This window comes from Rhineura floridana, chromosome 7 (assembly GCF_030035675.1).
Source record: "Rhineura floridana isolate rRhiFlo1 chromosome 7, rRhiFlo1.hap2, whole genome shotgun sequence".
NCBI lineage: Eukaryota > Metazoa > Chordata > Lepidosauria > Squamata > Rhineuridae > Rhineura > Rhineura floridana.
This window is the reverse complement of record NC_084486.1, coordinates 108,075,646-108,146,460: the sequence shown is the minus strand read 5'-3', so window position 1 is coordinate 108,146,460 and position 70,815 is coordinate 108,075,646. Positions and strand designations below refer to the sequence as shown.

The following is a 70,815-nucleotide window of genomic DNA, read 5'->3' as shown; positions in this document are numbered from 1 at the left end:
AGTTATTGTCCACCAATGACAGTAGTAGGGGACTTGTTTGCCTTCTCTTTCTCTTGAACATTGGCAGCAGTTTAGACCATTACACATTCACTGAAGCAACCAAAAGCGACACAAACCAGGTTGAAAGGCCACACTTGCCAAAAGGCTGAAGAGCAGGGGTGGGGAATCTACAGCCCTCCAGATGATATTAGACTCCAGCTCCTATCAGCCCCAACCATCATAGCCGATGATCAGGGATGATGGGAGTTGTAGGTCAGCAACATCTGGAGGGGCAAAGGATAGCCCTGCTAAATAGGAACCCAACAAGGAAGAAGAGGTCTTCAACTTCCTTCTGGAAGCCCCAAGTCAAAGTTCTTTTTTTTTTAGACCATGACAAAATGTCCCTGTTAAAGCTTTGAAAATAATACGAACTAGGGTTGCCAGGTTCATGGCTTGAGACTGATCCTGTATCTTTAGGAGAAGAGAAAGTCAGCCAAGTGCAGGTGTTCTTGCAACTCTGTAATGGGAAAAACCACAAGGTGGAATTCTCCCTTCCCCCTGCACACCTTTTAAAGATACAGAAGACCTCTTGGTTGCCTGGCCCTGCCTCCAAGAGGTCTTCTGTATCTTTAAAAGTTGTGCAGGGGGAAGGGAGAATTCCACCTTGTGGTTTTTCTCATTACAGTGTTGCAAGAACACCTGCACTTGGCTGACTTTCTCTTCTCCTAAAGATACAGGATCAGTCTCAGGCCATGGACCTGGCAACCCTAATAAGAACCCAACACTAATACAGCAGAGCCATGGGGCAGGGATGTGGGGAACATAGGAAGCTGCCTTATACTAGGTCAAACCAATGGTGCATCTAGCTCAGTACTTTCTACACTGACTGCCAGCGGCTCTCCAGGGTTTCAAGGAGAGAGCCCTCTCCCAGCCCTATAACCTGGAGATGCCAGGGACTGAACCTGGGACCTTCTGCATGCAAAGCAGATGCTCTACCACTGAGGTATGAGAGAAAAGACAGATTTGGATCATAGAACACTGAATTATTTCCCCCACATAGGCAAGGGTTTCTGATTCCCAGTTGTTTACCAGCAACAACAAGTACTATGAAACATCCCACACAAATCAGGTTTACTTAGGTGACCAAGCTGCCTAAAGCATACTTTGTAGCCTGTTTCTGGGACCAAGTAAGCAGAATGGGTGTCTATGCGATAACATTCTGAACTATGTTATGTGGGTCATTATGTTGGGCAACTATGGGAGAGGTGGAAACATGATAAAGTCATAAATGGCAGAAATGTGAATGCAACAGTCAGTGTTATGGTTAACATGAAAGGAATGAATAAGGAAAGTACAAAGGAGGAGGAAATCCACAATCCAGTTCAACTAGACTATCTGGATTTGTGGCCATTTAATAGCACTAGCTTTGACAGGATAAAAATTGGTTTGAATAGTCCTGCACCTTAGTAAGCTTGTCAACTATGCATTAAGCCTAAATGAAATATGTACTTTGTTATTTTGCATAGATCAGAGAGGCCGTACTGGCCCTAGGGACGTCACAGGCAAAACAGAGGGTGGCTGTGTAACACAGAGTTCTCTTTCCCTCTCCCCACACACGCACACTGCACTGATTGTTTTTGGAATACCAAGTTAAATGTAATATTGGTGTTTACCTGGCATCTCTACTTATTTTGGGTTGCAGAAAACTTACTGTATCCCTTATTTAGAAAGCTGATCTGACAACTTTGCTGTCATGTATGGAATTTTGCAAATGTTAACATTTTCAAAATGTTGGCTTAATCTGCCAACTGGAATGAATTTGCTCTAATTAATTTTGAAAATGTTAAGAATTTCTAAAAGTGAGAGGTTGTGCAGTGTTAAACATGTGCTAACTGGACATACATTTTCCTATAGCAATGTCATGAGTTAAGACATTTTACACCTCTCACTTTCAAAATTACCACATTTTCAAAAGTCATTACATGACAGCAAAGTTGGCAGATAATTTATACCCTGTTGTTAAAAATCAAAGTGTTCCTATGTCCTAGTAGTGAGCAAATGTTATGCATGCCTGTCGAATATGCAAGCATTGTGTTCCAAATTATTTTATGTGTATCATAATGTTGAGCAACTAGAAAGGAAGATGTGGTGAAATCACAAACAGGAACAGGAACTATATAAACTCATCCATATATATTCTAATAGCTTTGCATATTATAAGAAGTGCAGAAAACAATATGCAAATTACTGTTATTCTCATTTTTATAAAACACACAAAGCAGCTAACAAAGCTTACAAAATGAAATAAGAAACAATCCTAGATAATAAAACCAATAAAAAGAAAACATTGAAAAACAGCAGCAGATTGTCAAGATAAAATCACACTAAAAGCTCACTGGAAAAAATGATGTTGGACAAACACCTAAAACTGGGATGTGGAATCTGGGGCCCTCTAGATGTTGTTGGACTACAACTCCCATCTTCTCTGACCATTGGCTATACTGGCTGAGGATAATGAGTAATTGGAGCCCAACAACTTCTGGAGGACCACAGGTTCCTCATCCCTACTCGAAAGGGCCCAGCGGCTCTCTCTAGGGAGGGTGGTATTCAACGATCACTGTGCCACCACTGAAAAGGTCCCTGTCTTGGGTTCCCACCCATGTGACATTGGGTAAGGATGGGATCAAGAGCAGAGTCTTGGCTGCCAATCTTAACTGATTCAGATTCAGGCTGGAGGGGAACCTGGGAACAAGCAAACTAGAGGCATATTTCTCATGGGAAGTCCGGAGCAGTGTTTTCCTTGTGGATGCAATGTTCAGACATACTTTCCAAAGCAGTAACACATCCCCCCTATGGGATGCTGCAGAAGGGCTGCATCTCTGGCATCTATTGGAGGGCTGGGAGAGACCTGCTGAAACCCCGGAGAGCCGCTGCCAGTCAGTGTAGACAGTACTAAGCCAGATGGACCAAGTTTCTGATTCAGCATAAGGTAGCTTTCTGTGTTCCTAAGTTTCCAGTGACGTGTCTAGTTTATACATCTCACGTGGATGAAGCAGTCCATAAAATCAATGCACCATATCTTCATGTCACACGGTGGTTGGTGTGCCTTTTGCAAAATTCCCTTCCAGAATTCCTATCTGGTGCCACCTTCTCTTTTGTGCAGCCAGAGCCCAGTTCAATGCTTACCTGAAGTCTTTGATTTAACCCCTTGGTTAAATTCTGAAACAAAAGGAAGCTTAAGAGCCGCTTGTCACAATACATTGCACAATGTCACATTGCACAATGACTTGGAAGTAAAAACCACTTAATGGTCCTTCTCCTCAACCAAAAGGAAGTTTAAGGCCACTTTACACAATTACATCTAAGTCTGCAATCACACACACTGTTACTAGGAACCACTGAACACAGCAGGACTGTGAGCAGTGACATGTTTTAAATCAAATGTGGGGAATATTTGGCCCTCCAGATGTTGCTGAATCACAACACCCATCATCCCTGGCCATTGGCCATGCTGATGGGGCAGAAGGGAGTTGTAGCTCAGCAACATCTCAAGGGCCAAAGATTCCCCGCACCTGCTTTAAATGGACACCCAGGACCTTGTTAAGACACCATGAGACCCAGGGATTGAAGGCTCATTTGAAAAACCCCTTTCCTCCTCAGCTGGGAATGTGTTTTTTTTGTCAGTGTGGATGTTGCCCTATACATTGTATAATAGGTCAATTTCTACTATTTAACCCCCCTCTCAGGGCCTGTGTACTCTTGAAAATGTAAATTGTAAGTGAGACGTTCAGCTACATTCATAAGGGACAGCCACAATTGGCCATAGATCTAGCTTGCATGGACATAAGCCTGGAACCACTGGTTATAGAACCATAGAGTTGAGACTTCCGGGAAGGGTGACTTAGCCTGTGCCTGCTTTTGAGACGGGCTCCTGCCTCAAAAGAAGCTTATTCAGATATATCAGTCAGTTTTTTCTTTTTTTTTGACTGATTAAACTTCTCCCGGGTAGGGAGAAACGAAGAGATTAACCTCAAAGCCTATTTTTGTTGGGACGACCAGATCTCATTAATTTATGGGACGAGGTCCAGCCGACGAAGGTGGGACGGATTTTCAACAGCAAGCTCTATCTGATAAAGCGAACGTTCACCTTATCTTCTAAGAGAGAACGCACTAACAGGCAAGCACCCTTCTTTCTATATTTTTCTTTTATTTGACTTAAATTGTTGCTGTTTAAAAGAGATTTGCCAGATTGATCGGTTTTTGACATCTCACTGGGGAGCCATAACTTCTCTCTGCTACGCACTAATTAATAGCTTATCTCTGTTTTTGTTGCAAAAAGCTGTCCTGGATTTGCATTCTAAAGATATACACAGAAGAGGGATTTCTATTCCAGATTTTTATTTTGAAGAATATTATATTGTCTGAGACTACTCTCTTTTTGGTCTATTTTTTTTTTGACGAATCTGTTTCCTGACGACTGCCATTAATTGTTTCGATCCTGGGAACTGCATTTTGTTTACTTAACTATGGAGAGATAAGGCTGTCTGCTCTGTTTATACTGTGATGTCACCAAGTTTGGAGTATTAACCCAATTGTTGCTGAAATAAGAAGTGGTTTTCCTATATTTTTCTTTTAAAATGGCAATTAAGAAAGTGGCTGAGAATCTGGAAATAACTATGTTTCAGAAAATAATGGATGAGATTGAGATAACGAAACAAAACCTGCGACAGGGTTGTAAGGAGCTGAAAATTGAATTGAGTAAAATGACGCAGGAGATTAAAGATATAGGGGTCCCTGTGAGAGAGGTGACCCTGGAAGGGGTCCCTGTGAGAGAGGAGACCCCGGAGATTGGAACAAACGTGGAACAGGAAAAAGATTTGGAGTCTATGGACTTTAGAAATAAAATCTATTGTTTGGAGACACAGGAGATTAAAGACATAGGGGTCCTTGTGAGAGAGGAGACCCTGGAGACTGGAACAGGGGTCCCTGTGAGAGAGGAGACCCTGGAGACTGGAACAGGGGTCCCTGTGAGAGAGGAGACCCCGGAGATTGGAACAAACGTGGAACAGGAAAAAGATTTGGAGTCTATGGACTTTAGAAATAAAATCTATTGTTTGGAACTCAATGTTATCTCTGAAGAAATTAATGAAGATTCTAGAGATAAAGTTATCAATGGCATGGATAATCTTCTGGACTGGAATGATGTGATGGAGCCCAATATAGAGAAAATCTATGGAATTAACTGCAGCCATGTGACAATGGAAAAACTTTCAAGAGATGACCCAGTGTATTTTGAAAAAAAGAACAGAGATATGATTTTACAGCAGTATTTCAGCAACCTATTCAGAATGGATGGCAAGAAAATATTTGGGATAGAGGTAATTCCCATCAGACTCTTACTATATGACTATGGCTTTGACAGCAAGATTATTATGGAATACTGATAATGGAAGATTGGATACCGAAATTACTGGACTTAACAAGACTACTGAAGATGGAAGATGGAAAATGGAACTAATAGGGATAATAGAATAATGGCTACTGAAATTACTGAACCTAACAGATTCTGATGTGATGGATTAATTGAAATGTTTATTTTTACTATGGTTATGACAATAAGATTATCATAATTAGTAATGAGATGGATTAATCGATATGCTTATCTGGAAAAAAAAAATTGATAGATATATTTCTTAAAGAATTGAAACCTCTCTTTGACTTTTTGTGGAAAGAATAAAGTAATGTTTATGAGATTTGATGATTAAGTAAGATAACTATTGGAGGAAAGTGATTTTATAATATGACTTAAGAGACAGGATTGTTATATATTATAGACTTATAACTGATCTGATCTTTGACAAATGGGAAGTCAATATTTTACTCTTTATTTTTTATTTTTTATTTTTATTTTTATTTTTTTATTTTTTTGTTTAACTATTTTTGATTTTGTTTTTTGTCTTTGAATGTTTTATGATTTCGTCTTGTATGTTTTATGAAAATTTGAATAAAAATTATTGAAAAAAAAAAAAGAACCATAGAGTTGGAAGGGACCTTGATGGTCATCTAGCCCACCCACCTCTGACAGTGTAAGAGGGGACCTAACGTGCGCATCTTGCCCAAGGGTCTCACAATACCAGAAGCGGCACAGATGTACATTCTCAGCGGCAAACCTAGCTCTGCCTCTGGGTAATGTGCAAAACAGCATGTACAGTGCCCCAGGTTTAATCCCCAGTATCTCCAGGTAGGGCTGAGAGAAGCCGGACAAGCCGGGCCTGTACAAAAGGGACGGGCTCCACTTGAACCAGAATGGAACCAGACTGCTGGCACTTAAAATTAAAAAGGTAGCAGAGCAGCTTTTAAACTGACTGAGGGGGGAAACCCGACAGGAGCTGAGAAAGGTCCGGTTCGGAATAAACCTCCCCCCTGGGATAAAAACCAAAGAAATGATGAAATTTTAAAAGGGGTAGGCCTAGAAGTAGGCATTGTGAGAGCAGGGACACAGGATATAAATTCAGAAGAGCAAAATTACCACAGGCCTAACCACAAGTGCCAAAGACACTTGAAGAGAGACACTGCTTACAAGTGCCTGTACGCTAATGCTAGGAGCCTCCGAACCAAGATGGGAGAACTGGAGTGCTTGGTCTTAGAGAAGAGCATTGATATAGTGAGCATAACGGAGACCTGGTGGAATGGAGAAAACCAGTGGGATACGGTTATCCCTGGATATAAACTATATCGGAAGGACAGGGAAGGACGTATTGGTGGCGGAGTCGCTCTATATGTGAAAGAAGGCATTGAATCCAGCAAGCTCGAAACCCCAAAAGAGGCAGACTCCTCTACAGAATCGTTGTGGGTGGTGATACCGTGCCCCAGGAGGGACTTAACACTGGGAACGATCTATCGTCCCCCTGATCAAAATGCTCAGGGAGACCTGGAGATGAGATATGAAATTGAGGAAGCATCCAAACTAGGAAATGTGGTAGTAATGGGTGACTTCAACTACCCGGACATAGACTGGCTGCATATGTGTTCCAGTCATGACAAAGAAGCAAAGTTTCTAGATATTCTAAATGACTATTCCCTAGATCAGTTGGTCATGGAACCGACCAGAGGGACGGCAACCCTGGACTTAATCCTCAGTGGGGACCGGGACCTGGTGCGAGATGTAAGTGTTGTTGAACCGATTGGGAGCAGTGACCACAGTGCTATTAAATTAAACATACATGTAAATGGCCAATTGCCAAGAAAATCCAGCACGGTCACATTTGACTTCAAAAGAGGAAACTTCACAAAAATGAGGGGATTGGTAAAAAGAAAGCTGAAAAACAAAGTCCAGAGGGTCACATCACTCGAAAATGCTTGGAAGTTGTTTAAAAACACTATATTAGAAGCTCAACTGGAGTGCATACCGCAGATCAGAAAAGGTACCGCCAGGGCCAAGAAGATGCCAGCATGGTTAACAAGCAAAGTCAAGGAAGCTCTTAGAGGCAAAAAGTCTTCCTTCAGAAAATGGAAGTCTTGTCCGAATGAAGAAAATAAAAAAGAACACAAACTCTGGCAAAAGAAATGCAAGAAGACAATAAGGGATGCTAAAAAAGAATTTGAGGAGCACATTGCTAAGAACATAAAAACCACCAACAACAAATTCTATAAATACATTCAAAGCAGGAGACCATCTAGGGAGACAATTGGACCCTTGGATGATAAGGGAGTCAAAGGTGTACTAAAGAACGATAAGGAGATTGCAGAGAAGCTAAATGAATTCTTTGCATCTGTCTTCACAGTGGAAGATATAGGGCAGATCCCTGAACCTGAACTAACATTTGCAGGAAGGGATTCTGAGGAACTAAGACAAATAGTGGTAACGAGAGAGGAAGTTCTAAGCTTAATGGACAATATAAAAACTGACAAATCACCGGGCCCGGATGGCATCCACCCGAGAGTTCTCAAAGAACTCAAAGGTGCAATTGCTGATCTGCTAACTAAAATATGTAACTTGTCCCTCGGGTCTTCCTCCGTGCCTGAGGACTGGAAAGTGGCAAATGTAACACCAATCTTCAAAAAGGGATCCAGAGGGGATCCCGGAAATTACAGGCCAGTTAGCTTAACTTCTGTCCCTGGAAAACTGGTAGAAAGTATGATTAAAGCTAGATTAACCAAGCACATAGAAGAACAAGCCTTGCTGAAGCAGAGCCAGCATGGCTTCTGCAAGGGAAAGTCCTGTCTCAGTAACCTATTAGAATTCTTTGAGAGTGTCAACAAGCATATAGATAGAGGTGATCCAGTGGACATAGTGTACTTAGACTTTCAAAAAGCGTTTGACAAGGTACCTCACCAAAGGCTCCTGAGGAAGCTTAGCAGTCATGGAATAAGAGGAGAGGTCCTCTTGTGGATAAGGAATTGGTTAAGAAGCAGAAAGCAGAGAGTAGGAATCAACGGACAGTTCTCCCAATGGAGGGCTGTAGAAAGTGGAGTCCCTCAAGGATCGGTATTGGGACCTGTACTTTTCAACTTGTTCATTAATGACCTAGAATTAGGAGTGAGCAGTGAAGTGGCCAAGTTTGCTGACGACACTAAATTGTTCAGGGTTGTTAAAACAAAAAGGGATTGCGAAGAGCTCCAAAAAGACCTCTCCAAACTGAGTGAATGGGCAGAAAAATGGCAAATGCAATTCAATATAAACAAGTGTAAAATTATGCATATTGGAGCAAAAAATCTTAATTTCACATATATGCTCATGGGGTCTGAACTGGCGGTGACTGACCAGGAGAGAGACCTCGGGGTTGTAGTGGACAGCACGATGAAAATGTCGACCCAGTGTGCGGCAGCTGTGAAAAAGGCAAATTCCATGCTAGCAATAATTAGGAAAGGTATTGAAAATAAAACAGCCGATATCATAATGCCGCTGTATAAATCTATGGTGCGGCCGCATTTGGAATACTGTGTACAGTTCTGGTCGCCTCATCTCAAAAAGGATATTCTAGAGTTGGAAAAGGTTCAGAAGAGGGCAACCAGAATGATCAAGGGGATGGAGCGACTCCCTTACGAGGAAAGGTTGCAGCATTTGGGGCTTTTTAGTTTAGAGAAAAGGCGGGTCAGAGGAGACATGATAGAAGTGTATAAAATTATGCATGGCATTGAGAAAGTGGATAGAGAAAAGTTCTTCTCCCTCTCTCATAATACTAGAACTCGTGGACATTCAAAGAAGCTGAATGTTGGAAGATTCAGGACAGACAAAAGGAAGTACTTCTTTACTCAGCACATAGTTAAACTATGGAATTTGCTCCCACAAGATGCAGTAATGGCCACCAGCTTGGATGGCTTTAAAAGAAGATTAGACAAATTCATGGAGGACAGGGCTATCAATGGCTACTAGCCATGATGGCTGTGCTCTGCCACCCTAGTCAGAGGCAGCATGCTTCTGAAAACCAGTTGCTGGAAGCCTCAGGAGGGGAGAGTGTTCTTGCACTCGGGTCCTGCTTGCGGGCTTCCCCCAGGCACCTGGTTGGCCACTGTGAGAACAGGATGCTGGACTAGATGGGCCACTGGCCTGATCCAGCAGGCTCTTCTTATGTTCTTATCTTCTTATGTTTAAGCCTTGTCTGAAATCCTGGACAGCTGCTGCCGATCGGTGCAGCTATGCGGCCCAATGGCCTGACTAGGAATAGGTCAGCTGCCTGTGTGCTGTTACTTCTTTTTCCCCTTCCCACCCTCCGGTTAACCTTCTGTTTTCCGATGGGCTACAGTCAGAATGTAAGAGTGTAAATTCCTCGGGGCTGAGACTCGGTCTTTTGCTTCTGCAAAGCACACTGTTGGAGCGATCAATAACAACAGCATCGCTCAGCAGCAGGTAAAGCTTTGGGGACATCCTGTGTGTGTGTGTACTTGGGCTCTGCGAGATCTCGGCTCAGAGAGCGGCAGTCCCAAACTAAGGGGAGAAGAGAGATCCTCCCCTCGGTGCTGCCCAGCCCTTCCAAACCGCCCTTGGGGCTGTTGCCTGAGTGACCCGGGCGGGAGGGTGCAGGGAGGGGAGGGGAGGGGGAGGAGTTAATAACTTTCAGTTTAGGGCATTATGGGAAAACAGGGCGAGCGGCTAGGAGTTCACCTGTGCCTGCGGGGGGGAGGGGGGAAGACTCGAACAGGGCAAGGGGCCTCGAGTCACCGGGGGAAGCGGGGCTGTGGCAGCCATGGTAAGTATACCAGAGGGGAAGCGGGGGTGGCACATCCATGGGACGCACCTTCGAGCTCCGCGGAGCCAGGGGGAGGAACTACCTGCTAACTCCAGGTGAAGCAGCCTCAGTAGAGAAGCAGGTAGGGCAAGACTTGCCCTTGGAAGCCGCACAAATCACCTGCTTGGCTTTTTTCCTCTTCTGGCAAGGAAGCTGCGATAGGACGCTCAGTTTATATAGACTTTCTGCGCCGGAGAGAAAGGATCGGTTACTCTGATTTTTTTTCTCTTACTTTCTTAGCTTGAGCCGGCTATTATATAGTTAAGCGACTCCCCCTTCCTCGCTCCGGGGTCTTCCCAGCGTGCGAACGCGCGCCCCCTCCCACGCCGGGCTCTGCCTCCCTTCCTGACATTGCAATAGGGAAGAGGGAAGGAACAGGCTGCCTCGCTAGAGTGGGTGCCGCTTATCTGGGAAGTGCCTTTCTCTACCTGACGCTGGTTCAGGGGCTAGGGAGGGAGAGGAGAGAGAATCGTGCTGCAAGAACCGGGACCACCTCCTCCAGTGTGTGTTTTCAAGCTTACCCCATTCCCTTCCACCGGATTCAGCCCGGACACGCCGGAAATAATCTCTGTTCTAGCAGTAGTCTGCTTAAAGTAAATGTAAATGTACTGTTTAAGTCAATTCCGATTTATGGCGACCCTATGAATTGGGTTTTCGTGAGGCTCAGAGGCAGTGACTGGCCCAAGGTCACCCAGTGAGCTTCATGGCTGTGTGGGGATTCGAACCCTGGTCTCCCAGGTCGTAGTCCAACACCTTAACCACTATACTTTCTCTTAAAACCATGTGGAGTACTACCAGTAAGAAACATCTGATTTAAGCTTCAGCTTGCATGATGCCAGATTTCGGCTGAACAGGAAAAACTTCCTAACTGTTAGAGCGGTATGACAATGGAACCAATCACCTAGGGAGATGGTGGACTTTCCAACACGAGAGGCCTTCAAGAGGTAGCTGGACATTTACCTGTCAGGAATGCTTTAAGCTGAATTCCTGTATTGAGCAGGGGGTTGGACTTGATGGCCTTGTGAGCCCCTTCTGACACTTCTGTTCAATGAACTTCCTTTAGTTCTTCCCAAGAAGTAAAACGATCATGTTTCACTCGGAAGCAGTGCGAGGGCCACCGTCTCTGTGCTTTTAACAGCTGTGTGATAGGCAGATTTTCAACAGCGGCAGTTTCACCTCAGCTGTGAAGATGCAGTGATTGTGAAAGCTCTACCTGACAAGTTTCTTTCTGTTGTGCAGATGTAAAGGGGAGGGAAGACTACACCTTTGTTAGGAAAATGTTATCAGTCATAGAATTCGGTTTCTCTTCTCCATCTAAGATTTTGTTGGATTCTTTATTCTCTGCCCCCCTCTTTCTTGTACTTGCTTTTGGACACTAAAAACTGCCATACAGAGGAATTTCTTGCAATAAACTTTCCCTAGGTGGGAGTGGAATTCAGTGGGTAGGTCTTACTTCACTATCCAGGTTTAGCTAATCATCACTGGTCAGGAAAGAATTTTCTTCCAGTTAAAGCTGCCTGGTGACCTCAAAGGTTTTCTGACAGTTGTATTGTGTGGCTTGTCTCATCTGTTTGAGATGCCTAGAACTGTCCGAATTGCATGTACCTTGATGTGGTGCTCCCTGTTCACTCTGCACTTCTGCTTGTAGTACAGTGTGGTCTGGATTTAACCTACGGAAAGGATCCTTTACATGGGAGTTTGGTGATTCTCTGATTCAGGCTGCAATCCAAACCCCATCTAGGAATAAGCTTCATTGAATTCAATAGAAATTGAATTCAATTCTGAGTAGGCATGTTACTTGCTAACATTAAAATCCACTTGGCCTGATAAGATCGGAGACAGGAAAGGGACACATTCATTAATGTGAACATGTTTTAAGAACAGGCAAATAAAAGAGCACGTCAAATTAGCAGTTGAGGAGGTGGCCAGGCGATTAGGGTGCTTGAATACATTCCTGAGCTCAAAGCGTTCCTCGTGGTTTAGCTCTTGAAGGACATCTCATTGGCCTGTCCGTGCACTTGGTGTGTACAGTTCATTTGTAGACTTATGGTCAGGTGGATTTTGATCTGTGATTTGCATATTTGCTATTCATCTCTCTCTCTCTCTCTCTCTCTCTCTTGTGTTGTATTGACTTTGCTTGATATAGTTCAATCAGTCCCTTCAATAAATGGTAATGTGAGTAGTTATATCTAATGTATTAAATCCGTGGAAGGGTGGGTAGATCCAACATATTTACTTTCCTAAACTGGGAGTCTGGAGACACTTGCCAAGAGGTTTAAGTCATACGCTTGGTTAGGTTATCCTTTTCTTGGGAAGGGCTGTAGCTTAGTGTAGCTATTTTGCATGCAGAAGATCCCAGGTTAAGTCCCCGGCATCTCCAGGTAGGGAATGTCCCCTGTCTGAAATCACGGAGAGTCACTGCCAGTCAGTGTAGACAATGCAGTACTGAGCTATGGAGACCAATGGTCTGACTCAGTATAAGGCAGAAGTTCTTAAACTTTTTTGGTCCTGGACCCCTTTGAGAATATGATGAAAGCTATGGACCCCCATAAATAAAAAAAATATATTTTATTGCATTGGAAATTGACTTTTTTGTGTTCAGTGCACAGACCCCCTGAAGACGTCCATGGACCACGTGTTAAGAACCCCTAATTCCTTTTACAATATGGGAATGGGGGAGAAGGTAATCATTTTCCTCTGATGGTAGCCTCGCTACTAAGAAGATGAGGTGTGTGTGTGTAGCTTTGTGGTAGAGCACATCTTTTGCAAGCAGAAGGCCCCAAGTTCAAACCGCAGTATCTCTGTTTAACAGGATCAGGTAGCAGACAATGAGACAGACATCTGCCTAAGACCCTGGAGATCTGCTGAGAGAGTAGCTCTGCAAGTGCCACACAATGTTCATTCTGCTCAACAATAGTTTTACAAGTGCCACCTAATGTTTGGTCCATGCTTGCAAGAAATTGATCCTTTAGTGTGGCAGCACCTACACTTTGGAACTCCCTGCCTGTTGATATTAGGCAGGCACCTTCACTGTATTGTTTTTGGCGCCTGCTGATAACTTTTTTGTTCCAGCACTTTTCCACGTGATTTTAGTAGGTATATGTTTTTAAATTACTGGTTTTATTTTCTGTTTTGACATTTTCTTATGTAACTTGTTTTTAATGTTTTATTGGTATTTTTAATGGACATTTTAGACTGCCTATTGTAAACTGCTTAGAGGTCTTCTGTTCTACTAAGAGGTATATACATTTTGTTAAAATATAAATAGTGGGCTAGATGAGCAGTAGTCTGACCTGTTTTAAGGAGCTTCCTATGTTCCTCATGCAGCAGTGGGGGAACCTCTGTCCTGTGCGCATTTTCACTAAAAACACATTCACTTGCCCAGCACCTGTCAAATACGATACCAGGTGTGGGGCAGGCAAATATGTGGCTGGGATTGGCTGCACTAGGAAGTTGGTGGGTGCTGAAAGGAAGTCCCTTTAAAGGACACCTAGTGTGCCTTCTGTCAACTGTCTTGTGGTCACCCTTGCTTTTTCAGTGTGCATGTCACTCCTAGAAGGTGGGGGAGAGAACACAGCCCAATTATGGACATTGGGAACATTGCCTTTTACACTGGGCAGGCTGGAAGCTTTTCCCTTTCCAGCTTCCGTGGCCCTCTGTTACTAGGGCCTGTGCCTTACTTGTGAAGTGAGTGAATAAGAGGCTAGCCTTGGTGTTGATGGAGTCTGGTGTAGGGAGGGGATGATGATAGGTTAAATTGAGGCCTGGGGAAGGAGTTATGAAAAACAAAATTGTTGCTGAATGCATCAGCCCATTTCAAATCCTCCCTCAATTTCAGTTGTGTTCTGAATATTCAGCCTTCTTAATCAGCAGCCAAAGATGTAGGGCCCACAGACATAGTGTGATATGAAGAATTGGGGTAAGTTTTATGACATGTGACAGAGGGGGAGAATATGGCATATGGCTTCTGACAAAAACAGCAGTCTTTTTGTTTTGCTGTTGTAAATGTGTACTCTTCCCTGAGAAAACTTATTTCCCTGACCAGCTTCATACCTAAGTTAATATTTGAACCCAAGCCTTCCAGATCCAGTTCAAGTAGAGGGACTTCTTAGCCATGAAAGGTCACATTTCATCTGTTCCTACTTTGGCAAACATGGCACACACTTTCAGTAAAGTGAACTTAAAATTGGGATGTTTCCTAAGGGTTAGCCGATCAATAATTGTTGCATAAAACATCTATGAAACCCTTTTCTAAAAACAAAACAACACTTATTTGAAGCCTTTGATGACTCAGATTGAAAACCTATGAACAATTGTGTTGAAACGTTACTGACATGTGAAAGAGCAACACTAGCCTTGTTGGCCCATTAAAAACTCTCTGAAGTTAGGGACTCTTTTTAGGCCAACCAAAATGTCACACAATAGTGTGCAAGCTTTCAAGTTGCACCAAACTTTTAATCAGGCTAGATGTTAAAAAAATGCAAAGGCTAGGGGTTCGAAAAAGGATCTTGGTGTTAGTCAAGCCAGCCATACGTGGACTCCCTTGCTGCTTATGTTCAGCCATTTGCCAAACAAAAGTAGTAAGGGAGTCCATACATTTGTCTCAGGTTATTTCCACTTGAGAGAGAGAACCTTTGAACTTGGTGGGACTTGTTGATGAGGAAGCTCATGGGGTTGTTGGTCAGTGTTTTCATGTGTCAAGAATGTCAGAAGAGCCCTGCTGGAGCAGACCAAAGGCCCATCTAGTCCAGCATCCTGTTCTCATAGTGGCCAACCAAATGCCTACGAGAAACCCACAAGTAGGACATGAGCGCAACAGCACTTTCCTCACTTGTGCTCTCCCACAACTGGTATTCTGAGCATATTGCCTATGACAGTGGAAGTAGAACATTGTTATCATGGCTAGTAGCGATTGATTGCCTTGTCCTCCATGAATTTGTATAACCCCCCTTTAAAGCCATCTAAGCTGACGGCCATCACTACATCTTGTAAGAGTGAATTCCATGGTTTAATTTTATGTGAAGAAGTAGTTGTCTGTCCTAAATCTTACAATGTTCAGCTTTATTGAATGATCCCAGGTTCTTATGAAAGAGGGAAAGAAACTTTTCTCTCTCTACTTTCTCAACACTGCATAATTGTATACACCTTGATCATGTTGTCCTTACTCATTTTTTCTAATCTGAAAGCTCCAAATGTTGTAACCTTTCCTCATAGGGAAGTTGCTCCACCCCCAGGATCACTTTTTCTGTTCTTCAAAATGAAGCGCACAAGTATCGCCTTGTTCAATCAGGCCAAAACTCCATCTGTTCTAGACCATCATTCTGTCTCAAACCATAGCTAGACAAAGAGAGCATAAAAGTCATGGCTTCTCCTTCTGTTTGCTCACAGCACCTGGTAATCAGAGGTATGTTGTTTCTGAACGAGAAGGGAATTTAGGGAAAGGCTGGAGAAAAAAATCTTCTGATCCGGCTGCCTTATGATCCACAGTTTTATATTAGGCAATCTAATGAGTTATTTGCTCTTTTACATATCACAAGCCTGCCCTTTGATTATTCAAATAAATTTAGATCAACAAGAAGCAAGTTCCTTGGTTCTCGGGAACATGCAATCTCTGTAGGAGAGATAACTGGATAGGGAACGGAGAAGAAAAAGATGGAAGGACAACATAACCCTGTTGAATAAAACAGCAAGAAATGTTGCTGTTTGGTGAGTTGGATATAGCAATAGCTATATATAATGTAGTCCCACTTATCTGATCCTCATTTATCTGAAACAGTTCATTTTCTGAGTTTACTGTGTCCCTTGGGTTCATATGAACCCTTCATAAAACTAACTCAGATATACTAAAGCATGTGTTCATTTGCCTGTTTTTGCTTTCCTAACGTCTGTGCTCCTGTCCTTGCCAATAGCGTGCAGTCGACCTCATCTCTGGGTCCTCTATGAAGTTTTGCTGTCAACCAAACTGGCTCTAAACTTTTCTCATGCAACTTGGCAGTGTTTAATATTCTATTACTGGCCCTTCCCCTTTTGAGAATGTCCAGGTTGCACCAGCTCAGCCAACCAAGGAGGGAATAGAGAAGGGAAGGACTTTGCAGATAGGCAAGAGCTAATTTTTTAGCAAATATGATGTATGTGTATGTATTAGGGATACTTGAGGAATCCAGTCTTTGTGAATCCCAGTACAAACTGACCCAATCCGCATCTCCCAAACTAACATGTGAATTGGAATGCAGCAATTCACGGGGTGCTTGCTCTTCTCTGAAAGTTGTGGCACATTTCAAAAAAACCATACCAAAACCCTTTTAGAAATTTATCTTTTGGGAGGAAATACATATTGCAACGTAGATTTTCATGTTGTTTTTTGAAATGCGCATAGATGTTGAAAAGAGATGGAACAGATTTATGAGCAGGGTCGTAGTCATCCAGAGGCTCATTTTTGAACAAAAAGATTTGAAATCCCCACTCAGCCATGAAGCTCACTTGGTGCCCTTGGGCCAGTCACTATCTCTTAGTTTGTTGTGGAGATGTAAAAGGAGGTATAAAATGGCTGCAAGAGGGGACTTAGTGCTTTTATCTTAGGCATCAAATTTTGCTTCCTTTAACCAACAGCTCTTTAGGACCCCAGGGATTTCTGGTGTCCAAACAACTCACTGATCAATCACAGTGACTGAAAGCTTACTTTTATTGTATAATCTTAGGAGGGTGTGTGGCTAGGAGGAGGCATGGTGTATCATGAAGGGACCCTGCACTTGTAAATTTGCCATTACAGTACTGTCCTATGAGGGAACGCATGTGAAAGTGACGCAGAAATGACTTGAGCTTAATTTGGGCATGCTGCTCACTTGTAAATCCTACACATGAGCTGGGCAGGTGAGGATGAGTGTGTTGAGCTGGCTCTTCTCCCTCCTTGCTGCCGCATTGCCATCCCAGCTGAAATGAGGAGCCTTTTCTTTTTGTAGAGGATCCCTGGGTGATTTAGAAGTGCTCCTAGATTCTGCAGGGTTCTAAATCACACAAGGAGCTGTTGTAACAGAGCCTACACAAGTAGAGGAGGCTTCTCACTTCAGTTCTCTCCCTCACAACCTGAATTTGAGGAGGGTGCTGAGGGTAGTGATTTGGGGGTGGGAACAGAGTTTGGTGCATTTCCCCCTGCTCATGTATAGGATTTACACATGAGGAGCATGTCCAAATAGGGCTATGGCGACAGAGAAATAGACTGATGTTTCCATCCCTATTTTGTTGTAAGTATAAAGATGTGCCACTGTGCTAGTTTGATGGAAGCAGAATTTACCTCTGGCTTAACGACATTTCAAGGCAGGAATAACCTATCACCACCTTCCCCAAGCCACATCAGTTGTTCATGTTAACATGAGCTCCAGACTGGCGGCTAAAGCCAACAGCATTGTCTTAGTGCCAGAGTGTCCTCCTTAATATTTGCATATACGCTTTCCCATAGATGTCCCTACTAGTACCTTCCTATCTTCTCATCAACATAGCAAAAAAACCAAACTCTGCTTTGTGGTTATTGGGGGGACTGGGGGCAGAGAGAGGAAACACCCAGTCTAGCTTGGTTTACTTTTTGTTTTCTCTCCCTTAGCACTCTCTTCCTCCCTTCCCCACTTTTTAATTGATCAGTAATCCAAGTGAGGATTTGGGATATGGCCTTATCGGAACATTTAGCTTGTCAGAATCAAATGCTAAAGGGGTTGTATGCTGTTGTTACGTGCCTTCAAGTCGATTATGACTTATGGTGACCCTATGAACCAGTGACTTCCAAGACCATCTGTCATGAACCACCCTGTTCAGATCTTGTAAGTTCAGGTCTGTGGCTTCCTTTATGGAATCAGTCCATCTCTTGTTTGGCCTTCCTCTTTTTCTACTGCCTTCTGTTTTTCCCACCATTATTGTCTTTTCTAGTGAATCATGTCTTCTCATTATGTGTCCAAAGTATGATACCCTCAGTTTCATCATTTTAGCTTCTCGTGACAGTTCTGGTTTAATTTGTTCCAACACCCAATTATTTGTCTTTTTTGCAGTCCATGGTATGCACAAAGCTCTCCTCCAACACCACATTTCAAATGAGTTGATTTTTCTCTTTTCTGCTTTTTTCAATGTCAAACTTTCACATCCATACATAGAGATTGGGAATACCATGGTCTGAATGATCCTGACTTTAGTGTTCAGTGATACATCTTTGCATTTGAAGATCTTTTCTAGTTCTCTCATAGCTGCCCTCCTCAGTCCTAGCTTTCTTCTGATTTCTTGACTATTGTCTCCATTTTGTTTAATGACTGTGCTGAGGTATTGATAATCCTTGACAAGTTTAATGTCCTCATTGTCAACTTCAAAGTTACATAAAACTTCTGTTGTCATTACTTTAGTCTTTTTGAGGTTGAGCTGTAGTCCTGCTTTTGTGCTTTCCTCTTTAACTTTCATCAGCCTTCATTTCAAATCATTATTGGTTTCTGCTAGTAGTATGCTATTGTCTGCATATCTTAAATTACTGATATTTCTCCCTCCAATTTTCATACCTCCTTCATCTTAGTCCAATCCTGCTTTCTGTATGATATGTTCAGTGTATAGATTAAATAAATCGGGTGATACACCCCTGTCTCACACCCTTTCCGATTGGGAGCCAATTGGTTTCTCCATATTCTGTCCTTACAGTAGCCTCTTGTCCAGAGTATAGGTTGCGCATGAAGACAATCAGATGCTGGGGCACCCCCATTTCTTTTAAAGCAGTCCATAGTTTTTCATGATCTACACAGTCAATGGCTTTGCTGTAATCTATAAAGTACAGGGTGATTTTCTTCTGAAATTCCTTGGTCCAACGTATGTTTGTGATATGATCTCTGGTGCCTCTTCCCTTTCTAAATCCAGCTTGGATGTCTGGCATTTCTCGCTCCATATATGGTAAGAGCCTTTGTTGTAGAATCTTGAGCATTTCTTTACTTGCATGGGATATAAAGGCAATAGTTTGATAATTATTGCATTCCCTGGGATCCCCTTTCTTTGGAATTGGGATGTGTATTGAACGCTTCCAGTCTGTGGGCCATTGTTTAATTTTCCATATTTCTTGACAAATTTTTGTCAGAATTTGGACAGATTCAGTCTCAGTAGCTTGTAGCAACTCTATTGTTATGCCATCTGTTCCTGGTGATTTGTTCCTGGTGATTTGAAGGGGTTGCTAAAAGTGACAAATTTGACAAGATTGGGACACCTTTTCTGTTTTATGTAAATGGAGATGGACATTTGTTGCAACCTGCATGAACCCAAATCTCATTGTGGAGACTGTGTGTGCATGGACTAATAATGTCCAATAATCCAGGGGTAGGGAATATTTGGTCCTCCAGATGTTGCTGAACTACAGCTCCCATTATGCCTGTCGACTGGTCATGGTTGCTGGGGCTGATGGGAGTCGTAGTTGAGCAACATCTGAAGGATCAAATGTTTTCGCCACCTGCTATAATCACTTGATGTTAGAACTCAATTTAACAGTCTTGGTATTCATTGGTTATAATGCTTTTACTTTACATGGATATATCATATTTATCTACTTGCTTATAGTATCTATTTTCTTTTATTATAGAACTTTTATAATAATAATAACAATAATAACAACCAAGTCTGAACTCTTCCCACCCTCACCTCATTGCAAGTAATTTAAGTCATTGTTAGAATAGACCTGGGACTGTTTCAGATTTGACCCCAATACTTATGATGCACATCCCCTGGAAAGCTAAAGGCCTCCTGTCCCCATTTAATTGTGGCTCATCTGTGGGTGATCGCTCTGAAAAATGGAGGTCAGGCCTGGGTTGCTCTTTGCCTCACCCATCACCTTTCTGGAGGCCCTGCTGTGATAAGAAGGAAGAAGAGAATCTTGAAAGGGCTAGAAATCCTCTCCAGTTACAGTTTCACATGCTCCACTGAGCTGGCTTGCCTGCTTGTATTTGCCTCTCTTCACAACCCTGGCACTGATTGCTAATTAAATTTTGGAAATGCCTCACATCAGTTATAGGATTTCTAGGCCCAGATTTGAGAGGGTCTTTGTTCTTCTAATAGCTGCTGTAGTACGGAGAATTATACTAGGCGTGGGTTTTTCCAGTGCAGTGCTGTAGTAACTGAAAAGGCTGCCTCTCGAAAGAGTTTTCCTTCCTATGGAATTCTTAAAGAACAGGATTCTTTAAGGATGTGAGCCTGGCAAACCTATATCTCTCTGAACCACCTGGCCTATAGTATTTCAGTTTCCTTTGCCTCTTTATTTCCTATGCCTCCATCAATAACTATTTTCTCAAGCCCCTGCTTTTATCTATGACACTGTGGTGTAGTGGTTAGAGTGTTGGAGTAGGACCTGGGAGATCAGGGTTCAAATCACCGCTCAGCCATGAAGCTCACTGGGTGACCTTGGGCCAGTCACAGTCTCTAAGCTCAACTGACCTAACAAGATTGTTGTGAGGATAAAATGGAGAGGATAAAATGTACACCACCATGAGTTCCTTGGAGAAAAGGGAATATAAATGTATAAATAAATAAATATGTCTGTGTGTGTGTGTGTGTGAGTGTGTGTGTGTGAGAGAGAGAGAGACGCACACACGTGAGCTGTGTTCAGACTTAACAAACCATGATTTTGTTGTTACAAGAACATGCTGTGGGGAGCTTCAGGCTTGCGTGCTCCCCCTTCCATTACTCTTTAATAACTCTTTAAATTATGGAATCGCCACAGCTGCATGTTTGTATACATTACCTATCTCAAAGTATAGGAGAGCATTTACCTTTGCTCATTTTAATGTGCTGCCTTCTGCACTGTTAAGTGGATGATTCAATAAGACCCCGGTTAATGAATGGCTGTGTTTGCGTGTTTGTTTGTAGAATCTATTGAACATGCTGTTTTGCACTGTAACATTTACACGGGGTACAGAGACGGGTTGATTCTCTCTCTACAGAGAGTCCTTCCACAAAGATCACCTGAAGATTCAGTTTGTTCTGCCTATGGGATGTTTCTCCTATGGGTTGATATTTTTTCTTTGACTGCAATACAGATCAGGAGAAATGTTCTGCTGGCTTCCTGAGAGGGGAAAAAATACATATTTATATGTTTTTGTTTGCAATTGCTTTAACAAGCTGGATGTTTTATTTTTGTACCTAATCTTATGGGTTGGTGACTGTAATAAACAATTCACTTGCTTCCTTGCTTACCCCTTAGTTTACAAGATACCATCCCTGCCTCCCAAGTTCTTCTTACCCTCTGCCCTCCTTCCTGCCAGTATCCTATATCTCCTGTCCCCAAGCTTTGTGGGTTTCTTCTTAACTCCTCCTTTTTCCCTCAAATATTTGCTTCATACACCTACCCGTTTTTAGGTTCTTTTATCTGTTTTTGTGTGCACTGCCAGCTGTGCACTCTGCTTTCTCACTCTGACTCTTCCCCTGCCCTTTGATTCTGGGCTTCCTTTTTTCCCTGGATCTCGCACTGAACTATCCATCCTTCTCCTCTCTGCCTTGCCATGATAGCACATCTTGACCCTAAGCACTAAGAGGGTTTTCTTTGCTACTAACATTTTGCTTCAACCTGCAGTACAGTACTGGACTGTTGTGAACATTCTAAGGCTAGCGACTTCCCTCAGCAGCCAGAACGTCCTTGAAAATTCACAGTGCTGAATGTGGGGCTGGAAAAAAATATAAAAACAACTTGTAATGGAGCAGAGATTAATGAATTGCCTTTGTAGCTTGATTCGTCTTGTTTGCACTAACTCTGCTGAATAAATGATAGTAGTAGATCTTCAGTGTGAAATGATTTGGGGGGGGGGAAGCTTTAACAAAAAAAAATCCATCCTTGTACTTTTTGTGGCCCCGATGGTTTTGTTATAAGTAGCTACTGTGTATCCCATGGCAACAAGCACCTCTAACGCTCTCTTTCTCCTCTCACCTCCCATCTGCCATATATACAGCATATTGTGAGCAGATCGCTTTACTTCTGTTTCAGAGCCACAAGGCAAGATACCCCATGTATAGATGAATGAGCAATCTGACTGAGATTCAAGAGCCCAAATTAACTTGGACTTAATTAAGCTGCTTGTATCTCCCTTTCAGTTATGTCATTGTGATGCGTATGAAGAGAGAGAATAGAAAGGCACACTCTGTTCTCATGGTCACAGCTCTGAACCTTCTTCTTGCACCATGTATTGAGGTGTCATTGAAACCAAAGTGACTCATTTCCTTAAATCAACAAATGCTTTTGTTTGTTGCCCAGAAGGGTTGAGGCCCAGAGCACAACGCAAGCTTAAATTAACCAAGACTTCACTGGGCCCCTGCTACTGCTGTCTTTTAACAAAAAATTAAAAAGCGAAGGTAGATCAGGATTTCTGGGTGTTTACAGTAGATCAGCAAGAGTTTCTTATTCCCAATGTTTTTGGCAATGGTAAAAACAAAATTACACACACATTGCCACATCCACCTTTTTAAATTATACAGCCAGCATGGATTTTTCAAATTCTGCAATGTTAAATTGAAAATACTCCCCATGCCATTTTGATGCTTCCCATAAGCTCATTTCAAAACAAATCTTTACAAAACTTATAGTCCTGAACTCAGAAACACTTGCTTAACAACCCTCTACATTTTCATGGTGATACACAAAACAGTCAAAGAGAACAGAGAGTTCAAAGTGTAAAAAGAGAGAGAAAAAACCCAGATCCCCTTTGGACTTTTTTCTCTCTCGGAGTTCTCATAATTTGTTGAAATTCATTAAAAATCAGCCATGTTCACAGAGTACCTGTAATCCTATTACTGACGTTGCCCCATACTCTGACCACCTTCTTCTGCAATTTAAGAGCTTTTTTAAAAAAGGCCTGACCGATTTTTAATTAATATAAGAAATTTAGCATTGGAGTGAATGATAAGCCCAGGCATGCTCAGTAAGAACAAACTGTCAGTATTCTAAAAGCCAGACTTGCAGCTGCTTGGCTTGGCTTGGCTAATCAGGGGGCCACACCTATACCAGATCTTTATTTCAAGTTTAGACAGTCATGACTTCCTCCAAAGAATCCTGGGAACTGTAGTTTGTGAAGGGTGCTGAGAGTTGTTAGGAGACTCCTGTTCCCCTGACAGAGCTCCAGTAGCCAGAGTAATTTAACAGTCAGCTGCTCTGACTGAAGCTCTGTCAGGGGAACTGGGCATCTCCAGGCAACTCTCAACACCCTTCACTAACTACACTTCCCAGGATTCTTTGGGAGAAGCAATGACTGTCTAAAGTGAAATAAAGGGCTGGTGTGGATGTGGCCAGGGACAGTTTTGGTTGAAATTTGGGTGGAAGGCTATATGTGCCTGCTGTAGAATAAAAAGGTAGGGGAAATGCTGAAAAACAATGATACTGTTCACAATGTTTTCCTTTTGGAAAGAAAAGGGGCTTTCACTCTGCCCAGTGCCCACCCGCCCAATCTCCTCCCCCTCCCTGCCCTCCTCCCTTCCCTGCCCCAGGTCAGTTTTACCTATCTTAAGCATGATTGCACAGGAGTAAATCCCACTGAACTCAATAAGCATGAAAATGATCAAACCTGCCTTTCCCTCCCTCCCATCACCTCGCTCTTGCCTCTCCCCTTCCCCTTCCCCTCCCTCCTTCCCTCTCCTTTCCCCTCCCTCCCTTCCCCAAGGTCAGTTTTACCTATCCTAAACATGACTGCATGGGAGTAAATCCCACTGAACTCAATAAGCATGAAAATGATCAAACCTGCCTTTCCCTCCCTCCCATCACCTCGCTCTTGCCTCTCCCCTTCCCCTTCCCCTCCCTCCTTCCCTCTCCTTTCCCCTCCCTCCCTTCCCCAAGGTCAGTTTTACCTATCCTAAACATGACTGCATGGGAGTAAATCCCATTGAACTCAATAAGCATGCATATGATCAGACCTGCCTTGCCCCTCCTTCCCTTCTCCACTCCCTTCATCCTCCCCTCCCCTCTTCCTTCTTCCTCCTCCCCTGTACACTCCCTCCCTCCCCCCCCATCATCAGTTTTACCTATCCTAAGCATGATTGCACGGGAGTAAATCCCACTGAACTCAGTAAGCATGCAAATGATCAATCCATTCTCAGCAAACTTGCGCAGGATCCCATTTCTTACCTCCAGGATTAAAAATCAGAGAAATTCATGAATAGGCAAAAAAAAAACTTTGTGGTTTAAGAAGGTACCTATAACCCACAGATATTTCTATCAAACTTTAAAAAGCAGGGAAATTGGGCAGCTATAGTGAATGCACCAGGGGAGCAGGAGACCTGACCTCCTCTCTGAGATACTGTACTGCCTTACAAATTTGTAAAAATGCAAACCCAATTTGGGTTGGATTTTCACAGTCCAATCAGTAGCAGCAGTAAGTAAGTAAAATTTTATTTCGGTCACAGACCAGTGCATAAACGTCATAAATAAATCAAAACCATTTAAAATACATAGAATCAGGGTTGAATAAAAGGTTACAATCAGTATAGGCTTCACCTGTGGACTTTCAAATGAGAACACATGGAACAAAGTATTGGCTATAATAGTTTTTTCTACTGTGCAACTGGGCAGAAAATCATTAGGATTCTTGCCAGCCACCAATATATCTCAAGTAATGACCTGAAATTTATTAGATTTGGCAGGGACACACAGATCTAGATCCAAGAAGCAAGCCAGAGCATGTTACAGGCAGATCAAAGCACACTATTGGTTATTTATGGCAAAATTGAACAGCCATCCTTGTACAGACTATCAGAAGAATGCATGTTCTTATTCTGTCCATGGTTGTCTATATATAGCAAATCTTCTATATGATCTTTCTACACTTTTGCAAAATCAAATGTTTTTCGGTGCCAACCACCACATTTCAATGATGTAGTTACAAAGACTGTTCAGTCTGTGATAGGCAGCCATTTAGCCAGCCTCTCCTGAGGAGGTATCACAATATTGGCTATGTATTAACTGTTGTTGCTGTTAGATTTTCTTCTGGTTTAGAAAATCTGTGATGTTATTTTCATGGTCTTTTGTTCAACATGCCTGCTGATGGGATACCAATCCTCAGTATCTCAAAGTCGCTTAAAAAGGCCAATAGCTCCAGCCTATTTTGCTTGACAGACCAGCCAGCTATATTCCATGTGAGGAAATTGAACTGATCAGTTGTTGTATTGTTGGTTCTCCCATTGTCCCGTGGGCAAGTTACTGAGTATCCAATTGTAGGTCTGACTGAGGGGTTGGCTTGGTAAGATGTTTGTCAGTTTAGCTCGATGATCTGGTTGAGCTCACCGGTCTTGTTCACATAGACAGCACCAGATTCTGGTGGGGGCATAACAGACTTTTTATTTTTATTTTTATCAATCTCACTCAAGGGAAGCATCGCGGGAGTGTGACCCAGTTCCTCGGGGCCAAGGTACCTGGATTGTAGCCAGTCTGCGCCAGACATTAAGGGCTGAGTTCAAGCAATGTTCCTTTGGGGGCACAGAAAGCTCTTCGACTGTGTTGTTTGGCTTTTTTAAAGAGGATCTAGGAATAAGAGGATTATGACCCTTAGAGGAAGGAGGAATCCCAACAGAGATAGTGTGCCGCTTTAGCTGTCCAGTCACCAGCTCTAGATTCCTAGGAGCTGACATCACTAGGCAGCAGGGTGATTCCAGGTCCCGTACCTGGCACTTCGTAGCTTTGTCCTGGAAGATGGAGTGAGCAATCGTATCTCTTAGGAACGTGAGTCTGGAGATTATTTCTTCCTGAGGCTGAGATGGCAAAGATAGAAATGAATTTAGTAGTTCTTTTTCTTCCGGGACCAGGTCAATTTTCGGGTTGTGGAGTGCTTGATAGAGCATGCATTTTGGGCTATGTGCAGGGCTCATGGAGCTTTCAGTGGGCTGGGGCTTGTCTAGGCAAATAAGAGTGTTACTCCAGTTGTTACATTTAAGGGGGCATGGGATTTGGTGGAAAAGGCCTATGCGATTTTGTTTCTCGAATAACCTGGATATTAGGATTCCGGCATGATAGAATTTATCTTTTCCTTTGTACACCAATTGTACAGACACCCAGGTCTGAAACGTTATCACTGCTCGAGCATGGCAATAATCGTAAAATAAATATTCGATGTTAATAATATCATCGATGTTGCCACACGAGGGGGCAGGGTTTTTTTTGCCAATTGCAGGAAATGGGCTTTACGCTGGTCGAACGACAGCATGCCTTTAGGATTCGGAAAATTGGAGAGCACTAGCTTTTGCCGGCTTAGGGACAGTTTCCATTTCTGTTCAATTTTAGGGTTTAAAATGATTCTTGATTTAATTTGATCCTGAGACGAAGTCTCGGGTCCTGCTTCAAAGACATGTTGCCAAGGGTCTTGAATTCCGGCAGGAGTGAGCATAGAGTCAATTTTATGGTCTAGGGGAACCGGAGGAGGCTGGCAGATGTTTGTTTTCTCAGCAGGAGGGTAAGATAAAGTGGCTTCAGAGTCTGGGGCGCCTTTGTTGGTATATTCCTCTTCAGCCTGTTGGGGTGCCCTGCATTTCTGAAAGGTTTTGATTGGAGGCTGTTTTGGGTTATCTAACAGGTCAAAAAGCCTTCTGAAATTCATTCCCTTGGTATATGACGTTATTTTCGGCCTTTTCCCATTGGGTTTGATGTTTTTACTCTTTTTCTGAGTTATGGCCTTGCACTTTTCTTTCCCGGGATTTCCCTTTGCTGGCTTCTTTGATGTTCTTTCTATCATGGTTTTTATATTGGTGGTTTGGGAGGTCTGGGCGATAGTCTTTTCCCAGATATTTGGCCCCTCTTCGCGTTTATGAAATTTTGTTATGATCACCAGCAAATCATAGCATTCCGAAAGGAATTTTTTGATTGAGTCAAGTCCTGTTGCTAACAGCGCCATCGCGTTCTCCAGTTTAGATGAAGCTGATTTCTCCTGAAGTAACAGCAAAGGTTGTTTATCAAAAGGGGCAGAGGGCAGAGGGTTAGAATCCATGCTGATCTTGGTGTGTTCAGGTAGTGTTGGGCCAATGGAATTTTCTTGGATCAGTTTAGTAGTTGCTCTCGTCCCTGACTGAATGAAATGGCTGTCTGTATCTTGAGTTAATGCAGTTTTTTGTGGAACGAAATCAGAGCTTCTCCTGGTTCCAGGGGAAGTAATCCCCAGTAATGTTGCTTGGGCAAGCTCTGTAGCCAGGTCCAAACCCTGAGGGGACCTTTCTTCAGGGTAAATACCAAGACTGCACCTAGTATAGTCCGCAGACCAGTCAAGGTTAACGGGAGGAACGTTTGCTGCCCCGCCGTCCTTGCATTCGGCATTCAGGGGAGAGGCTTGTCTAACATCCCCCCTAGCTTCCACATTCGAGGAAAAGTAAGAGTGGATTTTAGTTTGTCTCTTTCCTATTTTCTTTGGGGGATCAGTTGGAGAGAATATAGGCACCCCCAATGTCTTGCTTGCTTGACGTGTGAGGACCATTTTGGTGTCCAGAATTAATTAGCAGCAGACCTAACTTTTCTTATCGTTACAGCAGCGACAGTAGAAAAGCGCCCCCAGATTAGGTTTGAAGTATATGTCGGCTTCACTGTATTACCTGGCTGCACATTTGCCGTAGCCTCAAGAGATTTACTGTCCGGGGGAGAAAGAGAGAGAGAGAGGGAAAAGAGGAATTTCCTCAGCAACTCTCTTGGCGTTTTTGTTGTTATCTCCTTCAGTGTTCTTCCAATCTCTCCCTCAATTGCTCCAGTGAAAATACAAGCTGTTGGAACTATTTTGGGATAATTTAAGTTGGCGTGTCAAGGTTAGGGCTCACCTCAATTTAGAATAGAAGGTCAGCAATGCCCAGGAGCCGTATGAAGTGCAGACGATAGCGCCTCCATCTTTTTCTTCCCTCCCTCACAGTCCAATCCACTTCCTGTGTAGCTTTGAAGAATTTGGTAACATGTGCCTCTGACTGTATGGTGAGTGGTGGCAACACCTGCAGCCAACCCAAATAACAGAAATAAGCCATGTGCTGTGCTGATCTTGGTTTAACAGGGAGGAAGCAACGATATTAAGACAGTTGATATAGTTCAGCTTGTCACTTTAAATATGTTTGATTTGATTTGCAATTTTAGTGACGTTTCCTATAGTAAATCATTTTCTTTTGCTTCTGTTCCTGTGAATATGTGAACTACAACAACACTTTGCAACACTATAAAAAAGCTCCAAAAACAATTGTGGAATAATGGCACTGACTGTTCTGCAGAATAGTTTCCAATGGACATGAGGAGTGTCTCAGTTTGCACAAGATAAAACAGTGGGAGGTGAAATATATTCTAGCAAAATTCTAGGTGTGCTCTATGTTTTTAATTGACCATGCCCACCTTTCTTTAAGTGGAGTACTTTAAGCACAGCAGGCTGAAAATATGCATCTTGGACAGGCCAAGTTTGTTTTTCCGGTTATCTTCACCATCGTATGACATCCACCAGTAAAAAGGCTTTGAAATTAATAAAAATAAATTTGACAGATTTCTAGGATGAATAATGAGAGAAATATAATGTTGTAGGTTAGATTCTCTGTAGAAACAGTAGTAACACAGAAAAGAAGCAAAGTAAGAAGAACACCAACAAGCATACAAAAATGTAACTCTCCCTCTTTGGAGATGGCATGTGTTGCCACCACTCACCATATGCTCAGAGGCACATGTTACCAAATTCTTCCAAGCTACATGGAAAGTGGATTGGACTGTAAAAGACCAACCCAAATTGTGTTTGCATTTTGACAAATTTGTAGGGCAGTACAATATCTCAGAGAGGAGGTCAGGTCTCCTGCTCCCCACATAACACACACATAGGTACGTTCTTAAACTGCAAGGTGGTTTTTTCGCCTATTAGTGAATTATACTGCTCAACTGAAAGAACTGGAGGAGTGGATATTTTGTGTGGCAGTACTGTTCAATTTTGGTAGTCAAAATAAATTCCTGGACTCAGAGTTCTTGTTAAAATCTTTGTCCCTGGTTTCAGGTTGGGGATCTGAGCATCAAGTAAAAAAAACCCCAAAGTAGATCTCCTACTTACTTTGGTCTGAAGGTACTCACCTCTGGGTAAACAACTGATGCTAACCTAGGCAGTGCTAAGTGGGCTGAGGTACATTGAAGAAGCATTATGATATCAAAATAAGTTTAAATCCAGATGAGATTTCCTAAGTTTTGGTCAAAATAACAGAGGACCTTAATAGTGGGAAATGTTGAATAGTAATCCCCTCATTCCTTTATTTTCCCCAATGGCTACGTACTATTATGTTCCCTCAATGAGGACACTCGTTATATCATATGACTGCATAGCAATTAATGAAGGAAGGTGCTTTAACCAGTTCATTCTCACTTCAGACTCTAGGTCAGCCTTTCCCAACCAGTGTGCCTCCTGATGTTGTTGGACCACAACTCCCATCTTTCCTGACCATTGGCAATGCTGGCTGAGGCTGATGGGAGTTGTGGTCCAACAACATCTGGAGGCACACTGGTTGGGAAAGGCTGCTCTAGGTCATTCTGAATTTCTGATGTTCAAGCCTGCAGGGTGACTGGTGGCGATCCCATGGTATCATCTGGGTAGTGCCTTTTCCCCATTTTAACCTCTGCTCAACTCAGGTTGTTCCTTGGTGGCCCAGGTATTGGGTAGAGCTGGGAGGGATGAAAGAGAAGTTATAGTTCTCTTTTCTTCTTCCCCCACCCCCAAAGTTGTTTCCTTTTGTATGTACCTAATTCTGTCTTTCTTTCTGAAGAGCTAAGAGGATGAACCTTAACTGATGTCAAAAATGGTTGGTTACATACCAAAAATGATAAGGCAAAGGTCTTTTGAAGGGCATCTGATATGGCTCAGTCCAGAAGCAACCAAACATAACTGAACTTGAACAAACTGTGATAATTCCTGAGCTACCCTGTTTGTATAAATGTTCAGGAAAACTGTTAGTTGGGTTTGATTAACGTTCACAAATACTCTAATTTTAGTTTATAAGCCAAACATGGACACATGCATTTTGTACCTATTTAAGCCTTGGATTTTAGACTATTCTTTGTCTAATTTGACCGTAGCTGCTTTGTCTTTTAGGGTGTAGTTGCTCTTTGTGTCTGTGTTGCCACAACAGCAAAAACCATGCCTTGTTGTTCCTTCTGTCACTTTCTTTTGTCTAGCAGTTAAAACGTTTTAAACCCATCATGTAGTCCTAGGAAATGGTTGAACCAAATAAGCTCTTGTCAACAAATTGCTTTAAAATGCTGGCATTGGGTGCCACCCAGTTTTGATTGAATGCAACTTTTCAGTCCCTTCATCCTATTTATTTTACAAAGTCTGTATATCTGTATTTTAAGAACCAGTTCTGCTGGAATGCAAGATTCTTATGATTGATACAAACCTGGCAGCAAAGGCAAAGTAATCACTGGGCAATGGAGTGAGGAGAACATCAGGCCAGTGCTTGGAAAGTTCATTTTAAAAAGGAATTAGTTCCAGTTACAGTTCACCCTGTCTTAAAAAAAGAGCTAATTCTGTTCCAGTTCTATTAACAGTTCAATTCACAATTCATTTATGGGGTCTGCAATATTTTTCCCTGATGATGATGATGATGTACTGCCCTCAAGTCGATCCCGACTTATGGCGACCCTGTGATAGGGTTTTCAGGGTAAGCGGTATTCAGAGGGGGTTTACCATTGCCTTCCTCTGAGGCTGAGAGGCAGTGAAGTGACTGGCTCAAGGTCACCCAGTGAGCTTCATGGCTGTGAGGGGATTCGAACCCTGGTCTCCCAGGTCGCAGTCTAGCCCCTTAACCACTACACCACACTGGCCTAGCCTTCAGAATTTTGCATGCTGCTGTGCTAAAGTGTAAAATATACTTAAGAAGACAAAGAGAACTTCAAAACATACACATTATGTCATGTGAGCAACTGTTTTATTTTTCCCAACACTTATGATCTGTAAACTTGAACAGCAGCATCACTCTTCAGGTAGGCAAAAATGGCAAATGCAGTGGCCACAAAGACAGAGTTAAATGGGATGTAACCCCTATATATAAGAATCATTGCATTAAAATTAAAATTGAATTAAAAATAACCCAGAGTTCCACTGGAAAGGAACTCAGTTCACATTCAGCTCACCTAGAAATTAGAGGAACTACTTTCAAGTGTAATTGAGAAATGTTTGAATTAAGGTAGTGAAGTGGTTAATCTGAATTGGTTCGTTCCAAGCACTGCATCAGGCCACACATACTTGGCCATGAAGCTCGTTCCATGACTTTGGACCCCTCACTATCTCTGTGCCTAACCTCACTGAATTGTTGTGAGGATCAAATGGGGTGGTTGGGAGAGGAAAGCTACATATCCCACGCTGAGGTCTTGGAGGAAGGCTGGGATATAAATAAAAACAAGTCTCTGTCAGGAGCATAGGAAATTGTCTTGTACTGTCTGAGTCAGATCAGATATTTTGAACTACAACGCCCCTCAGCCCCAGTCAGCATTGCTTGAGCTGATGGGAGTTGTAATCCAAACATTATGAGGGCAAAGACTGATCTGGCTCATTATTGCCCGTACTGACTGGTAGCAGATGCTGGGGACTGAACTTAGGACTTTCTGCATGCAAAGCATGTGCTCAGCCATTGAGGTAGGACCAACCAATATTTCTGATACCACATTTGCAAATTTCACACCATATTGTGTGAGAAGACAGAGCATGAACTGTGATATATCAAGTGCTTAGCTCTATGTGCTTGGCCTCTATAATTTGGTAGGGGAGAGGGGTGGGAGAGGACAGAGCTTGCCTAAGAGATATCACTGTGAACTCTCTGAGTGGCTCTAGGCAAGCTTTGTCCTCTCCATATGAGCTAGAGGAGATAATGCTGGCCTTCTTCATAGGTTATTATGTTAAATAGTGCACAGATAATAGGTTGGTGGTTTGGCATTAAACCTAAAGCCTTTGGTATGCTTTTCATTGTTGCATAGAGCCTGAGTTGGAAAAGGAACCTATTTTTGTGGGTACATTGTATTGATAATACATTTTTTTGCTGCTGAAGTCTTTGTTGCTGTTTTATTGGGTCTGTTTGAATCATAGAATAGTAGTTGGGTGGGGCCTATATGGCCATCGAGCCCCTTCCGTGCTAATTGGTATAGAATGATAAGAATTTATAGCTTATTGTATGGTTTTTATTGCAATGTAAATCACTTAAGGAGTCTTTTTTATGCAGGAACAACGAATAAATTGAATAAATAATAATATTAAAAACAGTAGTATATAAAGTAGCTTTTAAAAAAGAGATGGAGGGAGAGAGAATCCTTTTGCATGAAGCAGCTACTTTTCCCATTAATTTTGCATTACTAGATGATATTTAGATTTATCAGTTAAAACTTTCTTAGTTGCTGTAGAGTTAAGCTAGAGATTCTGATAAAAATGTGTGTTCAATCATAATATGAGGAAGAAGGAAAGTTTGGGTTTGAATTTTTTATGCCTCTCTTTAGTATAAGTAAGCCTGTGTGTGTTGACTGGGGGAGAGGGGAGAAAGAGAAAAGCATTCTCTGTAGTTTTTTCTGTGAGGAAATTGACCAAAAAAGTATGAATGGCTGCACTTGGACATAGCACTAAACCATAGTTTAGCATAATGAGAACAAGCCTCCCCATTCGCACTGGATCATGCACTCACTCACTCCCCTCTCCTCTCCTATAGCCCAGAGGACTAGGTTGGAAGTTTCTGCTTTTGTTTTAGATTAACCACATTTTAGTATGCTGTCTAGACCCTTAACTCTGGTTAATTTGAACTATGGTTAGTGGAAACAAACCAGCTTCATAACCCATGCTTCCAAGTTGGCTTGTTTCAGTTGACCATAGTTAAGAATTTCTGGATTCAGACAATGCTGCAAGTTGTGTTAAATAAAAAATGAAAGCGAAAACTTCTGAACTTCTTATGACTGTGCTGGAAGAAGAGGGTAAATGGTGGAATTATGATAAGGTTTGCTCTCAGGCTGTGCTGTGGTTTAGTCTCGGTGTAAACCTAAATTCTCTTGAAACTGTTATCTGGTACCTCGTAAAGTCATGGCCATTAAGTAACGGGGCAGACTTTAGCTCAAATGCTGTTTCATTAAATGGAAATTTTTTTGGTCTTTGCCTAATATTACCCACAGTTGCTTTGTTTACTCCAGATACACTTTATACTGCTCTTCAGCCGACAAGGGAAAGTAAGACTTCAGAAATGGTTTATTACACTGCCTGAAAAAGAGAAGAAAAAGATCACCCGAGAAATTGTGCAGATTATTCTGGCTCGCAACCAAAAAACGAGTAGTTTTGTTGACTGGAAAGACCTCAAGCTTGTTTACAAAAGGTGTGAGTAGTTTTACAAGTCAGGTGTTTACACAAGTCATGTCACTTCCAATAGGATTTGAGGAGAGCAGCAACAGTAACAACAAAGATACCCCCCAACCAACCAACCCCCCACAAAATCCTGTTAATGATTGATTATAAAATCAAACCAGTTTATCCACCTTGGCTGGATGAACAGACACACAAGAGGAACTCAGTTCCATTCAAAAATGTCTGAATTGCTTACCACTGAAAGAAAGAAAAAATATATAAGGCAGCAGGCAGTATGTCCAGTGAATCCTTCTTATTTAAAAGCGACCTATGATAAGAAACACTACATGTTTATTAAACCAAAGTGTTAAGGTTTTACATTGGGGATGGGGATATTTTTCAGCCATGGGCCCTTCTCACTTCTAGACAACCTTCCAGGGGCAATGTGCCAATGGGTGGGGCCAAAGCAGAGCTTGGAAAAGTTACTTTTTTGAACTACAGCTCCCATCAGCCCCAGCTAGCATGGCCACTGGATTGGGCTGATGGGAGTTGTAGTTCAAAAAAGTAACTTTTCCAAGCTCTGGGCCAAAGGCAAAAGTAGGTGGAGCAATAAATGTAAATTTTACTTTTCTTCAGTTGTTTAGTTTCTATGCACACTCTCACACACCCCTACTCTCCATCCAGGCAAGCAAAAGGTGTTATCAGAATTCATGGTTACATTCCAGCCAGTGAAAAACATCCAAGGAGCAAGCAAAGCAGGACTAATGTGGGAGTGACCTGAGAGGGTGTGTGGCCTGGAAAGAGTCCAGAGGGCTAGATAGACAGGTCTGGAGGGCCACATGCCCCTTCCTGAGCCCGTGGTTCCCCACCCCTGCTTTACATCATTTAACTGGAATTAGCATTTGAAATAAGGAATGAACATGGCAGTGGAGTCAGGTGGCTCTGATGGCAGTAGGGCAGTGAATCAGCACCTTGGATAGATCCTTGAAGACATCAGAGCCACCAGTCGCCACTAGAACATGGAGAGCACCTTTTGGAAAAAATAAAATGTGCTGAAGTGTCTTTTTAAATGAATTGGAATCAAAAGTTGCCATTAAGTGTTGGGATCCCAATGATTTCCATGGGATGTCAGTGCACTGATCTTTCTCTAGATTGTTAAATTGGGTATTTCCGAATCCTAGAGACTTTCCCAATTTTAAGAGAAAGTACAGAAATATTCAACATCCTAAAGCCATCTTTCTGAAGATTATGGCTGAAACAATGTTAAGAAGGCATTTTTTCTCAAAGGCCAGGTACAGATTCATAGTTCAACAAAACTGTGAAGATGATATAATAAAGCCATTGTTGCTTGTGGATACACAACATGTTGATCCCCCCACCCCAACACACTATTAAGGCCAAACCAACACATTACGGTGAACACACATTTTGCCCTTGTGTGCCTGTTTTTTCCTTTTTTAAAATAGCAGTTGAAGGTCAGAAGCAGGGTGCTTCAGAACGCCGGTTGCTGGAAACTGCAGGAGGGGCAAGTGTTTTTGTGCCCAGATCCTGCCAGAGGGTTTGCTGGAGGCATCTGGTTGGCCACTGTGAGAACGGACTGCTGGGCTGATCTTGTATCCTTACGGTTTGTTGGGATGGGGGTGGAGACTGAGGAAGCTGCTGTTTTCGCTTTTGGTCTGAATAGCAGCTTGGGAAGGGAGTGGAATTTTCTTAGGAGCGTTGTGCAAAAGAAAAGGGTTAAACCCTCTCATCCCACACACTGCGGACCTGACCGTAACGCCCCCTCCCCAAGATGTTATTTAAAGGGGGGGGGAACCAGAGCTGCAAAGGAAATGACACATCAGTAAGGAGCACTACAAAAATGTGTAAAGCCTCTGTGACCATATTCCTTAATGCAGGGGTGGAGAACTTCAAGCCCTGGGTCAAAATTCAGCCCTCCAGGCTTCTCTATACAGCCCTAAGGACTCTGCCAAGGCCACACCCCTTTCTGGGCTACAGCCCTCCCTGGTGTTCAGTGGTTTTACTGGAATGTGCCCTTGAAGTGTGATAACCCTTGCTTGCCTGGATGGAGGTGTGTCTCTGGCCATCAAGGCAGTTTTTAAGCAATAGTTGTGTGACCCAAACAGATACCCAGTCCTAGCTTTTGGACACCCCGTGGACACAAATGAAATGGAAATGGACTCCCTTCAAGTCAATCCCGACTTATGGCGACCCAATGAATAGGGTTTTCATGGTAAGCGGTATTCAGAGGGGGTTTACCATTGCCTTCCTCTGAGGCTGAGAGGCAGTGACTGGCCCAAGGTCACCCAGTGAGCTTCATGGCTGTGTGGGGATTTGAACCGTGGTCTCCCAGGTCGTAGTCCAGCACCTTAGCCACTACACCACACAAATAGACAGATAAATTTTAAGAAATGAACCAAGAACAGAAATTCAGTTTAAGTGAAATTGAATAGAAACAATAGAACATAAGGGCACATTACACAATCATTCTTAGGATTCTTACAAACTACCAGTCTTTCTGAAAAACCTCTTAACGAAATCTTTCTCCCTGCACACTGTGATGTCTGGTTCTCTGTATCTTCATTCCCCTTCCCCCGATAATTCAGACTAGTAAGAATTTTGCTATGCCAGTAACTTCTGTAAATGCATTTGCAAGGCTGTATTCAATCCCTGATTTTTGTTTGTTTGTTAGAACCATGTTTGTCCCAGTCCACATCTCAGGGCTTACACCATGGTAGAGAGGCTTCCACATGCAAGCCATTTGAATGGGGAAAAAAATTCCTTAAAAAATGCCCTACTGGTCATACCCACTTTTGCCACACCCACCATTGGTATGTGGCCCTGGAAAGGTTGCCCATGAGGGAGTGTTACCTTTGGACTGACAAGGGCCCCCTATCCCTGCTGCAATGGGATAGAAAATACATCAGTGCTTGTACCAATGGGGAAATGCAATGCTCTCAGCTGCTGTTGTTAGTATCCAACCGTAAAGTTCCGTAAAGAATGTGTGTGTGTGTGCGTGAGGGGGGTCATGAGGTTTTGTGGGCTAGTCCCACCCCATTATCTGTGTGTGTGCTGGCCATGCCCCCCTGCTAGGAATGGAAAGATCTGCCAATTTCAGTTCTCTCAGTTTCTCATTTTTCCAATCTTCAATTCAGTTCTCCACATTTCTGCAATAATTTGAGATTTTTTTTTTAAAAAATCCTCATGAAAATTCTCCAGCATTTCAGTGTGAATTTCTCCTAATAAACTTATTTTTGTAGGCTATTTTGACTAACGTACACATTTTTGCAAACAATTTTTTGTCATCTAATGCATTTTTGCATTTTCCCCCACTCATATATTCATTTTTATGCACACTTTCCCCTAATATATGTGTTTTTGTAAGCATTCTTTGGTTGATGAACTACACTGCAAAATTTGGATAAGTTTAGGATGGCTGTGTTTTGGAAAGTGCAAATTTGATACATTTGGCTGGAAATGCAAACTAAATCGAACTTCTCCCCCATCCCTGCCCCTTCCATTTGTGCACTTTGCTTGCGTGTGAGGAGTCCATGCAAGTATACTAATATATGTGTGTAGAGCTCCTGCACATGAGGGAGACCAAGATTAGACCAGGGTCCTCTCATACAAAACCCCATCATGCATACTGGCTGAACACATGGATAACAGGTGGGTGTGGCTGCTGCGTGTGTCAGCCTGTGCAGCTCCACACATACACCCTTACATGTTCTTTCAGTCAAAGTACATGGAGGGGTGGAGTCATCTCAATTGACATATAGTTACCTTAAAAAAAAAAAAGAGGTATGCTACCTGTCCTGAGTGAACGCATGATAAGAATGAACACAATTAGAACAGAATGGAACACAGAGCTGTGTGACAGATTTGTGCAATAAAACATAAACTGTTATTTCTGATTCCATGATCGTTTCTGGTTATTGCACTAAACTCTATGTTCTGTCCACCTCTGCATATCTGAAATTATGTTCATCCTGTCGTTTAAATTAGCGTTGATAAGGAAGTCAAGTGGATTTATGTGGAAGCCTTAATTAACCAAGGGCTATTCTCCTTGCTTTTGAAGCAAATTAACCCATTATATTTAAATCAACTGAAGAGAGAAATATTTTGGGATAACTGATCACATAATAAAGCTCTACTGTGACCAGCCTTTATATTAATCCTAACAGTTTCAAGATTTTTCACTTTTAAATTTCAGGTATGCTAGTTTATATTTCTGCTGTGCAATAGAAGACCAAGATAATGAACTCTTGACCCTAGAGATTGTCCATCGTTATGTAGAGCTGTTGGACAGATATTTTGGAAATGTAAGTTTTGTTGGCTTTCCCCCCAAATACCTTCATCTGTTGCTTTCCGTGTTTGTCCAGAATGCATTGTAGTTTCTTCGGCCCATGGAACTGATTTACGCTGTGAGGGTGGGGTGTTTTTATTTAGTTATTTTTTGGATAACCGGTTTGGGCCAAGCAGTTCCCCATTTTCTGCAAAAAAAACCCACCAAACTATTTCAACTGAAAAAGTTCTCTGAAAAATCTTTCGTGTGGAGAAAAAAAGTATGACCCTCTGCATGTGTGGCTGAGGGGCCTGTAGACATGGTGTTGCCACTACTCCAGGAAATGGCTACCATTGGGGTGGCTAATCCACAGCCCTGGAGCCTGATCCATCTCCCCCAAGCACATTTATCTCCCCCTCTGAAGCCCCAGTGATATTTGTGGTGGCAGCATAAATGAATAAATGAAGTAGATGTGGTATTGGGGTGGGCAGACAACTGTCTCTGCCTGCTCCATTGCCCGGATGTGGATGCAGATAACTGCTCCCTCCCCATTAGGTCAATCATTTGATGAGCAGAGGGGGACAGTTTGTATTCCCATCAGCTGAGGAAGGGGTTATTGTCCACTCCCCCCTGATCAAACAGGGGGCAATTTGTATCCCCGTCACAGTGCTGAGCTAATCAGTTTAAACCTACCCTGCAGCCCAGCACTCTGCCAAGGATGGAAATCATCCTCTTCTCAGTTATCAGATCAGTCACTTGAAAATGGGGAGGAATCGATAACCCCCTCTTCTGCTGAACTGCATAGAATCAGTTGAGGAGGGTGTGTTGTGTGTCTTGTGAGATGACCACTGGCATGTCCCCTTGCCACCCTGGAGGGTTGGCCAAGGGGGAATGTGGCCCTTGGGCAAAAGAGGTTAACTGCTCCGGTATTAAATCCTTTTCCCCCAGGACATTTTCCTGATCTAAATTGTCCCTTCCCTGAAGCGGGCATTGTTTTCTGTTAGTAGGGGAAAACATGTAGCTAACCTGAGCTTCAGCCCTGATGAGATGGATGTACTCTTGATGGTATGTCTTGGTGGTATTCCCTTTGTTTAGGGAAGCGGTATTCAACCTGTTTTGGGTGGAGTTGCCCTTCCTCCTTCCACCAAGGAGGGATGGGAAACCTCTGGTCCCCTAGAGGTTGCTGGACTGCAACTCCCATGTTCTCTGGACCATCAACTATGATGGCTGAGTCTGATGGGAGTTCGAGTCCTACAACATCTGGAGGGCCACAAATTTCCCTTGCCTGCCCTAATTCATCAAGTGTGAAGTTTGAGCATCTTCATATATCCAGCCTTGTCACTGGAGGTCCAGGTAGCATCAGTGGCACAGAGCACCTTTCACAAGCTGCAGCTGGTGTTCCAGCTGCTACTCCTCCTGGACATGCTTTGGTAATTTCCAGATTAGACTACTGCAATGTTTTGTGTGTAGAGCTGCCTTTTAGCTTTTGTGATATTCTGTAATTTCATTGTGTTTTCATATTGTAACTCACTTTTTTGTTATTGTGAAGGATGGGACATAAATATACACAATAAAGAAACAAATTGTCATTTTGTGGACTGTTTATTTTTCATAGCAAGAGAGCCCATTAGCAGCTAGGGAACACCCCACACCAATTTTTGAGTACTGCAGAGCCTCTTCCAGGGCTGTTTATCCTTTTTCCAGCATTGCCAGCCGGGAAGCTGATTCTTTTTGCCCCTCTGGGCAAAAGCATCTATAAAAGTGAGGGCAGGCGGAGAGAGCAAAAAAGTGGTGACCATAAACGGAGACGAACTTTGCCCCATCACAGGTTTATGCTGAGACATCTGCCTTTTTAAGAGGGCCTGGGTGAGGCTGTTTTTAATATGGAGGAAGAAGTGATGCAGCAGAAACACTCTAACTTAGAAATCATCAAGGGAAAAATACAGAAAAAATGGTATTGCACTTCAATAATAATAATAAATATCAATATTAATAATAATAAGGCACAGATGTAATTCTGGTTTTGGTGAACCTAGGACCTTCTGTATTCAAAGCAGATGTTCCATACTGAGCTGCTACGCCAGAGGGCAGGACAAGGTCTAAAGGGTTTAACTTGCATGAGAGCAGATTTGGGTTCAACCTTAGGAGAAACTTCTCCCCCTCTCTGTCCTTTAAACTACCTTGTCAACAGTGGCCGCTGGTGGCTCCATGTCAGTGGGGCAGTGGAATCTGCTCTGACTTTTAGTCTGAACTTTCAAGGAGCTGTATATCCCAAACCTCTGCTACTAAAATGTACAGCACAACATTGTGGGGAAAGATTTGAATTTATATAAGCAAGTTAGATTTATATATGAATTGGAGTGAGATGGCATCTAAAAACTCTTATAAGTGTAGCTTTTTGTATTCAGGCACAGTTTGAGCATAATGGGGCTTTTGACCCAATTTTACTCTAGCACATTGGCTTAAGTTTAGTTTGTAAATCATCTTCCCATGATAATTAAGAGAAACTTCTTGATAGTAAAGCAGTTTGACAGTAAACCCAACTACTTAGAGGGGTGATTAGCCTCCTCTTGCTGGAGGTCTTCAAGGAGAGGCTGGTGGTTAGCAACTGCTGGGGATGCTATAGCTCTGAATTTCCTGCATTGAACTAGATGGCCTGCAAGACACCCTCCAATGCTGTAGTTCTATGATTCTTCTATACTTTGGCTGTGTACGCACCATACATTTGAAGAACATTCAAAGCACCCCCCAAGGAATCCTGGGAACTGTAGTGCTGGGAATTATAGCTCTGTGTGGGTTAAACTATCACTCCCATGATTCTTTGGGGGGATGTGCTTTAAATGGTGTGTACGCGTATATGGTGTGTACGCAGCCTCTGTCATAAAATGTAAATCCTGTGACTCAAAGGTTGAAGATAATTCAGTACAAGTGTGTGCAACTGAAAAATTAACTGAATAGGTAAGGAAGCAAAATGATATTGGGATGACACTTAACCTTAAAAATATTCTCATGTTGAAACCTCGCTAATGCTTTCAGTTTTGTGTTTCCCTTGTTTGCTGCCTGCCACAAGGGTGCACACATAGAACAGTTTTTTGACGGGTCTGTGCACATAATCGTACTCAATGCTATAATATTGTGCCTGAATATTTCTTTCTATAATCCTTACCAGGTGTGTGAACTGGATATTATTTTCAATTTTGAAAAGGCATACTTTATTCTTGATGAGTTTCTGATGGGAGGGGAAATTCAAGAAACTTCAAAAAAAGCTGCAGTGAAAGCCATAGAAGATGCTGATATGTTACAAGAGGTAAGGCTGGGGAGAGGAGAGAAGCTAAATCAAGATCTCTCTCTCTCTCTTTTTACTTTTGATATCCAGTTTGGTTCAGAGTTTATTGTTTGGGACATAGGTCACAACAAAATGAAGAATACAAAAGCCAGGTGCATAAAATAAAAAGACAAGTAAGGCAAAACACAAAAATGTAAAAAGCTGTTTAAAAACAAAATAAAAAACAAACATTAAATATCCTTAAAACCTCTTTCTTCAACATGGTTGCCTCTAGGCGTTGGACTCTCCATCTCCCATTTGTCCCAGCCAGCATGAGCAACAATCCGGGACAATGGCAGTTGTAGTCCAGCAACATCTGGAGGACATGAGGTTGATCATAGATTCAAAGAATAGTAGAATTGGAAGGGGTCTATAAGGTCATCGAGTCTACTCCCCTGCTCAGTGCAGAAATCCAGCTTAAAGCATACAGGTTGCTGTCCAGTTTGATGAAAAGAGCTTTAAACAATCTACACTGTGAATATTCATATCTTGATTTTTCTGGTGCAGGTACAAATGAAGCCACCTTTTCTATAATGTGCCTTCATTTATTTCCTAATAAGTGTTCTGCTGATTAAATTAAAAGCCAAAGAACATTGGGAGGTTGATATAATACATGTTTTATAGCCCATTCGTATGCGTGTTTATTGAAAAGTCCCATGGAGTTCAATGGGCTTACTCCTAAGTAAGTGTCTTTAGGCTTGCAGATGTAATTAGCAGCTTAACTATTGTAAATTATAAATAGCCAACTGGTGGGCAAAAGGATGACAGTTGCTGTGTGATTTCCTGTCACATCAGCTTTTGGCATTCTCTGAAACTTGGCTTGAACTATTCAGAAGAAGTGTTACATATTGTTGTTGGGGTGTGTGTTAAAGGAGTAACAATCAGTTACTCATGCTGTTTACTGAATGCTTGATGGAATGTTCAGGTCAGCCTTTTTAGTGTCTAAAAAGTGCTTGGTTACCTTTGCTGATTTATTTTGTGCAACAAAGTGAAAGCATAAATGATCTGCCTGAAAGCTTTAAAACCATCTAAGCTGTACCTGGCAACCTTCATTTTTGTCCAATAACAGATCTTGCAGTAACTCCTGTTTGAAAGAGAATAGGTCCTTTTATACAGAAGCCTGTAGGCATGTTGTTCCCTCTTTTAAACTGTAAAGTATTGTGGACATAAACTGAAAGTGGCATGAACAAATAAACACAGAGTGGCGTGTTTTGTTCCTGGTGCCCTAACTCAAGCTGGTTATGGACAATAAGCCAATAGTTCACTTATGGGCCATAGAGTGAATATCACTAGATTAAGCCCTCTCCCAAACCAGCTCTAGACAGCTGTGCTAATCACAACTGCTAGCAATGAAAATGGGCAGTTAGATATAAAGAGCACCATCCAAAAAATATTTTGTATGCTTAAGGACCACTAACCCTGATGGCTACGTTCTACCTCCACTGTTGGAGGCAGTACGCTTCTGAATCCCAGTTGAAAGAAACCGCAGGAAGGGAGGGTGCTGTTGTGCTCAGATCCTTCTTTGGGGTTTCTTATTGGCACCTTATTGATCACTATGAGAACAGAATGCTGGTCTAGATAGGCCACTGGCCTGAACCAGCAGGCTTTTCTTACATTCATACAATGTAGTTCTTGTCCATAGGAGTGCCTAGCTTTCCCAGATATGTGCTTTTGTAGACAAAAGTAAATAGGGATCTAAAGGGGTGTTCTTGGATCTGGCTGGCAGCAATTTCTTTGATTGGGGTATCTTTATGCCCCCAGACATGTTCACAGGAGCTGATGCCAGCCATATCCATGACTCCCTGGATTGCACTTCACATTTATCCCTAAGAGCATGTATCCAAGGAAGATAAGGATGTCTCATGGGAAAAAGTCTATTGTGTGATTTAGCACTAAGTCTAATGGGAAATCAATGTATGCTTAGCACATTGGATAGTAAAATTGGTCTCAGTGGGACTCAAATATACTTTAGGTTCTTTTGTTGTTTGAAAAAATGACTGAGGACTTCAATAGAAGCAGCTGAAAAACTGGAACTGGGTTAGACTCTTATAAAGGGAGTGATCAGCTCTTAACTGTGGACCAAATGCACCCCTCTGTTGTATCTAGTCACTAGTTAATATTTTAAGAAATTCAGCTTTTCAGGGTTTTTTAAAATAATTTGTTCGCCTTCACAGTTGCAGACATAAATACAAAAACATGAAGGCAGTTGGTTTGAAAAGTACTGAATACAGACGAGAAATTAAAAAAAACACCCACCACCCCAAGTTCGTAATCCCTCCTTAGATCTCATGATATACTAGAGATCTTGGAAGGATAGCCCACCAGGCTGGAAAACGAAGCTGGAATTAATCTATTTCTGCACGCATTCATGCAAATTCTGTCAATCAGTGCCTATTAGCTTTGTAAATTAGCTGCAGTGCTCTATTTTCATCATTTTCAAAGCACCACTTGGTACTATACCAACTGCCTTGCTATCACATTAGAGTCTACGTGTAGTTTGTAATACCTGGGTTAATTATTCTTTGTCCTTTTTTGCAGACAATGGAAGAATACATGAGCAAGCCTGCCTTCTAACTAGAACCTCCATAAACAGAAAAAGATGCTGCATACCAATGGTATAAGTAAAAATCTGACTGGTCCTAGGGCCCAGATTTTATTTAAGTAGTGAACCCCTTCCACCTCCAAACAAAACCAGTCTCTTGAAGGGATATGTCTATGCAACAGTCAAGATGAAAGCCAGCCACAATAGTAAATACATAACAACATACATGTATTACACTTTATATGAGTTTTTAATGGTTAACTTTTTTGGCTGTCTAGAATGAATGTTTGTTTTTAAGGCAACTCTTAACTACCAATGTTTTCATTCTAAGGAACTGGTACTAGAAAACTTGAAGGATATATTTATATGACTTTGGGTCAGTTTTTGACCAATTCAGTATACTTTTGTAAACAAAAAACGATGACCACCAAAAACATTTATTTTGAATGTGATCATTTTTCTGGATTAATAATAACAATTTTGCAAAAACTTCTAAGTACTGATGGATTCTGATTTTTAGATTGCTCTGAAGTCAGGCTTGTACTCCCAAGAACACAGACTAAATTGATTTGTAAATTTGGTTATTTATAACAATAATGTTAATATGTTACATCCCCTTCCCTCCCATTTTTTTTCACAAGTGAGAATAAACTAATGGGGGATCTATGTAATGGGCTATATCCAACATGGTCATCCTGTTAGCACAAGGATTTCTGCTTGTGCAATAGAACTTTCCTTCCTTCTCCTCCCCTGTGACCTTTTCCCCAACCCTCCAGAGCAGATGAGGGGAAGTGCAAGTAGAGGAGAAGGAGAGGAAGGTTACAGAATGGCAGTGACAAGAGGCTGTCCCTGGGATATTGATCAATTGCCTGGGTCAGTGGCAGCTCCAGGATTTTGTGGAAGGGCCTTGGTCAAAACTCTCCCTCCCTCCTCCCAGTCCACATCACCTCCTCGAACATGAGTGAGGAGGCTCAGGGATCAAATGTAGTCCTCAGGACTCATGCCAGCCCTGCTTTTCACCTGACTTGAGTGGTTTGGCTAGCTGGAATGTGTCCTTGACTCTGATAATGCTCCCTGCTTGCCTGGATGGAGAATAGAGAGGGATGTGTGAGTGTGTAGAACAGCCTTTCCCAACCAGTGTGCCTCCAGATGTTGTTGGACCACAATTCCCATCTTTCCTCACCATTGGCAATGCTGGCTGAGGCTGATGGAGTTGTGGTCCAACAACATCTGGAGGCACACTGGCGTAGAAGCTAGCCTACTGTGCACAGGTAGCATACACATTCATTGCTCTACACCAGCCTTTCCCAACCGGTGTGCCTCCAGATGTTGTTGGACCACAACTCCCATCAGCCTCAGCCATTGGAAATGGTGGCTGAGGCTGATGGGAGTTGTGGTCCAACAACATCTGGAAACAGAATGGTTGGGAAAGGCTGCTCTACACTTTTGCTTTTTGCCTTGCCCACTATTGGCATAAGGCTCTTGGGAGTTTGCCCAGGAGGGAATGTGACCCTCAGGCAGAAATGTTTCCCATCCCTGTCCTAGAGAGAGGACAAGGTATATGGAGGTTACTGCACCTTCTCCTCACTCCTCTCATGAATTGTACACTCATGAGAGTGACAACAGCAAGGAGGGGGAACAGCAGGGCCTGGATGTTCCAGAGATTGGCAGTGGAGTCTTTATTGGTGCATGGACCTTAGCAGGTGCCTCATGATACCAACCTCTGATCTGGGCTTACGTGCTTAAACAGGCTAATTAAAATGTGCTATGGTTCTTCCATAAATAAGCCCTGGGTTTTTTTCCACTGCACAGTACACCCATGTAAAGTATGCCAAGTAAGTACTGCAATTGAGTTCTGATCCAAAGAAGCCCCTTAGCAATTTCATTCCAGACAGACACATGGCCTTCTAATTCCCTGAGCAACTCACTGTGACGATGCATACAATCGTTCGAGTTGGAAGGGACCACAGAGGTCATCTACTCAAACTGCTTGCCAATACAGGAGATCCACTGCTACAGCAACCATGGGAGGTAGCCATCCAGCCACTGCTTAAAAAACGTCTACTGAAGAAGAGTCCACCACCTTCCAAAGGAGTCTGTTCCACTGTCGAGCACTGTCATACCACTGGGATGTTCTTTCTAATATTTAGTCTTAATACATTTTTCTCGTCTTCTGAAGCTACTGATTCAGATCCTTGCTTCTGGAACAACAGAGAACAAATTGGTTCTATAATTACATGTGACAGCCCTTCAAATATTTGTTGATGGCTATCATATTGCCTCTTTATCATCATCTCTAATTTAAACATGCCCAAGTCCTTCAACCTTTCCCCGTAGGACTCAGTCTGCAGGCCCCTCTTCAGCTTTTTCACCCTTCTCCAGACATTTTCAGATGAGCATTAGCCTCTCCAAACTTGCATACTATCATTCACCTGGTAATCAGATTGGGAAAAGATTCCAGCATCATTGTGATTGTGTTAAGATGGCTGATCATCTTCACAACGTATTTGAAAATAAGCTGGTTTGAAAATGACTTAGCGCACACAAAGTTGGCCATGTTTCACAAGTCTGCTATCAAAAGAAGTCTTTTAGATCTCTCACAGATCAGTTACCACAGATAAACCCTGCATATTGCCTGATACAACTCAAACACAAGTACTTTTCAATAGAGATAGTTTGCACAGTTGACTAAGAATCAAGTTTATAGTAATCAAACATGATCAATAGCCTCATCTATGCCTATGTGAAGCAGCTTCTATATCGGTAATGGGGAATTTGTGGCCCTCCAAATATCATTTGTTGGTCAACAGTTCCTATAATCTCTAGCCATTGGCCATGCTGGGTGGAGCTGATGGCACCTGAAGTCCAAAAACATCTGGAAGGCCACAGGCTTCCTATTTCTGTTTTAGAAGCCTCCTTAGCCCCATTCCTTTTTGGAGTTTTTGCATGTTAGGAAAAAGACTAACAGTACAATCATAGAATCATAGAGTTGGAAGGGGCCTATAAGGCCACTGAGTCCAACTCCCTGCTCAATACAGGAATCCAAATTAAAGTATACTCAACGAGTGGCTGTCCATCTGCCTCTTGAATGCCTCCAGCCCACCACCTCCCTAGGCAGGTTTACTCTGAGGTCAATGGGATTTACTCCCAGGTAAGTGGGGAAAGTGTTACGGCAGATTTGGGGGAACCTTTGGCCCTCCAGATGTTGCTGAATTACAACTCCCATCAGTCCATGCAAGCATGGCCAATGGCTAGGGATAATGGGAGTTTTGGTTCAGCAACATCTGGAGGGCCAAAGGTTGACAATACCAAGATTACAGTTTTAGGCAGCAAGTCTAACCTCACTTACCTGGGAGTAAGCCCCATTGAATTCAATAGGACTTAGAAGTAAGTAGACATAGTTAGGATTGTGCTGAAAGTTTCCTAATGCAATGCTCTACAACCATAAATTGGTGCTGTGCAAAACAGACAAAGCAGTACAATGTAAACATAGCCACAGACAAATCAGGTGCCATGTATGTCCTCTTTACACCTAGTGAAAACAGAAATGTGACAATCTGCAGAAAACAGATTTGAAATTTGGCTTGATTCAGTGGGTCAGAAAGTGCAAAGCTCAAATCTCTCTGCTCAGCCATTAACTCAGTGGGCACCTTGGGCAAATCCTTTCAGACTCATTTTTTAAACTAAAATAGGAATAATAGCGATCTTTCTAGGATTCTGAAGATGCACCATGGGGTAGTGCTTAGTGTGCTAGACATGGAACAGGGAGACCTGGGTCCAAAACCCTTTTCAGTATGAAGCTCACTGGGTAACATTTGTCCTGTTACTATTTTTCATCTTAACCTATTTCCTTAGGCTTGTTGTGAGAGGGGAAATAGGCTAGGCCCCAGAGGAAGGATGGGACCCAAATGTTAATAATAATAGTCCCTGCTTGTAACTTCCAGAAGCATCACATAACTTCATGGACATCTTTTCTTACCATTCTTTATCTACATTCTTGGGAGAGCCTGTTCTATGATTTAAGCATAAAGCTGTCCTTAAAATAAATAAATGAAATCCTTCCATCTGTTTTTACCATATTGATCTCAAAGGAATGCTTCCAACCCCTTGGTTAAAAAAAGCTCCTGTACATAGTAGCTTATAAATAGCTTCAGATTAACATTTGGTGGGTTAAAATGTGTAGATGCTTATTCAGGACTTGGAAATAAAGACCATGTGTTTAAGTAAAAATGGATGATGGAAGCCTGAACTCACTGACAGCACATGAGTGATCAAGCAAATGTAGGATTGCAGCACATTTTTGTTTGCGTGTGTGTGCAGGAATATATTGATATGCCTTTTTAGTTTCCCCTTTTTTCAGAACTGTAAAACTGTGGGCCAGAACACACTTATTTTGAGGGTTGTGGGTAGTGGAAGCCCTGAACCCACCATTCTGATCTCCAAGATGCATCTCCAAAAGACATCTGCAGTCACCCCTGTCATAGCACTTCCCTTTGCTTCTAAAGTGACACTATCCAATGCTAGTCAAAGGGTTCTTAACTGCATAAAATGAGCACCACAAGCATCAGTTTAGGCAGCTTAATTTTCCTTTATCCTACCATACTGTTCGTAAAGATGGATTTACAGGCACATGTTTTCTCTGACACCATGTGAGAATGTAAATCCATAGCCTTTATGTATGAGGCCACAAGTATTCATCGTTTGAGTTGTGGAGCCAAAACAAAGATGTTTAGGGCTTCCTAGGCTTCTTATTCTTTTGTAGATATGACCTCTTTCAACTGCCCCAAGTCTCGAATACCTGTCATCCAAACCCAGCTCATGGCTTGTCTTCTCTCCAAACAAACCAAGGGTTGTTCTTGGCTTACCATTCATGGGTTATTTGGGGAGAAACAAGCCACAAGCCCGGGTTCAGACAACATGACAATCCAGAGCATGACCTGTTTTCCAAAAGCAAGAACAGGAAAAGAGCAAAGCACTTGCTATTTTGGCAGTGTGCACAAACATGCTGTTCTTTCATAGTAAACCATAGTTTTTTAAACCATAGTTAAAATAATGCGACATGCAAAGCAGGTTATCAAAGCAGGTATATATGCTAGCTATGGAGGGTTGATAGTGTGAGGTATTTGGTACCCCGCCATCATTTTTTTCTGCAGTTCAATACACAGATTCTGCCTTGTGTCAATGACCCCCATCCCACCTCCAAAAGGGAGGATGGTGTGTGAGAAATATGATGTGGAATGTTAACATATTGCTAGCATAGTCTCATTTCATACTTTCATGTGGTATGTGGATGGATAGATAGATAGATAGATAGATAGATAGATAGATAGATAGATAGATAGATAGATAGATAGATAGATAGATAGATAGATAGATAGATAGATAGATAGATAGATAGATAGATAGATAGATAGATAGATAGACAAATTGACACCCTAGTGACACCTGGAATTCTAGGATGTTATTTCTGTATCAGATTCTCTACTTTAGCCCTGATCTCGACTGTTCTGGCTCTACCATCCAATAACTGGAAGACATTGGTTTTGTAATTTATTTTAATACTAATATAAAACACTACACATTTCAGTAGAAGATCGAGGGAGAAAAACCTGAAGGGGAGGTGGTAGCATTATTCTAGTTGAGACTTTTTTAAAAAAAACGAATGCCATGAAAATTTAGTAACTCAGTTGCCATTAACATGTCATAATGTAAATGAGGGAACTATTCTCTCTCTCTCTCTGTGTGTGTGTGTGTGTGTGTGTACAGCACACTCTTCATCTAATTTATTTATTTGTTTTAAATATTTCTATCCCACTCTTCTACCCTATAATAGGGCACTCAGGGCTGCTTACAATAAAATCGAACATGTATATAATAAAAATTATACACAATAAAGATCACAAAAACATTAAAATAAATTAAAATACATAAAATGCAATTAAAATACATAAGATACTACACACACACACACACACACACACATAGGGAGTGGCACTGACTATAGAGTTAAAAATTAACATAGAAGGCATAAAATCAGTGTCAGGCGTTCTACCCTCAGCCCCTCCCAAAGGCTCTCCAGAACAAGATCGTTTTCAGAAGTCTCCAGAAAACCATCAGGGAGGGAGCAGAGCAGGCTTCTTGGGGTAGGGTATTTCAAAGCTTGGAGGCCACAGCTAAAAAGGCTGTCTCTCATGTGCCTGTCAGTCTTTCATTCCAGGTATGTAGAGGAGACCAGAGGTAGATGATCTTAAATCCCAGGCAGGTACATATGGGTATAAGCGGTCCCTCAGGTACATTGGTCCAAGGCCATTTAGGGCTTTAAAGGTCAGAACCAGCACTTTGAATTGGGCCTGGAAACAAATTGGGAGCCAGTGGAATCGATAAAGCACAGGGGTGATATGCTTCCTGCGCCGCGCTCCAGTTAACATTCTGGCTGCTGCATTTTGAAAATGGAAATGGACTGCCTTCAAGTCGATCCTGACTTACAGCTACCCTATGAATAGGGTTTTCATGGTAAGTGGTATTCAGAGGGGGTTTACCATTGCCTCCCTCTGAGGCTAGTCCTCCCCAGCTGGCTAGGTAGGGCCTGCTCAGCTTGCCACAGCTGCACAAGCCAGCCCCTTCCTTGTCTGCAATTGCCAGCTGGGGGGCAACTGGGGTCCATGGGACTATGTAGCTTGCCCACAGCTGCACAGGTGGCAGGGCACGTAACCCTTGAGCCACTCACTGTGGGGGTGATCTTTAGCTGGCCCTTTACACCCAGGATACACGAGCAGGGATTTGAACTCACAGACTCTGGACTCCCAGCCAAGCTCTCCTCCCCACTGTGCTGTTTTCAAAGGCAGCCCCAGATAGAGTGTGTTACAGTAATTAAGCCTTGATGTCACCAGTGCATGTGTCACTGTCATCTAATAGCTGCTACCATACCCCAAGTTTTTATTTATTTATTACTATTATTATTTATTAAATTTATATCCCGCCCTTCCTCCTAGAAGGAGACCAAGGTGGCAAACAAAATACTAAAAATACTCTAAAACATCTTAAAACAGATTTTAAAATATATTAAAACAAAACATCTTTTAAAAATATTAAAACAAAACATCTTCTTTTAAAAAAGCTTTAAAAACATCTTAAAAAGCAAGTCTAATACAAATGCAGTCTGCAATAAGGTCTCTACCTAAAAGGCTTGTTGAAAGAGGAAGGTCTTGAGTAGGCACCAAAATGATAACAGAGATGGTGCCTGTCTAATATTTATGGGGAGGGAATTCCAAAGGGTAGGTGCCACAACAGTAAAGGTCCGTTTCTTATGTTGTGTGGAACAGACCACCTGATAAGATGATATGTGGAGGAGGCCCTCACCTGCAGAGTGCAGTGATTGACTTGGTATATAAGGGGTAAGGCAATCTTTCAGGTGTCCAGGTCCCAAGCTGTATAGGGCTTTGTATTCCAAAGCCAGAACCTTGAACTTGGCCTGGTAGCTAATGCAATTATTTCAGCAGCATCGTGACATGTTGGTGACACCCTGCCTCAGTGAGCAGTCGCACAGCTGCATTTTGCACCAGCTGCAGCTTCCGGACCAAAATTCTCCATGATAAAGTGAACTTTATTCTGATGGCTCTATTTTGGAACAACGAAGTACCATTGTTGTGAGTGCTCCACAAAAGTCTCCACAATAAGCTCTTTCTATCTCACATTCAATGAAAAGGCAAAGCTTTCTATTATTTCAAAACATAACTTCTTCCCAGACGGTTTACAATGTGTGAAGCTGCTTCCCAAGACCCCAGCAATGGAGAACTTCAGTAAATTTCCCTGTATTCAGCAAGGCTGCATGCTGTTCAGCAAGATCAAAACAACAATGCTGTCTGATCTGTCCATATATTCAATCATCCATTTCCTTATTCTATAACTTATGAACAAACAATGTACAGGATTCTATTTTTGTAAAGCCAGAAGATCATCTAGAAATATCAATGAAAGACAGAAGTTCAGAGTCAACATAAAGGGTGGCATTTTCTAACAGCAGAACATAGTCACTTCTACTTTGTTCATTTTTCTTGCTGTCATGGAAACCTGTGGGCATGGAGAATAACTAATGAGGTGCAGGCTAAGAGAAAAATGTCCCTGTACCAAACAGGCCTTAGATGAGATTGGCAATGTATAGATAAAGACAGAAGTATAGTTATTCACTGTTTCGTTTGTGAAGGATCCAAAACAGACAAAGACATGCCAGAATGTTCCAAGCACTTGGAGCAACATATTTACATTAAAAAGACCCTTTCAAATTCTGCAATAGGAATGCAATATCAATATGCATGCTTTATTTTCTGAATTGGGTCTAACTGGGTCTCTTCCCATCCCTTTTATCGCCATCTGTTTTAAAAATAAGGACCTGAGGGATGAGGCTGGGGAGGGGGGAGGGAATGTAAGTCTAGTGAGGCATAGATTGGAGTTCATGGGGAAATAAAATTGCAAAAACAAATGGGGATAGACATGTGGAAAAGACATGGTCATTATTCCATTATTGGGCAGGGCACATCTGAATGGATCATTCTGGAGTAATTTCATCTGCACTATAGGTGTGGCTGGAAAGATGCAACTTGCATCTGTCTTAGAACACAGCTATGAATTTGCATCTCCAACAACTTCCTCGTGGAAGAGAGACCATAGCTCAGTGGCAGAGCTTGTATTTTGCATGCAAAACATTCCACGTTTAATCTCTGGCATCTCCAGTTAAAAGGATCAGCTGGTGATGGGAAAGACCTCTGCCTAAGTGCTACTGCCAGAAAGAGTAGACAATGCTGGGGTAGAGCAGGGTAGCCAGCTCGGTGCCCTCCTAATGCTTTGGACTACAACTTCCACCAGCCCCAGCCAGCATGGCCAATAGACAGGAAATATGGGAATTGTAGTTCATAACATCTCAAGGGCACCACATTGGCTACCCCGGGTTAGATGGACAAATAGGAACTAAAACAGGTTCCTGTGTTCCTCAGGCTACTGGTTCATGCACAACACAACAATATCTGGATCAGGCCCTGCATGAATGTTTTAAAATCTAAGCCATATAGCAACTCTGCAGCAGTCAGTTGCTATTTGCATCTGATGAAGTGGGTTTTAGACAAGGAATGCTTATGGCACAATCAATTTGCATAAGGACAATCCAATCAGAAAAAAAGTTTTACACGACTAACAGCTATATTATGCCACAGTAAATCTGTTACTCTATAAGATGCCACAAGACTTCTTTTGCATGCATTTGAATTAAGAGAGCTGGTGATTAGGTTTCACATTCAAATGACAGCTGCAGGTATACTGAACACAACTGTGTGTCCATTGCTTACAAGCTGTGCAAATCCACACACACTCTCTCTCCTCCCCCCACCAAAATAGTGATGATCATTTCAATTTTAGCTTTGGTTTGAACTACCTATGCAGCACAAGACTCTCCTTCCCATTGGCTGGGCATGCAGAGGGGGGTGCATTTGAAGGCAGGCAGGAGGGGCCTAACAAAGCTTTGAAGGTTAGCTATGCGACCACAGGTGATTCATAAATGGAACCAAATAAGTGTGGGTGCAGGGCTGGGAGTTGCATGTCAATCTCATCTCAGCATCCCTTACATGCCAGGCATGCTCTCACCACCCTGATCGTTTCGCAGGAAGGTCTGAAGGAAGTTTCCAAGCCCTTTTGGCTGAATGTGCTTTAAAGCATCTTTGTGAAAGGGAACCTGCATTATCAAGGTTTCCAGTCATGAGGAGTCTCCTAAGCATGTTCAGTTGAATGAACTTAGACGCCCCCTTCAGAGAGTCCCTCAGTGTAAAATAGGTTGGTGGTAGAGCAGGTGGGCTCAATACACATTGGAGATACAGCCAACATGCACACCCCTTGTGCCTTACACACATTTAGCTTCCGTCTCATCAGGCTGAACACCTGAATAGGTTTTTTTTGGAGGGGGGCAGAAAGCTTTGATTCATCAGCTGCAAGAGGGCGAGTCCTAATCAGAAGGACACACACAGGTTCCCAATTAGTTGTCTGTGAGCTTCATTCAGGTGGCCTGCAGCATGTCTGTAAATATACAATTCAAAACCATCCAGCGCCTAGCACAGTGCACTACAATTGGCCTATGTGAGAACAAGATGCTGGGCCATTGGCCTAATCCAGCAGGCTTTTCTTGTGTTCTTAATTGTTACAACAGGCAGAAAAATCTTGAAATGATTCTCCAGTACCCTCAGCATTTTCAGATAGTCCATAGGGAAATTTTTTTGAAGACCACTATCCTAGGACAAAACTTAACTTGCAGCAGCTGACAGCAGATAGAAAGAAACCTTTCCTGCTTTCTGTTGAAATTACAACTTCGGCTTCTTGCTGATTTTAGCCGATCATCTGACCTAGCCTCTCACAGCTGGGAAGGCAGCCAATTAGTCCCCATGTGGGTGGATGAACAGTTTGCCTTAAAGGAACCGCTTCTCGCTGCGACAGCCAAAATGTTTAGTAGGGTCATGTTTTATGCTCCTTTTCATCTAGGCAGCCTTTTTGTCTAGTGAGGGAATGTATAATTTATTGGGATTAGGGAAAGATATTTTTCAGTTTGATTCTGCCTTCCTTGATGCTTGCTGGAACAGCTTCTTGTCTTGATTACTCGCTCAGCAGCTTCCTGCCACCTGGACCCATTTCTTCTGTTGAAATTGTTGAACCGAATGTCAACATCTTATCCCACTAATCCTCTGAGTGATCTTAAATGTGGTGACCTAAAATTTCTGTTTTCTTTGAGCCTGCATGGATCTCATAACTGAAGAAGAATTTGTTCTGGGAATAAAAACATGTTGAAGATGAGAACCTTTATTAATATATTAATTATTTTTTTTTAAAAATGCAAGAGGATTGGTATTTCATTGACTCTTTCATTGCATAGCGTAATGTGGAGCACTGATTGGAATTTTAAATTGGCACGTAAAAATTAAGAGCGATGGTGAATACGGAAACACTTGACCATATTGAAAAGGTAAAAGATGGAAGAGAGCCCAGTGGTAGAGTACATGCTTTGCATGCAGAAGGTTCCAGGTTCAATCCCTGATGTCTCTCTTTAGAAGAATCAAGTAGCAGGTGATGGGCAGGACTTGTGCCCTGGAAAACTGCTCCCAATAAGAGACAGTACCTAGTTAGAAGGTAGTGTGACCTGATATATGGCATAAGAATATAAGAGCCCTGCTTGAGTCCAGCATCCTGTTCTCACAGAGGCCCTTCAGATTGGTGTTTCATTGCAGGTATAGTCTGTAACACGTTCTTGACATAACAATAGTGCATTAGTGGTGGATTTATTCTGCATTAGTGGATTCTCTGATGGTTCCCCAATACTACCCCATTATTGCTGTCTGGAGGGACTATTGTTGTTGTTATATGCCTTCAAGTCGATTACGACTTATGATGACCCTATGAATCAGTGACCTCCAAGAGAATCTGTCATGAACCACCCTGTTCAGATCTTATAAGTTTAGGTCTGTGGCTTTCTTTAGGGAATCAATCCATCTCTTGTCTGGCCTTCCTCTTTTTCTACTCCCTGCTGTTTTTCCCAGCATTATTGTCTTTTCTAGTGAATCATGTCTTCTCATTATGTGTCCAAAGTATAATCTCCGTTTCATCATTTTAGCTTCTCATGACAGTTCTGGTTTAATTTGTTCTAACACCCAATTATTTGTCTTTTTTGCAGTCCATGGTATGCACAAAGCTCTCCTCCATTTCACATGAGTTGATTTTTCTCTTATCCACTTTTTTCACTGTCCAACTTTCACATCCATACCTAGAGATCGGGAATACCATGGTCTGAATGATCCTGACTTTAGTGTTCAGTGATACATCTTTGCATTTGAAGACCTTTTCTAGTTCTCTCACAGCTGCCCTCCTCAGTCCTAGCCTTCTTCTGATTTCTTGACTATTGTCTCCATTTTGTTTAATGGCTGTGCTGAGGTATTGATAATCCTTGACAAGTTTAATGTCCTCATTGTCAACTTCAAAGTTACATAAATCTTCTGTTGTCATTACTTTAGTCTTTTTGACGTTCAGCTGTAGTCCTGCTTTTGTGCTTTCCTCTTGAACTTTCATCAGCATTCATTTCAAATCATTATTGGTTTCTGCTAGTAGTATGGTATTGTCTGCATATCTCAAATTATTGATATTCCTCCCTCCAATTTTCACACCTCCTTCATCCTGGTCCAATCCCGCTTTCCAATCTGCATACAGATTAAACAAATTGGGTGATAAAATACACCCCTGTCTCACACACTTTTCTATTGAGAACCAATCGGTTTCTCCATATTCTGTCCTTACAGTAGCCTCTTGTCCAGAGTATAGGTTGTGCATCAGTACAATCAGATGCTGTGGCACCCCCATTTCTTTTAAGGGGCTATAGCGCAACAAAAATGGAGCAAAAATAAATCAGAACATTTGTTGTACACAAAGTTACGGGATGTCAACAAAAAGTTACGGGATATGCACTGACTGGAAATGAAGGAATATGACTGCCCCCAAATAGTACTGAAAGCGGGATTGTGTGTGATAGCATAATGATCACAAATCACCACCATGAATGCACAATAAAAAGGATATCTGGAGGGGCCCACTTTGGCCAATCAGATGCCTATGAGAAGCCCATAACCATAACCAGAGCGCAACAGCACTCTTTCCCACTGGTGATTCCCATTAACAGGTTTTCAGACACATCCAAGTCATCAGTGCTTCCTATGGTCACCTGAATTAATTTAAATGAGTTATGCTAAGCAATAAAGAGAGCCAGTGTGGTGTAGTGGTTAAGGTGCTGGACTAAGACCTGGGAGACCAGGGTTCAAATCCACACACAGCCATGAAGCTCACTGGGTGACCTTCGGCTAGTCACTGCCTCTCAGCCTCAGAGGAAGGCAATGGTAAAACCACCTCTGAATACTGCTTACCATGAAAACCCTATTTATAGGGTTGCCATAAGTCAGAATCGACTTGACGGCAGTACATTTACATTTTTTAAGCAATAAAAAGAAAAGAAGAAATCCTTGGGATTTCAGTGAAACAGAAATCTAAGCAAGGCTGTTGTTGGAAGAACGCAGACGAGCACTAGAAGATCTCTCTGTGGACTTGATACTAATGGACATTTTTACATGCATGCTTACACATCTTTGCCTTGGCTCTTAACATCTGCATCACCTGTGCTCTGATCTCTCACCTAGCCAGACTAGGCTCTGAAGCCAATGGCCCTGAAGCTAATCAGCTGACCTGACAAGACAGGAAGCCGTACCAATCCTTATAAAAACTTTTCCTGCCATTTCTTCAGTCTGAGCAACTTGGCATACGGAGTAGCAAGCAACACAGGGAAGGGCTGTAGCTCAGTTGCAGAGCATCTGCTTTGCATGCCGAAGGTTTCACATTCAATCCCTGACACCTCCAGGTAGGGCTGGGAGAAACCCCTTTCTGAAACTCTGGAGAGCCACTGCCACTCACTGTTGACAGTGCTGGGTTAGATGGACCAACGGCCTGACTCAGTATAAAGTGGTTTCCTATGTTCTTAACACAGACTTTCTGCCCTTGACCCATCCAGCCCTGTCTGATCTGGTATCTGCCCACTGGCTCATCTTTCACCTTGCCTCTGGCCTTCTGATCTTCTTTGCCTGGTCCACTTTGCCTGACTTCCAGTTACACATGACCACATCTCCTGCCTCTGGTCACTTGACCCTCACATACCCAGATGAGAATTGGATCCCAACTGCAGCCTGCCTGGAGACCCAGAGAGGGGAAAGGTGTCAGAAGGCCTCCGTTTTTAAGTGGCAGCCTCGTGCTTCTGACAGCACAGGGCTGCCACTTAAAAAAGGTGGCCTTCTGACAGCGGCACTAATCTGCTCTGACTTTTTGCTTCTACCTCCTAGTCAAAACCATAAACAGCATTCAAAACTACTGCATCATATCACGTGTGAGCCTGTGTTACTGATATCTGGCTCAGGGTGTGTATATACAACACTTTGTCTTAGACTCAATGCAGATTAAGTTCTTGTTTTTTCTACCTAGTTCACACACACAAATACATTGCATACTTTTTGCCCCTGAAAAGTGCTTCTTGATAAATTGGGTTCATTCAGATGGATTCTGCATTACCCCTCAGTATATCCATTTGAAAACAGACATATGAGGAGGATGCATCCACACCTGCCCAGTGATGTTGAGGGCAGGCATATACCAAGATTGCAAGGGGAGGGTTTTCAAACATATAGCAAGTAACCACAACTACCCATCTGCATGGCAGGATCTACAATCAATCCAGATTAGAAGCAGCATGTTGAGGACAAACATGAACAATTCTGCATTGAGAAAAACTACATTTTTGTGCCCCAAATGAGTGTGAGAGCAGCCTCATTTTGTCCTCCCTAACATGGTTCCATAGCAAAGTACTATCAATTGCTTGAAGCAGAACCCAGCAAGTTACTTGAAGGGAGACACCTGTTGCTTTTTGCCAACTCCAACTTTGCTCCAGGGGTGTAGTCGTCCAGGGATTCGGGGGGTCTTAGACCCCTTAATTTTTTGGAAGCAGGGTCCCAGCAGGGTCCATATGTCTCCAGCATCCTACAAGCCAATTGGCATGAAGGGGGAGTGTATTAGCCAATGGGAAGAGTCTTCTAACCAGCTTCTGTGTCCTTTCCTACTGATTTGAGCCAAAGAGTGAAAGGAGGTGAATCAGCCATTGAGAAGACTCTTGTCAGTAGTTAACACTCTCCCCTTCCATGCTGATTGGCTCCTAGGGATGTCCGTCGTTGTGGAAGAAGACATTAACAAGGATTTCATTCTCAACCTAGCAGCAAAAATAAAAAAAAGATGGGAGGGGCTGTGCCTGTGACTAACATAAAGGGACCCTGCACTTCTGAATTTGCCACTACACTGCTGCTTTGCTCCAATCTGTCTCAGGTGTTATCCATCTGCCCCAGTTTTAAACAGTTTTGTCCTGAGTTTGGTGGTTTGCAGTTTGACAAGGGTGTATGGTGAACAGGTATGGGTATACTGGACCTTTGTGTGTCTTTTCTTCTCAGTGGCTATTTGGTCTATCCCTGCAAAGTTCTGGTAAATCTTGCCTCTGCAGAGCAGTTTTGGTGAACCCTGGCAACAAGGAATGCTCCCTCTCCATCCTCCTCCATCCCTCCTAAGTTATATCTCTGGGAGTAGGAAAGTAAAGAGCTTTCTACTTGTGAAGCACTGCCTGCAGGAACTGTGGTCTCGGTTTTATTACTACACAAAGAATGGGGCTTGAATGCAGCATACAGACGTTTGATTTCATGTCACTGCAGGGGGGAAACTTCATAAAAGAATTTCTCATAAGGGTTCAATATGGAGATATATTTTCCTCTCTCTTTGGCTTCTCTCCCTCTGTCTCTCTCCCCACATACCCACATTTATAGTATCTATTCTATCAACTTTTCCATTGCCTTGCAGAGAAATGAAATAAAAATGCAATGTATTCATACCTTGGTGCTGGCCTACTGGTTATAAATTCTATTGCAATTTCACATTTCATTGTAAAGATGTAATTGTAGCTGGTTTGAGCTATAGCAGACTGTGCTGCTAATCTGTACTAATTAGGGATGAGCAAGAATTCCACTAAATTTGGATTTAGTACCCGATTTTTCAATGGTCCACATATTCTCCATCTTTGCGGAGCAATGCTGTTTGGTCCGAACTTCAGCAGCTTCCCCGAACACTGGATTCCCTCCTCAAATATTCCCTTGAATAAATTGTTCTTTTCTTGATTTTACTCACAGCACAGCAGTACAAACTTCTCTGTCTCTCTCTCTGCCCCCCCTCGAATAATCCATGCTCCAAGCATGGAGAAAGCAAACCAAGCCTATAATAGCCTATAATAGCAGAGGAGGAGGAGGAGAAGGACATAAAGCTGCTGTCCTTTCAAACAGGGCACCAGCCTGCCTTGGGCCCTGGCACACACACACATGTGTCCCACCTACCTATCCTGTCTTTTGCTGCTGTGTGCGCAGGGCTACCATTAACCAAGATGGCGGCTGAGGTTTGCCTAAGGGGCTGAAGCCTCCACTGCCATTTTGGTTGATGGCACGCATGTGTGCTACGCGAACACATCCCTGCCATCAATCAAGATGGCAGCAGGGGCATCTGTACCTTAGGGAAACCTTGTCCGCCATCTTGGTTAATGGCAGCCCTGTGCACACAGCGTGCACAGCCACAAAAGACAGGAGAGACATGCAGGTAGAGCCAGCGAATGGGTGGGCAGCTTGAAAGCTCCCTCCCTGTACAGATCGTGGAAGGGGAGCTCTTCTTCTCCCCCACCCTATTGAGGGGCCCCTGTGGCCTCACGGGCCCTCAGCCAGGGCCCAACCTGGCCACCCTTTGGCGCTGGCCCTGCTTTCAAAATATTGATATGTTCTTTCAAAAGCCAGTAAAAACAATAGCTATTAGAGAAAGGACAAACTCAAACTGGTACCACCCTGTGAGGTTGATGGAATGCTTTTGAACCTGCACTGCCCAATGCATTCTATCCCTAGTACTAATACAGATCATACTTATTATTTCCATATTGCAGGTTGGTTTGGAGGGCTGTGGCTGAGAAAGAGTGATTTACAACAGTCCTGCAATACGGGGCAGTGCTTGAGAAGCCATTTTACAATTTGGAGTGGATGAAAAAAGGAATAATTTAATCACTCTAGTGTTTTCAGGGCAATTGGTCCAAAAATGTCAGATATGAGATGTGCCCCTGGGTAAGAAACATGCTAAATTGCAGACAAATAGATCCAGGGGCTTTTGTGCTAGGCACTTTTAAAGTTGAGAACTAAAAGAGATTCACTTTCTAGGTAAAAAAAGGAATCCCTCTGATTACACCTGTCGGGAGCTGTTTCTCTCCTCTCCATCCTGGTATTTTCCTTAAGCTTAGTGTCTTAGGTTTGGATGTCACAGGAAACTGCGGTTCAGTTTTAACAAACCAGGATATCAGTGCCAAAAGATGGGTGCATGGCTGACACTATGATATCTGAACCAGGGCCAGGGCCATGTCTACATAGGAATTAGTCTTGAACAAAATATTTTCAAAAGGACATCTGATTCTCTGCAACCTTTCCCTTCTTCCTATAATGCATTTATCCTTTGCTGGCCTCTTGCTCTGACCACATAGCTCAGGTACGGATGGAAGTGAAATCTGGCAATCCTCAGGTTCTGAACTCAGCTCAGCGGACCCAATCCTTTTGCTGCAAAGTGTGGATCAGATCATGATCCTCTTTGGAATCCACTGTCCTGCCATATTCCCTGTACCAGGTACTCAAAGAGGGCAAGCAGCTAGCTCAGGGGGACTCCTCATGCCACTTGCACCTCAAAGAATGGATCAACTCTCATTGGAAGTGATAGCACCTGATGACATGCCATTGATCCCAAGGAGATGGAAGCAGATATGTCCCCCCCCCCATACAGTCTTCTGGTCTGGGAATGACAGCACATCATGAGAAGCCATCACTTCCCAGGGAGATGTTCTCCATTTGTTCCAACATGTGCATGGTGGCGGAATCTCTGTGTGGTAGCTGTTCACTCTCAGACCAAGTCATCACCAGTTTGAAAGTCCTTACCTCATCAATTGAAAGAAAAAGGCTGGGGCCACCTCACAAATGACCACCAACTTGGATGGCTTTTTAAAAAATTAGACAAATACATGGAGGATAAGGCTATCAGTGGCCATTAGCCATGATGACGGTGCTCTGCCTTCATGGTCAGAGGCAGCGTGCTTCTGAATAGTAGTTGCTGGAAACCACAGGAAAGGAAATAGCTTTTGTACTCAGGTCCTGCTTGTGGGCTTCCAGTGGAAGCATCCTGTTCTGATGCTGGATTACGTGGGCCATTGGTCTGATCTAGCAGCTCTTCTTATGTTCTTATGAAATTTATACTGAGCCAGAGCATTGGCCCACCTAGCTCAATACTGTTGACACTGACTGGCAGCGGCTGTCCAGGGTTTCAGGCAGGGGACATCTCAGTCCTACTTTTGAGATACCAGGGATTGAACTTGGGACCTTCTGCATGCAGAGCAGACGCTTGGCCAGTGAGCTGCAGTCCTATCTATCTATCTATCTATCTATCTATCTATCTATCTATCTATCTATCTATCTATCTATCTATCTATCTATCTATCTATCTATCTATCTATCTATCTATCTATCTATCTATCTATCTATCTATCTATCTATCTATCTATCTATCTATCTATCTATCTATCTATCTATCTATCTATCTATCTATCTATCTATCTATCTATCTATCTATCTATCTATCTATCTATCTATCTATCTATCTATCTATCTATCTATCTATCTATCTATCTATCTATCTATCTATCTATCTATCTATCTATCTATCTATCTATCTATCTATCTATCTATCTATCTATCTATCTATCTATCTATCTATCTATCTATCTATCTATCTATCTATCTATCCATCCATCCATCCATCCATCCTCCCAGTAGGAGCCCAGGGAGGCAAACAAAAGCACTAAAAACACTCTAAAACATCATAAAAACAGACTTACAAATATATAACAAAATATCCTTAAAAACATTTTAAAAACATCTTTTTAAAAAAGCTTTAAAAATATCTTAAAAAGCAATTGCAGCACAGATGCAGTCTGGGATAAGGTCTCTACTTAAAAGGCTTGTTGAAAGAAGGTTTTCAGTAGGTGCCAAAAAGATAACAGAGATGGTGCCTGTCCAATATTTAACAGGAAGAATTCCAAAGGGTAGGTGCCATTAGACTAAAGGTTTGTTTCCTATGTTGTGTGGAATGGACCTCCTGATAAGATGGCATCTGCAGGAGGCCCTCACCTGCAGAGTGTAGTGATCGACTGGGTATATAAGAGGTAAGACTGTCTTTCAGGTATCCTGGTCCCAAGCTTTATAGGGGTTTATAAATCAAAACCAGAAAGTAGTGCATTTCTTTCAGCAGCAGGGTGATATGTTGGCAATACCATGCCCCAGTGAGCAGTCTCGCTGCCACATTTCCACCACCTGCAGCTTCCAGACCAACCTCAAGGGCAGCTCCACACAGAGCGCATTACAGTAATCCAGCCTGGAGGTTACCAGTGCATGGACAACAGCAGTCTAGCTATCCTGGTTCAGAAAAGGCTGCAGCTGTCTTATCAGCTGAAGCTGGTAAAAGGCACACCTAGCCACTGAGGTCACCTGGGCCTCTAGCGACAAAGATGGATCGAGGAGCACTCCCAGACTATGGACCTGCTCTTTCAGAGGGAGTAGAACCCCATTCAAAACAGGCAACTGACCAATTATCAAAACTCGGGAACCACCGACCCACAGCGCCTCCGTCTTGCTAGCATTGAGTGTCAGTTTATTGGCTCCCATCCACTGAGTCCAGGGCTTGCACCTGATTCAGATGTTACAGAGGAATAGAGCTGGGTATCATCTGTGTACTGCTAATACCTCACCCCAAATCTCCTGATAACCACTCTCAAGGGGTTCATATAGATGTTAAACAGCATGGGGGACAAGATGGTACCCTGCGGCACTTCACAGCACAATTGCCATGGGGCCAAAAGGCAATCACCTAATGCTATTCTCTGAAAAGGACCCTGGAGATAGGATCGGAACCACTCTAAAACAGTGCCAGAGACTGAGCTTGGGGGTGTTGAGGCTATTTTTAGCACCCGCCAAAGCGGTGTGTTGCTCACCTCAATTCCCGGGTGGAAGTGCGAGCCAAGGAGAACCTGACTGACTGCTGAGATTTCGGCCAGGTACCAAGTAAAGACACACACAACTTCTTGATCAAAAAGTGGCCTCAGTCTCAACACAGGCACAGCAGCCTGGCAAGAATGAAGACCCCGTTTATTTTTACTAATGCCAATATATAGTTTCTATAAGCAAAACATCAATAAACATCAATAAACAGAATGTAACATAACATATGAGACAAATAACAGACCCAGGCCACATATCACTTGCTACATATCAGATGTCAGGATGTCCTTCCTTTGAAATTCGGACCCATGAGCAATATGTTCTAAGATAAGGGTCGGGGAGAGGGGGTGGTTTGACACTTTGGGGGTCATAAAACAAGAGAACATATAAACAGGAAAATACATGTAGCCCTGAAAGGTCGCTTATCAATAACCCTATGTGATCCTATTACTACTTCTCTAACGGAGTATACAGAGAGAATTCAGAAAGCAATACAAGCCTCTGATTATTTACAAGACAGCTACATTAGCGTACTAGAAAGTACAAGGCACTTGAGATGTAAAACAGTCAAGGACAGCAGAGTGATTATCTCCTCAAAACATTGTTGCCGACTGGTAGGCACCTCCAGGGCTAAGTTCTCAGGAAAGGAAACGAAACTTAGAGCAGCTGTGCTTCCCCTCCCATTCCATCAGTGTTCCGTCATGCTTTGCAACTTTGGTTCACCAAACCTTGCAAGCACCTCCGAACCCGTAGTGGGCCCAAAGTGTTTTTCCTAACAATTCCCCCCTTTCAGCACTATTAGACGTCCAGCGGCTAATAGATAGCTGCCCCATCCTCCACTGGCCAAGGTGCGCGTGCTTCTTGCATCAGGCGGAAAGTCATGTCCCGTAAAGCCAACTCAGTCATAGTGGGAGGCTTTTTTATGCAGGATGAGGTACACTGTGTGCAGCTAGTGGAGAATGTAGACAGAAGGTGGGGGAAACACTGGATACAACAACAACAACAGATAATCAAAGCACTTAATCCAAACAAGACATACGCTATTATTTTATGCCAGCTGGGCCAGCTGCTAAACCATTCAGCAATGTCTGGAAACAGGGATGTTTGCTTAATATTCTCCACATCATTATACACTTTGCCTAGATGATTCAAATGCTGCAGGACATCTGCCTTTGAGTCCGTGATAGAGGTGCAGCATTCACCTCCGATTAATGCGCAGATGCCGCCAGAGCTGGGCAAGAGGTAGTCTATGGCTAGCCTATTCTGCAAAGCTACCGTACTAATCTGTCCCTGCTCATTAGTCAAATCGCGCAGGGAAACAGTGGTGTCATTTAAAAAATCCTCAAAAGAATTAGACAGTTTTATCAGATCCATGTAGTTTTGCCCAGCTCCATATTGAGGGAAGAGGGTCCTTAGGATTGCCTCCCCCATTTTCCTCTGGTTCCTGTGCCTGGCTACAGGTGGAGTATCCATCACGCGGAGCCCTGGGATTACCCTCCCCAAGGTACATGTCCAATTATCCGTTATTGGGAGGTACCGCTGGGCTCGATGCCCACACAGCCACCAAAGACCTTTGGGAGTGGGTTTGAATTGTAAATTGAAAAGAAAAGGAAACAGGTCAGGGTCGGGAGAGTCCTGAGGCAGAAAGGAATACCAGGCCTGGATCCAGGTGAAGTTACTACTGAGTGAATGGGAGTCATTACACGTTCTCCACACGCCAGCTCGCACCTGGCTTATGATGAAACGGCAATGCATACCCAGGTATGCCCTGAGTCTGTTGCTTACACAGATGTCCCCTTGCAATGGACCACTAGTCTCCAAAGGCCCATCCAGTTCCTTCGCAGGTTGTCGCCTTAAAAAACCAGGGATCTCCTCAAGGGAGAGAGGTGTACCTACCAAAGGGACCCCAGCCGCTCCGTGAGGAGGTGTGTGCGCACAAACAAAACAGGTGCCATTCTTAGGGGCTGTGGCCTCCAGAAGGGAGAGAAATACATTAGCTCTCCAGCTGTCCCCTTTGTATGTCAAGGGAGGCGGAGAGCGCAGTTGTACTGGGGCGGGGGTGGCAGAAGGCGGGCGATATCTTGCAGTTAGCCCTTTCTGTCTTAACTCCCGTAATGTGTTGTAGCAAGTTGTGTGTTCAAGTCCAATGCAGTATTTAGGGTTCGGAGCTCCCTTTTCCCTATAAGTAAACATAGAGTATTCCTGCACTAAGGAGAACGTGTCCATGTTTGCTGGACACGGGGCGTACCTGGCCAGCCCCTTTGGCCCAACACAATTCAAAGCTAGGCGCACTGCCCAAGCCACCTCCGCCCGAATGCACTGAGTAATTTCAGGGCCTAAATACCTGTGCTGGAACACCACGGCTGCCTTCTGACATCTGGTCCTCCATCCAGCAATATCAACTACAAAGGATTGATTGTGCGCTCGAAAGATGTGATGCATGTAAGGGTCTGGGCAAGCCCCAGGCGTTTTCGGGTCAGGTAATCCCATCCTGGTCCCTGCCAGGGGTATATCATAATCTGCTTCTGAACATATCTTTATTCCATCTGGGCAACATAAGGGCGAAACAGGGAGCCGCCCCAAACATGCGAGAGTCACTATTACAGGGATCCAGTGACTGCGGGCATTTACCATGATTCAGCCTCGCGGAAAGGGACTGTGTTAGGAGCCCACAAGTCAGTTACTGGGTCTCGCTGCAAGCGGATCTTGGGTACTGCTTCTGGTACTGGCGGTGCCGTTCCTCCTCTGGAACTAGGGTCTGGTTCGTCGGGGAGGGTGAAGTCCACAACCGCTGGCTTTACATGCGAGTGGTGGATCCAAGATTTCCTTCCCTCAAGGAACACCGCCGTCTGAGTTGTCAATAAAACCTGGTGCGGATCCGTGTATCTTGGATGGAGCAGACTCGCCCGGACAAATTTCTTTGCCCAGACGAAGTCTCCCGGCTGGAACGGATGGACTTGCTCCTCTAGGGGTACCGTCTGAGCGTATCGCGCAGCACGCCACAGTTCTTGTAACCTGCTGTGTAAGGAAAGAAACTGAGAGGCAGTCACATGTTTCCCCCCCAACAAAGAGACATCGGGCTTTGGCAAATTTCTGCCTTTTGACGGCGGGTGTCCAAACAGCAATTCATATGGAGAGAGACCCAGAGCCCTCGTGGGCCGTGTGCGTAAATGAAACAATACAAGAGGCAATACCTGAGGCCATTTTAACCCCGTTTCCTGAGTATATTTAGCCAAAAATGATTTCAATTCCCGGGTATGTCTCTCGGTCTTCCCGGAGGATTGTGGGTGGTATGGCGTGTGAAAAAGATGAGAGACACCCAGCCCCTCCTCTATGTGTGACAATACTTGTCCTGTGAAGTGTGTTCCCCGGTCTGAGTCAATTGTCTCTGGCACTCCAAACCTTGGGATGACTTCTTTCAGCAATACCTTGGCTACAGTTAGAGCAGTGGCGTTAGTAGTGGGGTATGCCTCTACCCAGGACGTGAGTGTGCACACAATGACAAGCAGGTGTTTCTTACCCATTGCCTTCGGTAAATCCACAAAGTCCATTTGGCGCTGCTGGAACGGTGTGGCTGCGGGTGGGCGCCCGCCTTTCGGTGCTCGGTTTGGCATTGCCGGACCGTTAGTTTGGCACAAACTACAGGCTTTCACTATCGCCGCGCAAACGGCATGGATGCCAGGGGCGTACCAGTACATGGTGATGGTATCCGTCAATGAGTGCGTCCCATAGTGACCTCCTTTGTTGTGGTGCCAGGCTACAGCAGTAGGGTATGCAGAGCGAGGTAAACAAGCGCTTTCATCTGGCATTGTCCATAGGCCGTTCTGGCAGCTTGCCCCCAGTCTCTCCCACTTCTGGATCTCATTCTGCGATGCAGAGGCTTGTGATGTAGTAGGCTGGAAATCATCAGTGACCAGGGCCAGGGTGGGGAGAGTGAGGGGGAGTCTGGCAGCATTCTTGCTGTTGCGTCTGTGAGAGCATTTCCCAGTGTTACGGGGTCTCGCTCTTTTGTGTGTGCTCGACAATGTACTACAGCTATCTCTGTCGGCATTAGTACAGCTTCCAGTAGTCTCCGTATCAGGGGCAAATGCTGGATGGGTTTCCCTCCTGCAGTTAGGAACCCTCGGTATTTCCACAGATGTATGTGACAGTGAACCACCCCAAAAGCATATCTACTGTCAGTGTAAATTGTAACAGTCTTACCCGCTGCCAATTGACAGGCTCTGGCCAGGGCATATAATTCTGGTGCTTGTGCATAATCTGCCGGGCAGTGCTGCCACTTCCACTGGCTCCCATTCGTTGACCACTGCATACCCAGTACATCGGTTCCCATTGTCGTAGAAGGAGCTCCCATCCATGAAAAAAATGAGGTCTGGGTTAAATAGAGGCTCGTCAGACAACTTTTGTCTTACTTGGAGGGTGGAACTGACCACATCCACACAATCATGCTCATCCAATGGTGCCAGAAGGTCGGGGAGGAGAGTGGCCGGATTAAGGGGGCCACATCTTTCGATAGTCAAATTGGGGTCCTCCAGCAATTCCGCTTCTAGCTGCTGCTGTCTCTGTGCAGAGAAAACTTGCGTGGTGCCCTTGCGGAGCAACGCTGACAAGGCATGTGAAGTCCAAATAACAGTATTATGCCCTAACGTAAGACTCTTGCTTTTCCTTACCAGGAGCGCCGTTGCCGTCAGGGTCCGTGTGCATGAGGGTGTTCCCTTTGCTACAGGATCTATTTGTTGAGAATAAAACGCCACAGGGAAATGACTGGGGCCCCATTTCTGAGTCAGTACTCCACTTGCCACCCCTTCCCTTTCGTGCACGAATAAGTGAAAGGGCTTGCTGTAGTTGGGTGGTTTCAGGGACATGGAGGTGGCTACACAGTCTTTCAGTTGTTGGAATGCTTGGGTCGAACTAGGGCACCACGTGAGGGAGTCCGTGGCCTTTTTCGCTGTGAGGGCGTGGAGGGGCTTGCAAAGTTCTCCACAGGAGGGGAGCCACTGTCTACAGAATCCAATGATGCCTAGAAAACCCCACAATTGTTTCTTGGTGCTTGGCAATGGGCATTGTTGTATGGCGGCTATCCTGTCTGGGTCCATCTGTCTGCCTTCAGGTGTTAAAATAAACCCCAGGTACTGGACCCTCTGAGAAACCCACTGTATCTTCTTTGGATCCACCTTATGCCCTCGGGAGTGCAGATAGAGTAAAAACATCTTACTGTCTTCCCGCAATCTGACATCAGCCTCATTGGCCAACAGAACATCATCGATGTAAAGAACCACAGTGGAGCCTTTAAGGGGGGTAAAGTCTTCCAGGTCCCCCTTTAAACATTGGCTGAAGATTCCTGGACTATCATGGTAGCCCTGTGGAATTCTGGTCCAGACGAAGGATCTTTGGTCCCATTCGAACCCGAACAAAAACTGAGAGTCTGGGTGTAAGGGAATACTAAAAAAAGCATTTTTTAGATCAATAACAGTAAACCACTTAGCATTCCATGGTATCTGGCTGACGATAGTGGCCGGATCCGGTACTACAGTGTGCAAAGGAATGACATACCGGTTAATGGCTCTCAGGTCTTGGCAGAATCTCCATTTCACAGGATCCCCTGGGCTCTTAGGGGGTTTCTTTATCGGCAATATTGGGGTGTTGCATGGTGTCCGTTGAGGGTGAATGATTCCTTCTCTTATGAAGCCTTCTATGATGGGGCGAATTCCCTCTCGGGCTTCCAAGGACAGCAGGTATTGAGGGATACACGGAGGGGGGAGGGATGGTTTTACTTGGATTTTCACTGGTTGCACCGATGTTAGCAACCCCACATCAGTGTCTCATGTTCCCCATAGTGAAACAGGCAAGTCCAACAGGTCTTCATGTAGTGTGTGGCTGCCTACTGTGTGTGTGTCTCCCCTTACCCCCAATACACTAAGCAACAAGCCCACCCCTTCAGGAGTGCAGGTTAAGGTGGCCTCAAGCTGACATAACATGTCTTGTCCCATTAAGGAAATGGGACAGGTGCTGGAAAAGAGAAACACATGATTAAACACCTTGTTCTCGTATTCCACCTGCAAAGGCTTGGTTACACATAATGCTTGCGGCACCCCCCCATCCCCATTGCCAATTTAGAGTCCTTTGTGAGCCACGCCACTGGCGCCTTGTTCAAGAGAGAGTAAGTGGCTCCCGTGTCGATCAGAAAGAAAAATTGCACACCCTCTACCCACATTGAGACGACCGGCTCAGCCGCTGGGAAGGACAGCGAAGGAAACGCACCTGCCAAAGACAACAGTGCGAGCATTCCCATTTCCCCTCCCCCTTTTTGTATTCGGGTCTCGACCCTTGCTAGTCATGATTGTGGATTACGGCGTGGGGCTGCTCCCAGCTGATTCCATGCTGCCGGGACTTGTTGCTGTTGCTGTAGTGGCGTTGGCGCGCTAGGAGGAGGTGGAGGAGGCAGTGCACTGTTTCCTGTAAAAGTCAAAGCATTATCATTTCCATCCTGAGCATAACCCTCATCTGCCAGTGGGCAGTCTCGCTTATAATGAGAGGGATCCCCGCATCTGTAGCACCCTCGACTGTCTCTGTCCTTCGCCCATGACTGCCTGGTCTGCCCCCTTCCTCGTCCTCTTGGCGTTCTGCCCCTCCCTCCTCAGGGAAATCTAATTCCCAGAGAACCACAAAGGGCGGTAGCCAGCATCTGATATTGCTCTTTCTTTTCCTTTTTCTTTCCCTTTTCCTTCTCGTTCTCCCATACTACATCTGCTACTTCCAAAATTGCTGTGACCGACTCCGCACCCCATCCTGGTCTGAAATGTTGGAAGTAGTCCCTAATGGACGGTATGGATTGGTGCACAAAGGAGGCTACCAAGGTGGGCTGATCTTCGCCCTTCTCAGGATTCAAATTAATATAGCTACGAGCCCCTTCCAACAACCGAGTCCAGAATTTACGCGGAGGCTCGGTGGGCTCCTGCCTAATTGCAAGGAACTTGGTCTGATTAGGTGGCTTTTGAGCCATTTGTTTCAGGTGGGTGAGGAGCCGGTCCCTGTCTGTCCTAAGCTGTGTGAGCCTGTCAGAAGTCCATTCATTACCTGTCCATGTAGCAGCCGTTTCTGCCCTTCTTTCCCAGGATCCCCTGATACCCGAATCTTCGGCGACCCATGTGGATTCAAGGGCCCAGAGCCTGCAGCGCTCTTCACCTGTAAGGACTCGATCCAGGAGGTAATTCACATCACTGTATGTGGGGTTGTGGCTGCCAAACAGCCTTCGGAGCAGGTTCTGTATTTTCCGTGGGTTTTCCTCGAATGTTCCCTCCAATGTGCTCCATGTCTGTAGGTCCCATTCTATCCATGCCTTGTGCTCGGCCAGTGCAACATGCTTCACAGTCCCGTCCACATCAATGTAGGGTTGCTGATGTACTACTAAGGGGAGCATGTTTTTGGGCCGTTGTGAAGGAGAAGGCTGTAGTGGTGTGGGTTGCTGTAGAATTGGGC

At 43.4% G+C, this 70,815-nt stretch overlaps 1 protein-coding gene across 2 annotated transcripts; it reads left to right on the top strand.

Moving 5' to 3' along the window:
* Positions 1-10,098: 10,098 nt before the first annotated feature.
* On the top strand, positions 10,099-44,120 carry AP1S3 (adaptor related protein complex 1 subunit sigma 3). 2 transcript variants are annotated; one of them, XM_061634447.1, is made up of 5 exons: positions 10,099-10,169; positions 33,325-33,503; positions 37,686-37,794; positions 40,927-41,064; positions 43,621-44,120. In XM_061634447.1, the coding sequence occupies exons 1-5, from the start codon at positions 10,167-10,169 to the stop codon at positions 43,654-43,656; spliced, it is 465 nt and encodes a 154-aa protein (XP_061490431.1). In that variant the 5' UTR covers positions 10,099-10,166; the 3' UTR covers positions 43,657-44,120. The 2 variants fall into 2 exon arrangements, with proteins under 2 accessions (XP_061490431.1, XP_061490430.1); XM_061634446.1 differs by lacking the exon at positions 10,099-10,169 and adding an exon at positions 31,714-31,795.
* Positions 44,121-70,815: the final 26,695 nt, after the last annotated feature.

What these genes read in the sequence shown, in the direction of transcription:
- AP1S3 (XM_061634446.1), top strand. Translation starts at nt 31,739, where the DNA reads ATGCTGGGGACTGAACTTAGGACTTTCTGCATGCAAAGCATGTGCTCA. An exon ending in CTCAAGCTTGTTTACAAAAG is followed by an intron (nt 33,504 to 37,685) that starts GTGTGAGTAGTT and finishes TTTAAATTTCAG; the next exon opens with GTATGCTAGTTTATATTTCT. An exon ending in ATGCTGATATGTTACAAGAG is followed by an intron (nt 41,065 to 43,620) that starts GTAAGGCTGGGG and finishes CCTTTTTTGCAG; the next exon opens with ACAATGGAAGAATACATGAG.